At 49.4% G+C, this 72,089-nt stretch overlaps 1 long non-coding RNA gene across 1 annotated transcript; it reads left to right on the top strand.

Moving 5' to 3' along the window:
* The first annotated feature begins 39,779 nt into the window (after positions 1–39,779).
* On the top strand, positions 39,780–57,410 carry LOC138287294 (uncharacterized). Its single transcript, XR_011202190.1, has 2 exons — positions 39,780–39,854; positions 57,202–57,410. It is a non-coding gene; the product is annotated as an uncharacterized lncRNA (long non-coding RNA).
* The last annotated feature ends 14,679 nt before the right edge of the window (positions 57,411–72,089 follow it).

Raw genomic sequence — 72,089 nt, 5'->3', positions numbered from 1 at the left:
CACATCCACGCACAAAACACCACACACCCCTAAACATCACCTCAGACATCACCCACCCCATGTTCACCGCAAAGACACCCCAGGTTTTCTGAGGAGGAGCTCAGGGTCATGGTGGAGGAAATCATCCGGGTAGAGCCACAGCTATTCGGATCACAAGTGCAGCACACCACCATAGCTAGGAAGATGGAGCTATGGCGCAGAATCGTGGACAGGGTCAGCGCAGTGGGACAGCACCCAAGAACACGGGATAACATCAGTAAGAGGTGGAATGGCCCACGGGGGAAGGTGTGTTCCGTGGTCTCAAGACACCACATCGCGGTTCAGAGGACTGGCGGCGGACCCCCACCTCCTCCCCCACAACTAACATGGGAGGAGCAGGTCTTGGCTATACTGCATCCTGAGGGCCTCACAGGAGTAGCTGGAGGAATTGGTAAGTCAAAGCTTTCACTACTTCATCCCCCACCCTACTTGCATGCAATCACATACCCTCACCCTCACCCCCCATCACTCCAACTCCTCAAAGATGTCCCACAATCACAAACCACACATCCCAACACCAGGCCCTGCATGCAACAACAAAGCATGGGTACCCATCATAAATGCATGTCCACTGCACATACCCACACAGACCATTAAACATCAAGCACACAAGCTCCTACACAGGAATGCAACCGCTGGGGTACAGGGTCACCCACCCATTGCAAACCATGGCACACACAGATAAAAAACTATGCCTTTAAACCCCCTGCAGGACCCCTAACCAACGTCACCGGACAGGATGTTCCAGACATGTCCACTCCACCCACAGCATGACAGCAGCTCTGTCCAACTGGATCTAGATGACCAGCCCGGCCCATCTGGGACCTCAGGACAGTCGGTTCCCCTCACACTGGCAGAAGCCACAACAGAGCCTCCCCCCCTCTGGAAACACCAGCACCCACCGGGCCCATACCTCTGTCCTCATGACACGTCAAGCAGCAGTGTGTCCACCACTACAGGGAACTCAGGCTAACCCACCACCCCAAGAACAGCAGGGACCTGGGGGCATTGGCAGTGGGCACACGGTTCAGGGGACAGAGGCCCAGGAACACAGGGGAACTGGGAGGGCTGCTGGGCGACAGGGGGAGGACAGGCCTAGGGAACCCACTCTCCATGAGGCCCTCCAACATCATGGGAGCCTACCACTATTCCCAGGAGACGATGGCAACAGTACTGTCCAAGTTTCAGGAGATCCAGCGGCTGCAGGAGGAACAGTATTTGGGGTTCAGGGAGGAACTCGGATCCATCAATACCACCCTGGGCACCATTGTAGGGGTGCTGAAGGAACTCGTAAACACCAGGAGGGACACTGTGGCACAACAAGGGGCCCCTGACACTAGCCTGGACGATGAACAGCCCACCACCTCCGCCCGCGCTAGTGGACAGGAGGCACCGCCACAGGACCTCGGCACCAGCACCCCACCCCCTGCAGATGGAGAACCACCCCGCAAGCGGTCCCTGAGATCTAGGACACAGACAGAGCACGATGCCAAGACCCCTGTCAAGAAATGAGACCACCCTGATTGTCATCCTTCTGTCCCACTTTGTCACCCTGTCCATCCATCAACTGCCCCAGCTCCACTTCCTATGCCCCTTTGGACAATGCACCTGTGAAACAAATAGACTGGACTCTGCCATGGACATTCCTCCACCATCAACCCTGACCATTTTACAACCCCCTCCACTATTTAGCACTTAAATAAACACACTTAAATCACAAAACAATCTGGAGTCAGTCTGCTTTCACAAATGTTTATTTGCAATAACTGAGGAAAATAGCAATATCCATTGTATTGTCAGCATACCTATGTCACACAGCTCTAGTCCATGAGGAAACATAGAAGAGGTCACACAGTGGGTCCCACATCTGTGAAATCGAAAGGGAAAGTGACAAATCAGGGTCGATACACTGGGTGAAAGTGACAGACAGATGAGAGGTAGAACAAGTGTATCAGATGTAGCAGGCAGTGATGTCGTCTTACCTGTGTCTCACTGGAAGTATTGATGAATCACCTTGTTTCTGTTGTCGATTTCCTGTTCTGCTTCCTCGTCTTCACTATCCACAGGCTCCACAGCTGCCACAAGACCTCATTCAGGACCATCCTCCTGCAGAAAAGGCAGCTGTCGTCGCAAAGCCAAGTTGTGCAGCATACAGCAGACCACGATGATCTGGCACACCTTCTTTGGTGCGTAGAATAGGAAAACACCCGTCATGTAGGCACCTAAACCTGGCCTTCAGGAGGCCGAAGGTCCTCTCTATAACCCTCCTAGTTCGCCCATGTGCCTCATTGTAGCGTTCCTCTGCCCTTGTCCTAGGATTCCTCACTGGGGTCAGTAGCCATGACAGGTTGGGGTAGCCAGAGTCATCTGCAAATGTTGTTACAACTGTTAGAAACACACTTACCCTTAGGGGCAACCCCATTCCCAGACACCTAGTCACACTGTATAGGGTCCATGTCCTCACCTAATAGCCACACACAGTGCCTCTGGAGTTGCCCCATCACATAAGGGATGCTGCTATTCCTCAGAATGTAAGCGTCATGCACTGATCCAGGAAACTTGGCATTCACATGGGAGATGTACTGGTCGGCCAAACACACCATCTGCACATTCATTGAATGGTAGCTCTTCCGGTTTCTGTACACCTGTTCACTCCTGCGGGGGGGGGCCAAGGCCACATGTGTCCCATCAATGGCACCTATGATGTTGGGGATATGTCCCAGGGCATAGAAGTCACCTTTCACTGTAGGCAAATCCTCCATCTGAGGGAGCACGATGTAGCTGTGCATGTGTTTCAGCAGGGCGGACAACACTCTGGACAACACGTTGGAGAACATAGGCTGGGACATCCCAGAGGCTATGGCCACTGTCGTCTGAAAAGACCCACTTGCCAGGAAATGGAGTACTGATACCTGTGGGATGGCAGATAGCCGACATCAGGTCTGGCTCCAACTGGGCACACAGTTCATGGATTGTGGCACGGTCCAGTCTGCAGGTGACAATTACATGTCGCTCTTCCATTGTCAACAGGTCCACCAGCGGTCTGTACACCGGAGGATGCCGCCATCTCCTCACCTGCCCCAGCGGACGTACTCTGTGGAGGAGAACAGCGAGCAGAGGGTCAGCCAACACTGATGTACGAAAACACAACTTTATTGCACATATTTTTCAATCCGCTATGTGCTTGTCTTAGTGTGTATGCAAGGCCTAGGTATGTGTGACGCATTTAAACATAATGCCATGTGGGCCCCTGAAATGGCGGCTGCCTGACCTGTAAGGTGGGACAATGGGATATGAGGTAACTGCGCTGGCGTTGTACATCGTCGCAGTAGGCGGTCAAAGACCGCGACGCAATCCTGCATTGGTTAACATTGGGCCCTATGGGTCCCAGGGGCCAATGACGATGTACGCTGGCGGTGACGATACGCACCGCAGCGGACGTGACCGCCATTTTCTATCTGTTCACTCACTTGATACCTGATGTTCAACAGGAGATGACCTACACTGCAAGTGCTGCTGTGACCTCAGTCTGGAAGAGACAATAGCTCATGTGTCTGGGGAAAGGGCCCCTGCCTTTACCACGGAGGAGTTTGAGAAACTAGAGGATGGGGTCCTCCCCCCCGTACACGCTACTCTACGTTCCTCCAGATAAACAGGTAAGTACACTGTGAGCATGCTGTATGGGCAATGCCTGTGTGGATGGAAGATTGGGGGGGGGGGGGAATTAGGCGTGCATGAAACGACGGTGAGTGTATGTGTGTCATGGCAAGGGTAGGAACGCGGGCCAATGACTGTGACGGTGCGGACGGTTATATCTTCTCCTTTTCCCCTGTCCTATTCCTGTAGGTCAGCGCCCACCAGAAGAAGGATATTTGGCGTGCCATCGCCAAGGAAGTCAGGACCCTGGGTGTCCACCACAGAAGTAGCACCCACTGCCGGAAAAGATGGGAGGACATTCGCCGCTTGAGCAAGAAGACGGCGGAGGCCCAGCTGGGGATGGCCTCCCAACGTGGGGGGGGGTGGGGTGCCCGTCGCACCATGACACCCCTGATGTTCCAGATCCTGGCGGTGGCGTACCCGGAGTTGGATGGGCGCTTGAGAGCATCACAGCAGCCACAAGGGGGTGAGTACACTCTCATTCAGCTGATTCAGCGCACATTGGAGGTGTCTGGTTGGGGGAGGTGGGCTGTGGGTACCCCTTGGCCAGGACGAGTTTTGTAGGCATGTTCCCTCCGTAAGGCAGGCTATGTGACACCCCACCAGTGTTAAGAGCCATCTACACCTAGTCAGGCTCCTGTGACTCATGTGTGCAGCAGTCGGGCATAGGCCTTGTACCCCATGTCCCTGTGATTAATTAGGGAACTCTAAGTGCATGGCGTAGTGCAGAGGGCTGCTGTGTCTGTAGCGTCCGCCAACTGTAGCGGTATTGCATGCACTGAACGTCTTTCTTCTGTCTTCCCCACCTTTTTGTGGTCTACCTGTTCTTGTGTGCAATAGCATCATCAGGCAGAGGAGCAGTGGCACCGGAGCAGGAGGGAGCTGCATCCCACATAGCCCTGGAGGGCGAAACAGCAGAGTATGAAGGCACCAGTGGGATGGAGGGCGAGGGGAGTTCCACGGCGGGGACAGGAGCTGAGACCAGCGACACGGACTCCTCCTCTGATGGGAGCTCCCTTGCGGTGGTGGGCCCCTCTGTGCCCCCTGCATCTACAGGTACAGCCACCACCCCCCCTATCAGCACCGCCCTCACCGCAGCACCTCAGCCCCTGCCCCTGTCAGCCCTGCTGCCCTCAGTGAGGAGGCCATTGACCTCCTCAGATCCCTCACTGTTGGGCAGTCTACCATTCTGAATGCTATCCAGGGTGTAGAGAGGCAGTTGCAACAGACAAATGCATACCTAGAGGGCATTCTTTCTGGTCAGGCAGCCCAACAGCGAGCTTTTCATACGCTGGCCTCAGCAATGATGGCAGCCATTGTCCCTGTGTCCAGCCTCCCCCCCTCCAACTTCCTCCACCCAGACCCAATCCCCTGTACCTCAGCCTATCCCAAGCACACCATCAGACCAGCATGCACACACCTCAACACACAAGGGTAGCTCTGGCGAACATAAGCACCACACATCCCACAGGCACTCACACAAGCATCATACCCATGCAGACATACCAACATCCACTGCCTCCACTGTGTCCCCCTCCTCCTCGTCTCCCTCATCCCTCCCTGTCACGTCTCCACTCGCACCTGCATGCACTACATCTTCAGCCACTACGTCCATCACCACACACCGCTCATGTGCACTCACCACACCACTACCATTCACACATCTCCAGTTTCCTCTCCCAGTGTGTCTGTGAGCCCTCCTCCCAAAGTACACAAACGCAGGCATCCACCCACCCAACACCCATCCACCTCACAACAGCCTCCAGCCCATGCACCTTCACCCAAATTCAGCAGATGTACACCTCCTACAACCACTACCTCTTCCTCCACTCCCAAACGCCCTCCATCTACCCTTCCCAGTGTGTCTAAAACTTTTCCTGTCAAACCTTGACCTCTTCCCCCTCACCTCCCACACCCCTTCCGTCCCCTATGGCACAGCTTTCCAGGTCACAACCCAGCACCTCAGCCACCACATCAACGGGAACAGTGGTGCCAGCAGTAACCGGCTTCTGGAGTGCGCCAAGCAGCAGGGCAGCCAGTGTGCCAAGGAGCCAAACCACAGACAGTCCCCCACCTCAGAAACATTAGAAGTTGGCCACAGCCCGGAGGGAGAAGGGCAAAACACCTGCCACCAAGGGCTCTCCCAGGACTACAGTTGGGAGTGTGAAGACAGCTGCGCCACCATCCAAGGTGGGGAAGGGGCACAGAAAGAAAGGGAAGTCGCTGCCAACCTGCACGGCGGACAAGACCGCTTCCCAGGACACCGCCGCCACCAGCACCGCTTCCCAGGACACCGCCGCTACCATCACCGCATCCCAGGACACTGCCGCCACCAGCACGCTCACTGGGCCACCCACCAGCACTGCAGGCCAATGAGCGCCGCAAGCACCGCCGCTACTGAGGCTGCAACAATCACCACCAGTGGACACGCCACATATGCCAGTGGCACCACCGCAGATATGGCTGCCATCCTCCGTGGTCACTCGTACGAAGCTGGTGGTCAGTTTCAGGGGCCTGGACAGCTTCCATGGCCCACCGTGAGTGGAGATTCACATCCACTACCTCTGTCCTTGGCAGGATGAAGCACTCTGGGCACCAAGCCCCCTCCAGAACCAGTGGAGATTCACATCCACTACCTCAGTCCTTGGCAGGATGAAGCACACTGGGCACAAAGTCCCCTCCAGAACCAGTGGAGAAAAGCATCCACTACCTCAGTCCTTGGCAGGATGAAGCACTCTGGGCACAAACCAGGATGCAGCAGTGCGCAAACCACCCACTGAAAAGACTTGTGAGACTGTGGCGTTGCACTCCCCAGGATACATCAATGGGCATGGAGCCCCCTCATGGATCTGGCGTTGTGCACTCATCCGGCTGAGGTGCCCCCCGTTCCCTTCCCCCTGAGGTGCCTGTTGTATTTCGATCTGATGCCCCTGCAGTGTTCGCTCCGTTTTGATTGGATATCTTGTGTGGGCCTCGCCCATGCATTTTGGGCCCAGTGGTCCACGGACTATGTATGTGCAGAACATGGACTTTAATTCTTGGTGTATATATTTGTTAATAGTGTGTATATATATTTATGAGTACTGGATTTTTATTGATCAGAATCGTTACAATCATTTCCATTGTCCTTGCATTCTTCCGGGGGCCTTGGGGGGTGTAACTGTAATGTATCAACATGTATTTGTGTGTGTGTGTGTGTTGTAGTGGGTGAGGGTGGGGGTGTTACGTGTGTGTGTCACTCTTTTCCCTCCTCCCTCCCCTGTGTCGTAGGTGCAGTACTTACTGTGGTCTTCGCCGCTGGCGTTCGTGCTCCTGGTAGAGGAGCAGGAAGACAATGGCTGGTAGAATATAGAGTTCCGGCTCCATGGCATCCTGGTTCCTCGTATGGTGTGTAGAGGTGAGCATTTTTCCTTCCAAGTTCTTTTTCCGCCGTGTTTTTGTTCGCGTTGAATCCGCCCCTGAAAAGGTGGCGGATTGGCCTTTCATGATACTGTGGGCGGTACATTGTCTTCCGCCTGTCTGTTGGTGGTGACCACCATGCTGTTTGTTTGTACCACCGTGGCGGTCGGCGTGTTAAAGTGGCTGTCTATGTTGGCGGTTTCCGCCACGGTTGTGATTACCTTTTTTGTTTACCGCCGGCCTGTTGGCTGTTTTACCGCCGCTTTAACACCGACCGCCAGGGTTGTAATGAGGACCTATAGGTTTGTTGACGATACAATATTCTTTTTTTTCCCGTAATTACTTCTTACATAAGGGTTAACAAGCATCTAACCCTCTCTGTAGCCACACATTTAACTACCATCTATTGAGGCAAGCTGGTTCTCTTTTTCCAAAAGTGTTCACTCTTTCACGTTGGTCTAAATATTGTCCTGACGACTTTTTCTCTACCTCCTCATTCTTACATATATTTGACCCACAGCGGTCATTCATTGTACTAAACAACGCTAAATGGATGATCAGCTTTTTATTTGCTTAATTGCTGTGAAAATTAGGCAAGCTGATGAGAGAAGAGGACCATCTCCAACTATCTTTTTCTTCCTATTAAAAGGTGCAATGCCTTGGCGAAGAAGCAGACTTCTGATGGCTTATGTGGTCCTCCCACCAGAGCGGAGGCAGCTACTGCGGAGAGATATTCTTATCGTATCCATTCTCAAAAAACGAATGTGTGGGTGCAAATTGTCAATCAGAGGAACACATTATTTACATTTGTTAACGTATATTCATCCATGTGATTTTATTTTTTTACTATTACGATGTTTAGATTTTCTTCAGTTTATATTTATTTTGTTATTGTAAAGAACAATGGATGCTACAAAGTACAACCAGATTCTGAATTTTATATACGCAGTAATGTGTACCCTGATGATTTCAGTAAAATAATGAAGCATGGATTACGGAGACTTTCCCCAAAAATCACCATTGATGGTAAGTTATTTTTCAAATTACTTTGGAATTAGAAAATTGTTATACATTCATACAATTTACTGTACTTTTTTGAATGAAGCTTCATGAATTGGTGATCCTTTCAATTATATTGATCTACCTACTTATGTGTTAACAAATATTGTTTAGTCTGATTCATTTCATTATATTTTATTTTTTTAAATGATTGTTAGTGTGTGTGTGTGTGTATGTGTATATATATATATATATATATAAATATATATATATATATATATATTACGTGCTTTTAATGTATCTCTCGTGCAACATCTGCAGTAAATAGAAATCGTCCTTTAAACGTTCTCATGTTTTTTTGGCAAATTAGGTGAAAAGGTGTTCTTTGTAGGAAAGGGGAAGAAGGCAAAAGTTATCGTTGGTGAAGAATTGGCAAAACACATTTTTAATAAGTTACATTCTTCACTAATTGGAGGTCACTCTGGAACTAACAAAACTAAAAAGAGTATTGGCAGCCATTTCTAGTGGCCAAACATGACTGATATTGAACAGTGGGTGAGTTATGTGTTGCTAATCTTTCAAAATAACTTCTAGGTAAAACATTTCTTTTCTTTTATGTTTTTATTGAGACATACTTGTAAAGCTATTGTTAGGCAAGTTTTTCATTCCTAATAAATGTATTTTTGCACGCATCAGTCATTTGAGCAATCAGACGCTTTTTAAGGGCGGCTTATCACCCATGGAGGCTCAAATAGCTGTTGCGGACGTGCTGCACACTCTGCGATCCATGTCTTTAGATCCTTTGTGAGCTGGTTCAGTGAGTCTGCATGTCTGAGTTTGAGTGGAAGCGTGTTTGACTGGGCTACAAGGTAAGAGAAGCATCTGCCTTCAGATGTGTTCTTCCTGATTCTGTGGATGGCAGCAAGGGTGGGTTTGGAGGATAAGACCTGCCTGGTGTTCTTTCCCTAACCGGTACCCACAATTGGCACGGCCCTGGCACACAGATATGTCCATTGTAAATGGTACACCTGGTACCAAGGGCCTGTTGCCAAGGAAGGTCTCTAAGGGCTGCAGCATGCCGTATGACACCCTGGAGACCCCTCACTCAGCACAGACACACTGCTTGCCAGCTTGTGTGTGCTGGTTGGGAGAAAATGACTAAGTCGACATGGCGCTCCCCTCAGGGTGCCATGCCAACCTCACACTGCCTATGGCATAGATAAGTCACCCCTCTAGCAGGCCTTACAGCCCTAAGGCAGGGTGTACTATACCACAGGTGAGGGGATAGCTGCATGAGCACTATGCCCCTACGGTGTCTTAGCAAAACCTTGGACATTGTAATTGCAGGTTAGCCATAAGAGTATAAGGTCTGGGGGTTTAACAAACACAAACTCCACAGTTCCATAATGGCTAAACTGAAATATGGGACGTTTGGTATCCAACTTCTCAGCACAATAAATGCACACTGATGCCAGTGTGGTATTTGTTTTAAAATACACCCAGAGGCCATCTTAGAGAGGGACCCGGAATACCAATCCGACTCCTAGTGCTAGGCTGACCAGTTTCTGCCAGTCTGACACAACCAGACGAGTTTCTGGCAACATGGGGAGAGTACCTTTGTCAATCTGTGGCCAGGAACAAAGACTGTACTGGGTGAATATGCTTCTCACCTCCCCCTGCAGGAACTGTAACACCTGGCGGGGAGCCTCAAAGGCTCATGCCTTTTGTTACAACACCCCAGGGCATCCCAGCTAGTGGAGATGGACTCCCCCCCCCCCCCACTTTAGGCAGCAAGGCTGGAGGAGAAGATGAGGGAAACAAGGAGGAGTCACCCACCAGTCAGGACAGCCCCTAAGGTGCCCTGAGGTGACGCTTAACTTTTATAATTCCTCCATCTTGAGATTGGAAGATGCCCCCAAAAGCAATATGGATGTGCCCCCATCACCTCAGGGTGGAGGCACCAAGAGGGTGTAGCCACCCGCAAGGGCAGTAGCCAATGGCTACTGCCCCAAGACCTAAACACACCCCTAAATTGAGTATTTAGGGGCGACCCTGAACCCAGGAAATCAGATTCCTGCAACCTGCACAAATAAGTTCTGCTGACCTGAAAGCCCCGCAGAGATGACAGAAACACTAACTGACTTGGCTCCAGCCCTACCGGCCTGTCCCCAGACTCAAACTGCACAGCGACGCATCTGTCGGGGAACAGCGACCTCTGAGGACACTGCAACATTTTTGCAAGTTTTGAAAGAACTCTCCCTTCCCGCCGGAAGTGTGAGACTTCTCACTCTGCATCCAATGCCCCCACCTCGAGCTCCAGAAAACAAATACCGCAGAGGGGACTCCCAGGCGACTGCGATAACGTGAGTAACCTGAGTTGAATCTTGTGGTTCTAAAATAAATTAAAATATATTTCTGATGGATACAACTACCTGTGGATTCCTCACCTAATGAATTAGATCCTTGCGCCAGCATCCGACGGAAAGTCTTCTTCCTAGCTGTCTACGTCGACGAGGACGTCATAATGGCATGGCTCCACGTGACTCCGTCTGACGTCAACGTGCCAATAAGTGGTCCTTGTCGGCGTACTGACATCAGTTTTCCTTTTTTTCGTGCCTTCGACGCCAACGGTTTTTCTTCCTGGCTCATTGTTAACTGTAACGATTTTTGGTGGTTACAATGTCACCTCCGAAGAAGTCCGGTTTCAAGCCGTGTAGAGAATGCGGGGTCGGATGTCAGTGACCGACCCCCACTTGGACTGTATTTGGTGCCTTAGTTCAGAGCATGATGTGGAAGGTTGCTCTTCGTGTCAGAGCATGAATCCAAAAGCTCTAAAGGAGCGCGAGGCGAAGCTCTTCTTAGCCAAAGCAAAGAAGAAGGGCCATAAAAAGGATTCCTTCCATGCTTCTCCCAAAAAGCATAAGAAGCAGCGTCATCGTGACTCTCGGCGCCGTTCGGAGCGGAGCCGATCGAGGTCGAGGTCTCGATCTTCACGATGCCAGAAGACATGGGAGATGAGTCCTACTGTCACGCCTCAGCAGGAGAGTCCGAAGTTGTCACTGGTACCTTCAGTTTTTGAGGTCGCTCAAAGTAGCCCTCACTTTTCGCCGGCACCGAGGGATCCTGATATTCTGCAGGCAAACTATTGGACTTGGGTAAAGTCTTTTGAGTGTGTGTTCCTCATTTATTGCCTGTGTGTGTACAACAAATGTTTAACACTACCCTCTGACAAGCCTACTGCTCAACTACACCACCAAAAAATAGAGCATTCAAATTATCTAATTTTGCAACTATCAACCTCTAAGGGGAACCTTTAGACTCTGTGCACACTATCTCTCACTTTGAGATAGTATATTGTGCACACTATCTCTCACTTTGAGATAGTATATTCAGAGCCAACTTCCTACATACATCAAAATAGAACCTCATATATTGTAAATGTGAGGGTGTCACACAGATTATTTCCATGAATAGTAGTGAGCTGCTCCCGTGTTTCAATAATGGAAAGACCTCCCTATCCCTGAAAGTGAGATGTTAAAACTTTTAGAATGTAGACCAGTGTGCCAGTGACCTGGCCAAAGAGCAAAAGGCAGAATGGGAAGGGGGACAGGGTCATAGAGAAGCAATCACCAGGAGAAAGTAGAGAAGAAAATGAACCTGCAAGGATAAAATAAGGAGAAAGGAAGAGTAGGACGGTAGAAGAAAATGGGATAAGGTGAAACCAAGTAAGTCTTGGTTGCCTTGGAACTGAGCAGCCCTATATTTAACAACTTAGGCCAAGCTCATAATACATTCAATGGCAAGATTTTTTTGGCACCACGTGCCATACTCACAAATTCATCTCAACTCCCAGCCCGTCCTCCTTGTGTAGCATTGCAACCAATTAACGAACATCACAAAAAAGTCATACTCACACTTGTACGTAGCTGTCCGTCCCTTGCCCCCTCCCAACTTGTTGCCAAGTTTTGATGCAGCTTTAACTGAAGTTCACTGGCTTCCTGGTAAGCAGGTCCCCAGTGCCAGTCTTTTCCCAAAACAAGACACCTGATCCCTTGATCCCAAGTGATAATGCTCTGTAGCACCCTTCTAAGTCCCATAGTAAGTGTTACCTAGAGTGCCTCGGTACTGCAGAGGGTCGCTAAGAGCTGTAGCAGAACTTGTTCTTCTCTAAGGGACCCAGCACTGACCTCATGCATACTGCTTGACAAGGTGCCCCCTAAAAGTGAAAACGCAACATAAATTATGGACTGTGTGCCATGTCCCCAAAACACTGCATGTAATATTTGTAAGTCACCCCTATAGCAGGCCTCATAGCCCTAAGGCAGGGTGCATATTATTATATGCGTGGTCATATCTGCAAGAGAAGATATGCCCCTGCTAGGTCTGTCGTTTCTTAGATATATTAGGAGAACAGGGAATCCATTTTAAATAGATGTGTTGGCCACTGATTAATACGAGTTGCCCAGCTCCATGGTGTCTTCAATGAAAATAGGGATGTTGAACCTCTCATGTTTTATAAGCCCTGGCGATGGATTTATTAATTCACGCATCCAGAGTGTACCTTACAGTTTCCTCCTGAAAACATAACAACTGCTTCTGAGCTAACTGACCAGTTCTAGCCAGTTTGCCACCAACAGACTAGGGTGAGATCCAGGGGTGAGATCCTTTGCTCTTTGGAGGTCAGACACAAAGCTTCTCAGGGTGAGGTGTTGGACACCCCTTCCCATAGCATGATCTGCATTCCAAGACAGATCTAGTCTCTGAGAGGGAGATGCCCACCCCAGACCCCATCTGGCACCTGGATATTCAGGAACATTAGCTATGTAGGAGGCATTTTGCATTTCGAGGCTGGACACACCCCTAGGGTGACCAGCCCGAAATGGACACAGCCTAGGAAATTCTACTTGTGTCTGGGGGAATTTAGGACCTCTGGACATGGTGTTGCCCACTCCCCACAGAAAGTGGTCATCTACAGGGTGTTGTGACTCCAGGGTATGTAGCTGTAGCAAAGTACCCTTATTGTGGCATGGTTACCCCCACTTTTTGCTTGTCAGTATGCTAACCAGGACCCCAGTTACTGTGCACTCCCCCTGTACATTTGTTTGCTATGACTTCATACTTCCCACATTTGCATACTGGTGCCCCCATGTAAGTCCCTAGTATATGGTGCCCAGGGCGGGGAGACACCAGGGGTTCCCAATGGGCTGCAGCATGTTATGCCACCCACTGGCATTGCAGCCTGCATGTAAAGGTGCATGCACCCTTTCACTGAAGATCACTGCACCAGGTCCCTGTAAGTCACTCCTAAGGCAGGGCCTCCTAGCCCAGAGGGCCTGCTGCAAGTACCGATGTCGGAGGGCACCCCTGCATGAGCAGAGATTCCCCCACAGACTCATCTCCATTTTCCTGGACTTCATTAGTGCGGGGATGCCATTTCACGCGTGTACTGGACATAGGTCACTACCTTTGCCAGGGTAACTCTGAACATGGGCATGTTTGTTATCAAACGTTTCCGACTTGTAGTCTAGGAAGGCAGAACAAAAGAATTTCCTTTAGGTGACGGAGGCAACACCCTTTTCCTTTGGGTAGAAAAAAGGTGTTAAATGACATGGGAGGGGTAGCCTCGCAAAGCCACTGGTATGCTTTGATGGCCACCATTGGTGCCATCCTTTCATAAAACCAATCTGCACCAGTTGAGGGACCCCTAATCCCTGCTCTGTCCTGGAACTGAACAATGGAAATGGGAAGGACCACTCCCCTGTCTATCACCACCCCAGGGTTGGTGCCCAGAGCTCCTCCAGATGGCCCTTTGATTCTGCCATCTTGACCTTAGGGTGGGCAGAGGCCTCTGGGGGCATCTTAGTGGCCATGTGGTTAGGTGACCAGTTCCCCTTCCAGGGCTATTTAGGGTCTTCCTCATGGGTGGGTTCCCAGATTCGACATGCAAGACTCCAGCAGGAATCATCTGCATCGTTTACTCAAACTTCTGGCCTCTCGAACCGCAGCTGGACTCCACAGGGACCTACAGTCCGCATCTACAGCTACGCCTCTGCTCTCCAACATTGTTTCTCTGGCTTCTTCTAGCAACTGCAACTTTTCCCCGGCTGTGCATCATATGAGGGTGGCGAGTCTTCAGTCTGCCCTAAGAAGCAAACTTCCCGTGGAATAAAAGAGTCGCTCCTGTGCATCTGCAGGCATTCTGCTGCAATGATGACCGGCTGCATGGATCTCCTCTTCTATTGAACTGTGTGGATCCTGCATCACAGTTGGTGGTCCTTTGCGTCCTCCCTACAAGCTGTCCAACTTGGGTGAAGGTAGGACCTTCCCTTCTCCATGCATAGTGTCTCTTGCAACTGACAAGGCTTGATGGCACCGCCTCCAGGGGAAGTTCAGTCTTTGTGTAGCTCCTGTCCACATCACTCTTCCCTGTGACGCTCAGCCCTTTGCATGGTTATTCAGCGACGTGGGACTCCTTTTTAAGTGTCCTGCATGGGCATCACTGTGACTCCTGTGCTCCTTGCCTGCGAGTCATCTGTGTGGGCTGCATCTTCTTCCTTGACCTCTACGCACTGCCGAGGGTCGCTAGGGACATCCCCTGTGGGTTTAGTTCCCTCTCCCCCTCCCTTGGCCTTCCTGGTCCCCAACAGCTCCACTGCTAGCAACTGCGATATTTGCCTTTTTCAGGTCTTGTATGTGTTTTTTTTCACTCCACAGACTGACTGCAATTCTTCATCCAGCGTGGGACGTCGACCGCATCAGCCAGGAACTCTTCACCTGCCCCAGTGTTGACCGTCTTCTTTCCACCGTCGACCAACTCCTGCATCCACCTAACCCCAACACCACCCCACCCCCACCCCCCCTGGTCTTGAGTGTTGTCTGCTGTTTTTCAGTGTTCTCAATTGCTTTTTAAGCCTATTCCTGATTGTTACTGTACATGTATAGTATGTTTACTTACCTACAATTAGAGTATTGCCTAACTAGTGTTTGTGTTTGTATTACTCTAATAAAGAGCCTCTATTTTCGTAGCACTGAGGGCCTTCTTTCATTTGTGTAAGTGCTGTATGACTACAGTGGTATTGCATGAGAGCTTTGCATGTCTCCTAAATAAGCCTTGGCTACTTATCCACAGCTACCTTTAGAGAGCCTGGCTTCCTTGACACTGACTCCACTTCACTCATAAGGGATACATGGACCTTGTATAGGGTGATCATACCATAGGTAGTTGGCACACACCAGGCCAGATTCCTACAGTACTCCAGTGATTACTACCCTTCACTCCCAATACCGCCCCCTAAATTGAGTATTTAGGGGAACCACTGATACAAGATTGTAGGAAGATGGCTCTGGATATGCTATATCAAATTGAGATATAGTTATACAGGGATTCACCAGAGTTTAGAGGCAACAACTATGATACTAATGCTGTTTTGTTGTACTGTGGTCGAGCAGTTAGGCTTATCAGAGGGTAGTGCAAAGCATTTTTTGTACACACAGGTAATACATGAAGCATGCTCTCAAAGCCCTAATTTCAGGGCAATTCTTTTTAGATACCAAAACTTGTTTTTGTCCATTTATTTCTAGAACCACAAGATTCAATTTCCAAGGAAAGCACATTTACAAGTAAGTATCCAAAATATGTATCAATACCTATTTGTTTTAATTTGGCAATATAAATGGCTTATGTGAATATAGCAAATATGTTTTAAAAGTTGACACACTGCAATTTTCAGGAACAGTTCCGTAGGGAATAAAAGAAAGTACAGTTTTGGTGGTAAGTACCAGACCTACAGTTCCATTCTCTGGGGGTTATAATACCATGGGTCTGAGTTTGAGTTAGCGCCAAGCACCCTCCACCAGCCACAAGGGGCTGGCTTTATGCAGAGGTCAACGTTGCTGCCGGGTTTTACAGTGGGAACCTATGGAGACTGGGGGCACTCAGAATCAGGCCTGCTTCTAAGTAAGAAGCCTGAGCATTTGAGGCTCACCACCAGGTGGTAGAATTCCTGCAGGGTGGAGGTGTGAAGCACGGACACAGTGTCGGCTTTGTTTCTGGCCTACGAGAGCACAAAAGCTCTCACCCCATGGAATCAGAAACTTGTCTGTTCGTGGTAGGCTGGCGTAGACCCGTCAGTCCAGCATTAAAGGAAAGGGTAAATACAGGGAGCATCTCTAAGATGCCCTCTGGGTGCATGTTTCAATAAAACCAGCACTGGCATCAGTTTGGGTTTATTGTGCTGACAAGTTTGATACAAACATTCTAGACTTTAGTTTATGGATCTGTGGAATTCATAATGACAAACTCCCAGCCCATATACTTAATATGGCCCCACTAGACTTACAATGTCTAAGAATGGACTTAGACACTTAGGGGCATATTGTTCATGCAGGTATGCCCTCACCTATGGTATAGTGCACCCTCCCTTAGGGCTGTAAAGCCTGCTTGAGTGTTGACTTACATATACCATCGGCAGTGGTTTGTGGTGTGGCACACTGAGAGGTGCAATATCGAATTTGCCTTTTTCTCACCACCAGCGCGCACAAGCTGCAATGGCAATGTGCATGTGCTAGGTGAGTGGTCCCCAGGGTGGCATAAGACATGCTGCAGCACTTGGGGACTTTCCAGTTAACAGGGCCCTTGGTACCATGGGTACTTTTTACAAGGGACTTAACTGTGTACCAAGGGTGTGCTGTTGTGTGGACACAATGCTACAGTTTTGGGAAAGCACGCTAGTGCTGGGGCCTGGTTAGCAGGATCCCATCACGCTCTGTCAAGTTATCACCAATATCAGACAAAAAGTGGGGGGCAACCATGCCAACAAGGGCACTTTCCTACACAGATTCTCTGACTTTCTTCCATGACACAAAAGGAGTGTGCAACAAGACTGCAAAATCATAGACTTAAGAAGCACGACTGACGTGGTGCCAAGCCTGCTGCACCTGGCCCTTGAGGAGCATCTGACCTGTCCTGCCACTGCAGGTTCCAAAAATCAGGGAGCGCTGTCCGTGCTTCACAAATCACCAAGAAGAACTCTTTTGGATTACAGGAGCGGCTGCCCTGCATCTGCAGGCACCCAAGGAAGAACCATGAGGACCTTGACTGCCAAAAACCCAACACTGGGCAACATCACTGCAGCTGAGCTGCCTAGCCCGAGTTGAAGTTGTCCAGTGGTGTCACCATGGTCCCCAGGCCGTTCAGACACAGCCTACCCAGAGCTTGCCCTATGTGGACTTCCTGACAGCGTTTGCAGCCTGATTCTGAAGACCCCTAGCAACAGTGAGTGACAAAGACCCCATGTCTCAGGACACCTCTGCGCCCGTCTGCCCTGGGCCTAGGAGAAGAGGACCAAGGCTGTGACCACATCTCTCTGCCTCGTGAGACCTGAGGCCACTTGTTGGCTTGTTCGGACTAAACCCCAGGTCGATGCCTATAGACTGTTTCTGCGGGGATCCTTACAACCACAAGGAACTCCAGCACCAGACCTGATGCGAGAAAACACCACTGCACCTGCAACCCACAGCCTGAGGTGAAGTGGACCGGTGGTGTCCCTACGTGCCTAAGGGTCTCAAGGTTCGAAACCCACGTGGGTTCCTCTGATGTGGACTCCCAATCCATCCCTCAAGCAACTTTGTGACCAAACCGGTCCCCATAGACTTACATGGGGCACCTGACGCTGAGCTGTACCCATGCACCCTGCTGCCTGAGGTGAATGGTCCGTGTGGCCGAAGTCCAGGAGATTGATCACTTAAGTCGCTTTACTATACCTGTATGCAGTGCTAGTTCTTCCTTCATAGGATAACTTTACCACATCTGAAAAATGCACTGTATCAAGTTTTGCAAGCTGTAAAAATTAATAAATCAAAAAATCAGACTTTATATAAAAGTACGTTATTTGTATAAATTGGTGTGATTTCTTTCAGTGTGTGTCTCACTTACCGTAGGAGTCGCTTGACCACACTACCGAAAAAAGGAGCATTTGGGATGTAATTTGTTCCTCTGATTGCTTTGACGTTTTGCGCAGTGTACCTCGTTTTGGTTCACTATATATGCTGCTTCCTACAATACTCGCATACTCATGCACCCAGTAATACACCCACAGAGGCACTCGTGAACTCACACAGACCTGCTCAGAGAATCCCCAAGCACTCACACTCACTGAGGTACTCATGCGCACACTCACAGAGCCACTCAGACTCAGCGACTCGTGCACCAACTGAGTCTCTCAGACCCAAACAGAGACCGGTAACTCCGCTCTGCACAAGTTGCCCTTGCTGCCACCCCTAGAATTGGTAACAATGCAGCCAGAGGGAGATCCTTTTCCTACATCGCAGCACAGACCTGGAACACGCTACCTCGCCAACTCAGTCAGTCCCCCTCACTCTTTATATACTATATCAAAATGACATGCACAGACTCCAGGTGTTCCACAGAGGCTAAAGTAGATACTACAAATGCATTTGTTCTACACACAGACACAATAGAAGAAGCACACACTTAATGACTGAACTACAGACCAGTAGGTTTTTATATAGAAAAATACATTTTGTTAATTTATTTCTAGAATCACAACATTCTCTTTGCATGTAATTACATCAATAGATAGTATTTCACATATATATCAATAATAATACTTTGAATGGAATTCATATAGCATACAGTTTTTGAATAAATGCCAATAAAGCTATTTTAAATGTTGACACTGCAATTTTCAGGACACATCCTTGGGGAAGAAACTAAAGCACAGTTTTAGAGGTAAGTACTTGACTTACAGTTTCAGTCTCTGGGGCTTAGGAAGTCCACAGCTGGGGGTTCAAGTGAACCCCAAGCTCCCAGCAACACTGGGCCGGTCGGGTGCAGAGGTCAAATTTGAGCCATTTTAAAGTGGGCTCCTACGGAGACAGGGTGCACTCTGAATCAGTTATGCCAGAAGATAAGTACCTGTTCTTTGGTGGGCAGACCTAGGGGTAGGAGGGGGAGGGTTAGAGGGGCACTGTTGGGGCCACAAGGAGGCATCAAACGCACGCCCTCAGTGGCACTATGGCAGCTGGGTGCAGGATGCAAACAAGGCATTGGGTTTCCAATAGATCTCTCTGAGGAGACCCCGGGGTCACTCAGATGCTGCATGTGAGGACCAGGGGGTCCCCTGGAGCAAACCCTAAGCAAGACAGGGAGGAATGTACCTGTGCTGGAGGTCGGGTTCCCTGGGGGCTGCGGGTGCAGTGGTCTTTTAGGCATCTGTAGGAGGCTGGCCTTCTATGCAGTGTGCAAAACTAGGCACACTATGCAGTGGGTGCAGGCGACCACACTTTGGTTTCCATGAGCATAAATTAGACCACTTAATGCTACAATTGTTAAGGTAGCTGGTCGAGCAGTTAGGCTAATCCAGGAGATGTGCTAAGCATTTGTTGTGCTCACAAAACCAATCATGCAGCACATGCACTCAATGAATAAATCGAGACCAGAGTTTATAAAAATACTTCAGTTTTATTTAATTTTTAAGACCAAGATCTTTCAAATACTTTTTTAGATATTAGTTTTAAAAGTTGTAATAAAGTTAGTCTTTCTGCGCATAATTACGCATCATTGGAATCAATGTACAGTTACCATTCAAAATCGTACAATTGAGTTACCAGTCTCTTTTGTGTTTTTTTTTTTTTTTGTTTTTTGCAGGGTGGTCGCAGCAGTTAGTAGGCACCTTGTGCCAGCCGGAGAGCCTCTTGTGGCTCCCGTTTCCGGCGGGAGCAGCGTAGGAAATGCTTTTGGCACAGGGCCACCTGTAGGGGCCACTTGGAAAAGATGGTTTCTGGGGGTCCCCTTGGGCTGTCGAGGTCGCAAGGGTTTGGGGATCAGTGGAGCACAGCTGGTTCCCTGTTGCGGGTGCAGAGCGGCCGGATGCGGCGTGAGATCCAGAGCTGTGCGCAACTGAGTCCTTTTGGAGGTGAGTCTCTCTGGCTGCTTACAGGACACTGTGAGCATTCTGGTGGTAGGTCCCAGGGTGTTATTAAAGTCCCTCTACAGGGGCTTCCTCCTGATCCTTTCAGCTTTTGGGGAGCTGGTTTGAGGTTGTCCCAGGGAATTGGTGTAACTCGGCCACTGGAGGGCACAGTGCCACCAATCTTGGCACACTTGTAGGTCACGTCCGGGACGGTAGTTAGTGTGTTGTGGGGTCCGGCTGCAAATTCCGGTTGTGAACATATCGGCCAGCCAGTGAAGCGACCTTCACTGGCTTATTGGATCTTGCTTGGTTTTTGAGTGGTGACTCCACTCAAAAGGGATATCTGGGGTGATTCTTTAAGCCTGGATATTACCTGGGTTTCTTGGGCTCGGTCCAGTGTCCAGCTCCTCCACAGCAGCAATTTGCAGGTCCTGGGTGCAGCAGGCAGGGTTTGGCGCCTTTTCTTGTGCAACAGGTCCGTAGTTCTCTTGCTTTGGATCTTCTTTGGTGCAGGTCTTCTTTGTATTTTGAAATCTGATTTCTTGTTCTAGGGATGTCCAATAAATACTGAATTTAGTGGGCGTTCTAGGGGAAACCTGGTAATGTCCAATGGGACACTTACCTATGGGTGGCTCCACCCACTTTAGTGTCCACTTCCTTTGGGAAGGGTGACTTCCCTAAACTTGATTGGCTAGTTTCCTTCATTTCAAGATGGAGGAAACTGAATTTGAGGGTCCACTTCGCAGACAACACCTTAGAGGTGGTTCATGCTAGGCCGCCACTCCTAATCTTTGTGTGGTTTCCCACCTTTGCTCACTCAAAAAGTGGGTGTTTTGCAAAGTGGCAACCCCTCAGATGCTAGCAGCAGGCCTGGAGGCTCGAGTTTCAGGGGCTGTAGCCCTTTGAAGCTCACTACCGGGGTTTTGCACGCTCCTGGGGAGTGGGTGGTTAGCTCCTCCACCAAGGGAGGGCATTGGTTTACGAACCAGGGAGACTGGGCTCTCCGCCAAGGTTTGTATATGGACTGTGTGGGTGTGGCAGGCTGGATGAAACCATCAGAAAATATGCCAGGATCGTTGGCTTTTGCAGGGGACACCTCTAAGGTGATCCCTGGGTACATTTTATTATAAATCCAGTACTGGTACCAGTTTGAATTTATCATTCGGAGTGGTTTGATACCAAACAACCCAGGGTTCAGAGTAGCCATTATTTTGCTGGGAATCTCGTGTTGGCCAGTGTCCAGCACATACATTAAAATGGCAGCTCTATTCACTCACTATATCCCAGGTTTGCCAGGGACACGTGGGAACATACTGCTCATTCAGCTGTGCCCTCACCTATAGTATGGAGTATCCTGCCTTAGGTCTGTAAGGCCTGCTATAGGGGTGTCTTACCCCTAGTTAATGCGGTGTACGGTGGACCGGGCACACAGGTAGTGTGCCAAGTAGAGTTTGTATTTTAGGTTTGCAGCAGGAGACTCTGGCCCTCATTCTGACCTTGGCGGGCGGCGGAGGCCGCCCGCCAAAGTCCCGCCGTCAGGTTACCGTTCCGCGGTCGAAAGACCGCGGCGGTAATTCTGACATTCCCGCTGGGCTGGCGGGCTGCCGCCTTCAGGCCGCCCGCCAGCCCAGCGGGAAAGAGGCTTCCACGATGAAGCCGGCTCGGAATCGAGCCGGCGGAGTGGAAGCTGTGCGACGGGTGCAGTTGCACCCGTCGCGTATTTCACTGTCTGCCAAGCAGACAGTGAAATACTTGTAGGGGCCCTCTTACGGGGGCCCCTGCAATGCCCATGCCAGTGGCATGGGCACTGCAGGGGCCCCCAGGGGCCCCGCGACCCCCCCTACCGCCATCCGGTTCCCGGCGGTCGGACCGCCGGGATCTGGATGGCGGTAGGGGGGGTCGGAATCCCCTCGGCGGCGCAGCAAGCTGCGCCGCCTTGGAGGATTCAATGGGGCGGCGGTACACTGGCGGGAGACCGCCAGTGTTGCCGGTCCGACCGCGGCTTTACCGCCGCGGTCGGAATCCCCATTGGAGCACCGCCGGCCTGTCGGCGGTGCTCCCGCGGTCCTCCGCCCTGGCGGTCTTTGACCGCCAGGGTCAGAATGACCGCCTCTGTCTGCTATGGCAGTGCTGTGCACATCTTGATGCATGTCCCTTGAGGTTGGCATAATCAGTGCCACTGCCACCAGGGGCTTATCCAAGTACTGCATGCCCTGGGTACCTAAGTACCTTTTACTAGGGACTTGTAGTGATAGCTAAAGATGTATCCAATCACTTTTAAAATGTTTTAGGGAAAGAACACTGGTACCGGGAACCTAGTTAGCAGGATCCCAGTGCACTCCAATCCAAGTTGCATTCGGAAACCAGGCAAAAATGTGGGGGAGTACTGCAATAAGGTGCCAGTCTCTCACAGTGCGGGTATATTCATCCAGTGCTTTCGCGTTCAGGGGTCGGGGTCCTCGGTCTTCCCTCTGCAGGCATCTTTGTGGAGGGGTCGTAAGGTCAACCCAGGGTGGGCACTTGCTCACAATCACCTGATGATTCTTTAGCTGGTTGGGCCATGTGGACACCGGCCGTAGGGTGTCTGGTGCAGGGTGGTCAGGACTCGCGTGTCTGGAGGTGTGCCAGAGTCCCTGGATGTTTCTTTCTTGGACAGGGCCACTGTCCACTGCAGTTCTTGGTCCTTTTGGGTGCAGGACAGACTTCTATAACTTGGTCGAGGTGGCTGGTCCCGCTGGATGCCTCACTGTTTTTGTGCAGGTTTTTTGAGGCAGTCAGTTGTCGTTGTCTTCTCTGCTGGGGGTTCAGCTCAGCAGTCCTTCTTCTTTCTTGTCAGGTCAGCCTGAATTTCATGAGCTGGGTTCAGGTAAGCCCTTAAATCCTGGATTTAGGGAGGTTACAGGGGTCAGAGGGCAGTAGCCAATGGCTACTGTCCCAGAGGGTGGCTACACCCCATTCTTGTGTCCACTCCCTTTGGGGAGGGGGACGCAAACCTAACCCTATTGGTTTCTGTTCTCCAAACTAAGATGGATGATTCTGCAGGAAGGGGGGGGGGGCAACCTCTGCTCTGGACACCCTAGGGATGGCCTTAGCTTTGGGTGGCAGGGGGAGGGGTGAGTTTTGGGGGGTCACTCCTCCCTGCTTTCCATAATTTTCCTGATGGACTTGCTGCCAAAAGTGGAGCTTTGTCCGTGTGCGGACAACTCCACTAGCTGGAGTGCCCCATGGCACTGTAACAAGAGGCTTCAGCCTTTGAGGCTCACCATCAGATGTTACAGCTCCTGCAGGTGTGATATTGGAAATGGCCCTTTTTGCAGGGTTATCCCCAAATGTTTTGCTGCCTTCCTACAATATTTTTCTGGTCCGTTTTTAATGGTTTATTGTATGTGCACTTCACCACTGCTAATCAGTGCGCAAGTGCTCCCTATAGAGCTTGTACCGTTGATTGGTTTATCCATGAGTGTCATATTTGATTTACTGGTAAGTCCCTAGTAAAGTGCACTAGAGTTGCCCAGGGACTGTAAATCAAATGCTACTAGTGGGCCTGCAGCACATTAGTAGCCCTGTAACCATGGCTCGGACCTGCCACTACAGTGTCAGTGTGTGCAGTTTTAAACTGCCAATTCGACTTGGCAAGCTTACCCACTTGCCAGGCCTAAACCTTCCCTTTTACTACTTGTCAGGCACCCCGAAGGTAGGCCCTTGGTAGCCCCATGGGCAGGTTGCAGTGTATGTTTAAGGGAGTACATATATGTAGGACGTTGACTCTGTATATACAAATTGAGAAGTAGTGTGCACAGAGTGCAAGGGTTCCCCTTAGAGGTAAGATAGTGGCAAAAAGAGATAATTCTAATGCTCTGTTTTGTAGTAATGTGGTCGAGCAGTAGGCTTATCAGAGGGTAGTGTTAAGCATTTGTTGTACACACACAGGCAATAAATGAGTAACACACACTCAAAGACTTACTCCAGGCCAATAGGTTTTTATATTGAAAAATAGCTTTTCTTAGTTTATTTTAAGAACCACAGGTTCAAGATTTACATTAAACACTTTAAATGCAAGGTACTTCACTTAGATACTTTAGGAACTTTGAATAAACACAAAATCATGTACAGTCTTTGTAGAAATGGCAATAAGCTATTTTAAGTGGACACAGTGCAAAAATCAACAGTTCCTGGGGGAGGTAAGTAAAGGTTAGTTTTGGAGGTAAGACAGACACTTACAAGTCTCAAGTTTGGGGCATAGGCAGCCCACCATTGGGGGTTCAAGGCAACCCCAAAGTTACCACACCAGCAGCTCAGGACTGGTCACGTGCACAGGAAAGAGGTATCCAAAACACATAGGCGTCTATGGGGAACAGGGGTGCTCCGGTTCCAGTCTGCCAGCAGGTAAGTACCCGCGTCCTCTGGGGGCAGACCACGGGGTTTTATAGAGCACCGGGGGGGGGGGGGGACACGAGAAGGCACACAAGGTACACCCTCAGCGGCACAGGGGCGGCCGGGTGCAGTGAGTAAAGCAGGCATCGGGTTTTAGGTTGAAAACAATGGAGGAACCTGGGTGGGGGAGGGGAGGTGTCACTCTAGCGTTGCAGGCAGGCACAGCGGCGGCTTCTCGGGACAGCCACCACCTAGGTGGGCTCGGGAGAGGGTCACCTGGGAGTCGCTCCTGCACTGAGGTTTGATTCCATCAGGTCCTGGGGGCTGCGCGTGCAGTGTTGGTTCCAGGCGTCTGGTCCCTTGTTACAGGCAGTCGCGGTCAGAGGGTGCCTCTGCATTCTCTCTGCAGGCGTCGCTGTGGGGGCCCAGGGGGGGTCGTCTCTGGCTACTCACAGGCTTGCAGTCGCCGGGGAGTTCTCTCTGTGGTGTTGGTTCTCTGCATCTCGAGCCGGGGACATCTGGTGCAGAGTGTAGTGTCTCACGCTTCCGGCAGGAAATGTGCAATCTTTGGAAGTTGTTTCTTTGTTGCAAATAAGTAGCTGGTTTTGAACAGGGCCCCTGTTCACAGGAGGTTCTTGGTCCTTTGGTTCAGGGCAGTCCTCTGAGGCTTCAGAGGTCGCTGGTCCCTGTCGGATGCGTCGCTGTTGCAGTTTTCTTTGAGTCAGGCGACAGGCCGGTGGGGCTGGGTCCAAAGCAATTGTCGTTTCCGTCTTGTCTGCAGGGCTTTAGGTTGCAGGAATCTAGTTTCCTAGGTTCTGGGGAGCCCCTAAATACTGAATTTAGGGGTGTGTTTAGGTCTGGGAGGGCAGTAGCCAATGGCTACTGTCCTGGAGGGTGGCTACACCCTCTTTGTGCCTCCTCGCAGTGGGGAGGAGGGCACATCCCTAATCCTATTGGGGAATCCTCCAAACTCAAGATGGAGGATTCCTAAAGGCAGGGGTCACCTCAGCTCAGGACACCTTAGGGGCTGTCCTGACTGGTGGGTGGCTCCTCCTTGTTTTCCTCATTATCTCCTCCAGCCTTGCCGCCAAAAGTAGGGGCAGTGGCCGGAGGGGCGAGCATCTCCACTAGTTGGGGTGCCCTGTGGTGCTGTAACAAAAGGGGTGAGCCTTTGAGGCTCACCTCCAGGTGTTAACAGTTCCTGCAGGGGGAGGTGAGAAGCACTTCCACCCAGTACAGGCTTTGTTCCTGGCCAGCAACATGTCTGGTCTGTGGCAGGCTGGCAAAAACTAGTCAGCCTACACTAGAAGTCTGGTTGGCATTCAGGGGGCATCTCTAAGATGCCCTCTGGGTGTATGTTACAATAAATTGCATTTAATGTGCTGATAAGTTTGATACCAAACTTCCCAGATTTCAGTGTAACCATTATGGAACTGTGGAGTTCATGTTTGACCAACTCCCAGACCATATACTCTTATGGCTACCCTGCACTTACAATGTCTAAGGTTTTGCTTGGCCACTGTATGGGCATAGTACTTATGCCCTCACCTGTGGTAGAGTGCACCCTGCCTTAGGGCTGTAAGGCCTGCTAGAGGGGTGACTTACCTATGCCACAGGCAGTGGGAGGTAGGCATGGCACTCTGAGGGGAGTACCATGTTGACTTAGTCATTTTCTCCCCACCAGCACACAAGCTGTGAAGCAATGGGAATGTGCTGAGTGAGGGGTCCCCAGGGTGGTATAAGACAATGCTGCAGCCCTTAGAGACCTTCCCTGGAATCAGGGCCCTTGGTAGCAGGGGGTACCCGTTACAAGGGACTTACCTGAGTGCCACAGTTGTGCCAATTGTGGAGACAAAGGTACAGTTTAGGGAAAGAACACTGGTGCTGGGGCCTGGTTAGCAGGGTCCCAGCATACTTTCAAGTCATAACTTGGCATCAGCAAAGGCAAAAAGTCAGGGGGTAACCATGCCAATGAGGCATTTCCTTACAACATCCGAGAGATTCCCCTGATGCTGCACCTACTGGAACTTCAGGTCTCACTGCAGACACCACATATGCCTTCTTGCATGATTTATCAGCAGGATGCAAGAGGCCATGAGGCCCAGCAGCCTCAAAGTCCGTCTCACCGAACCCAAGATAGAGGCCAAAACATCGGTATAATAACCTGAATGTCCTGGACACGCTGCTCAGGAGGATTAGGTCGAAACTGCACTGTATCCACAACACCTCTGATGGACGAGTGTTTCAGAGGGAGACAGGTGTGACTTTGGTATGTTTATAGTGAACTCCAGCGAATGCATGGAGGTCTGCTGTAGTCTGTAAGTGGGAGAGGACAGTCTGGGGCGAGGGATGCCTTCAACAGCCAGTCATCCAGGGAGGGGTAGACTGAATCCCCTGACCTGCGCAGTTGAGCTGCGACTGCCGCCATCACCTTGGTGAACACCTGAAGAGCTTTTGTAAACCACAGTTAACGTCTGTGGGCAGGCAGGATGTGAATGTAAAATAAATGTGCAACCCGTAAGTCCAGTGCTACCAACCGTTCTTCTTGGTCTAGGGCACACAAGACCTGAGCATCTTTAATTTCTCCTTCTTGAGGAAGAGATTGACAATTAGGAGGTCTAGAATAGGGCGAAGACCCTTGTTATTTTTGGGTATCGTAAAGTAGCGTGAATACCAACCACTGCCTACTTCTGATATGGGGCCCTTTCTATAGCTCCCTTGGCTAAGAGCTGTAACTTCATGTCAGAGCATAGACAAATGATCCTTCACCAGCCGTTCATATGCCGGTGGTATTGGTGAGGGAAGGATTGAAAAGACAGGGCATAGCCCTTCCGAATTATCTGCAGAACCCAAGCGTCTGATGTAACAGACTGCCAGTGGAGGGGATGATGCTGAATTCTACCTCGAACTGGGCATGCATGGTAATGCAGAATCAAACTAGGTGGACTTTGAGGTTGCAGCTGCCAGGGGCATGGTGGCAGACAGCTTCTGTCTTCCAGACCCCCTCGTTCTGAAGAAACAGCACCCACGTCCTCCCTTAGCTTGTAGAGCCAGCGCAGGATGGTGGATGGCATAGGGCTGGTGTGTTGGTACGCCCTTCCCATGAGGGATGAAAGGCAGACTGTGTATGAGGGGTTACTGAGAGGCCCAAGGACTTAGACGTAGCCCAACAGTCCTTGAAGCGCTCCAGCGTCGAGTCAGCCTTCTCTCCAAACAAGCCAGTCCAGTCGAAGGGTATGTTCAAGGTTTGCCTGAACATCCCTCGGAAAGCCAGATGTGGTCAGCCTGGCGTTGCACCATAAGTCCAGCATTGACGAAACTGCTCCTCCCAGCGAGTCAGTCCTATCCAGTACACACCTATCTTCCGTATCTCTCCAGTCTTTCACTGCTTGGGGGAGGTTGGCCCTGGCCGCCTCTGTAACCTGTGGCAGTCCTTGTGCAACCATATCCTCCCGTAAGGTATCTTAAAAACAGGCCTATTAGTATGAGGTGTGCACAGACTTCAATGCCAGGCTGATGGAAGTAAACATCTTGTTCCAAAGCTGGTCTATCATCTTGGATTCCCTGTCCAGGGATGCAGAAGGGAATGCACCTGGTAAAGTAGAGGCTGGGACTACCATGCTGTAGGGAGCTGTGTTCTGTTTGCTGTACCCCCTCTCACCCCCTCCAACTTTTTGCCTGGTTTTTAGATGCAACTTAGACTGACGTGCACTATGTTCCTGCTAAGAAGATCCTCGGTGCCAGTGTTCTTTAACATAAAATTGCACAGTTGTTTTTGCAATTGGCAGAACCTTTCACTATCACTCTAAGCCCCTAGTAAACGGTACATCTGGAACCTTGGGCATGGGTTCCTAAAGAAAAGCCTGGGAGGGCTGCAGCACAGATTGTGCCACCCTCGAGGACCCTGTCACCAAGTGCACACTGCACTGCCATTGCAGGTTGGTTGCTTGGTGAGGAATTAAAATGAGAAGATTACATGGCACGCAGGATATGTGCTGTGATCCCTAACACTGCATGCACTATATGCAAGTCACCCCTCCGTCATGCTTTATAGCCCTAAGGCAGGGTGCATTATAATAAATGTGACAGCGTGAGCAGATATGCCCCATTATGTCATTGTTGATTCTCCGGCATAGCATGTGACCAGGGAAGCATTTAGGTACATGTGCTGGACACCGGTAATTATGTGTTCCCCAGCTACATGATGGCTTCACTGAAGATAGGGATGTTTGTTATCAAACATCTTGTATTGATAAACCCTCACTGAATCCTGTGATGAATGTAATAATAAATGCACCCACAGGGCACCTTAGAGGTGCCCCCTACAAACCTACTGTAGGAAGCTGGCTCTGTCTGTACAATATCAAAATGAGATACACTGTGCACCGAGTCCAGGGGTTCCCCAAGAGGCTTGACAGAGGCATTAATAGATAATAATAATGCTCGGTTTGTGGTGTGGTCGAGCAGTTAGGCTTATTAGAGGGTAGTTGTAAGGGAATGCCTCCTTGGAATCGTTACCCCCTGACTTTTTGCCTTTGCTGATGCTAAGTAATGATTTGAAAGTGTGCTTGGACCCTGCTAACCAGGCCCCAGCACCAGTGGTCTTTCCCTAAACTGTACCTTTGTCTCCACAATTGGCACAACCCTGGCACTCAGATAAGTCCCTTGTAACTGGTATCCCTGGTACCAAGGGCCCTGATGCCAGGGAAGGTCTCTAAGGGCTGCAGCATGTCTTATGCCACCCTGGGGACCCCTCACGCAGCACATGCACACTGCTTCACAGCTTGTGTGTGCTGGTGGGGAGAAAATGACTAAGTCGACATGGCACTCCCCTCAGAGTGCCATGCCAACCTCACACTGCCTGTAGCATAGGTAAGTCACCCCTCTAGCAGGCGTTACAGCCCTAAGGCAGGGTGCACGCTACCACAGGTCAGGGAATAGCTGCATGAGCCCTATGCCCCTACAGTGTCTAAGCACAACCTTAGACATTGTAAGTGCAGAGTAGCCATAAAGAGTATATGGTCTGGGAGTTTGTCAAACACAAACTCCACAGTTCCATAATGGCTACACTGAAATCTGGGAAGTTTTATATCAAACTTCTCAGCACAATAAATGCACACTGATGCCAGTGTGCAGATTATTATAACATATACCCAGAGGGCATCTTAGAGATGCCCCCTGAACGCCAACCTGACTTCTAGAGGTAGGCTGACCAGTCCCTGCCACAAACCAGACAACTTGCTGGCCAAATGGGGACCCTGTACTGAGTGGAGGCGCTTCACACCTCCCCCTGCAGGAACTATAACACCTGGTGGTGAGCATCAAAGGCTCACCCCTTTTTGTTACAGCACCACAGGGCATACCAGCTAGTGGAGATGCCTGCCCCTCTGGCCACTGCCCCCACTTTTGGCAGCAAGGCTGGAGGAGATAATGAGGAAAACCAGGAGGAGCCACCCACCAGTCAGGACAGCCCCTAAGGTGTCCTGAGGTGACCCCTGCCTTGAGAAATCCTCTATCTTGAGTTTATAGGATTCCCCCAATAGGATTAGGGATGTGCCCTCCTCCCTACAGGGAGGAGGCACAAAGAGGGTGTAGCAACCCTCCAGGACAGTAGCCATCGGCTACTGCCCTCCCCGACCTAAACACACCCCTAAATTCAGTATTTCGGGGCACCCCAGATCCCAGGAATCAGATTCCTGCAACCTGAAGAAACGAGGAGGACTGCTGACCTACAAGCCTGCAGAGAAGACTGGCGACCACAACTGCTTTATCCCCAGCCCTACCGGCCTGTCTCCAACTTCGAAAACCTCCAACCAGCGGCGCATCCATCAGGGAACAGCGACCTCTGAAGCCTCAAAGGACTGCCCTGGACTAAGAAACTCCCTTGAACAAGGGCCCTGTTCAAAACCAGCTACTTCTTTGCAACAAAGAAGCAACTTTCAAAGACTTCACGTTTCCCGCCGGAAGTGTGAGGCTTCACACTCTGCACCCGACGCCCCCGGCTCGAGATCCAGAGAACAAACACTACAGGGAGGACTACCCGGTGTCTGCGAGCCAGTGAGTGACAAGAGACGACCCCTCCCTGAGCCCCCACAGCGATGCCTGCAGAGAATCCAGAAGCGCCCCCTGACCGTGACCTCCAACAAGGGTCCAGCGCCTGGAACCAACACTGCACCCGCAGCCCCCAGGACCTGAAGGAACCGAACTTCAGCGCAGGAGTGACCCCCAGGTGACCCTCTGCCTTGTCCAGGTGATGGCTGTCCCAAGAAGCCCCCCCGTGCCTGCCTGCACCGCTAGAGTGACCCCCAGGTCCCTCCATTGAAACCAGACGCCTGCTTTGCACACTGCACCTGGCTGCCCCTGTGCTGCCGAGGGTGTATTTTGTATGCCTACTTGTGCGCCCAATCCTCCCTCCCTGCCCCTCCCCCCACCCCCCCCCCCCCACCCAGTCTGCCCCTAAGGACGCAGGTACTAAATTGCTGGCAGACTGGAACCGGAGCACCCCTGTTCTCCATAGGCACCTATGTGTTTTGGGCACCACTTTGACCTCTGCACCTGACCGGCCCTGAGCTGCTGGTGTGGTAACTTTGGGGTTGCCTTGAACCCCCAACGGTGGGCTGCCTATGCCCCAGAACTGAGACTTGTAAGTGTTTTACTTACCTCCTAATCTAACCTTTACTTACCTCCCCCAGGAACTGTTGATTTTTGCACTGTCCATTTTGAAAATAGCTTATTGCCATTTTTACAAACACTGTATATGATAGTGCTTTTATTCAAAGTTCCTAAAGTATCTAAGTGAAGTACCTTACATTTAAAGTGTTAACTGTAAATCTTGAACCTGTGGTTCTTAAAATAAACTAAGAAAATATTTTTCAATATAAAAACCTATTGGACTGGAGTAAGTCTTTGTTCCTCATTTATTGCCTGTGTGTGTACAACAAATGCTTAACACTACTCTCTGATAAGCCTACTGCTCGACCACACTACCACAAATAGTGCATTAGTATTATCTGATTTTGCCACCATCTTACCTCTAAGGGGAAACCTTGGAATTTGTGCAGACTATTTCCTACTTTGAAATAGTATACACAGAGCCAACTTCCTACACATGGCCCCAGAGGTTCACACTCATACTAAAGTCTTCTGCCCACCTCAAGGACCGATAGGTTTTGTGAATCCTAAGGACTTGCGGTTCTTACTCCCTATCAGTTGGTGGATACTGCTCAGAACTCCAACAGCTCACTGTTAGGTGCCTTTGGATTCCAGCTCATCTTCTGATCACCTGATTTCATTGGGCGGACTGGATAAGAACCAGTTTTTTCATCCATACAATGTGAGTCATAAAACTTCTTGGTACTAGAAATCGTTTATCCTCCAAATCCAGAGGGTAAAGTACATTGCGTATTTTGTTCATCATCAGACAACCACATGAAGTCTTGTGTTTTTCCTTCACTTTCATTTGCCTGTCATTGAAAGTCTTACTGTTACAGAAGCGGCAGCCACCACTTCATATGTTCTGGAGAACGTAGCAAGGGTGAAAAGGACACTTTGTGATTTCATACCTGAAACGGCCAAAAAAGGCTCAATCATGTTGTCATTCTAAAGTCTGACTTAAGCAGGGGAAAAGGCTGTACAGTGTTGTTTGCTGCCCCCAGTTCCCATCTCAACCAGACCTGTATTTTCCTACTTGTATCTTGTTGTATCATATAAAAGTTAAGTACTTCGAAATTGACTGAGGTTTACCTTCCATTAGGGAAACCTTTCAAAAGTCTGTGTATGGATACCTACCTTCCATAAGCCACTACTTTGCCATGCAATCATCCACAACATTTTAGTTCCACTACTTGAGGAAATCGGCGTAGTGACGTCCGTTCTTTTCTGTGCCACACGCTGATCTGGAGAAGAGATACCCTGTTAATTTTTTAAGTGTATTGGACCCTTTTGTCTGTTTTTTGTGTTGACCCTTGGCGCATCATGATGTCCCCAAGAACGGGTTCAAGCCTTGCGAGGCCTGTCACCATATGATGTCGGGGACAGATCGGCATCCGGTCCGTTTGTGTTTGTAGTGCAACCCAAAGTTGTGCTTTGAGTGCCAGGCCATGCACCCGAAGGCTTTGAGGGAGCGGTCCCTAAAGCTCATGAAGGCCCGACGCTCGACTCTGCATGGTTCATGGTGTCACTCATGAGGAGTGTCTTGAGACTGTTCGCGGAGTCACCACCACTCATCATCATAATATTCGTGTCATTCAGGTCAGAGAAAGAAGTCGTCAAAGAAGGCCAGGCGTTTTCCAACTTCACTGCATCGCTCAGCCGATGCGACGTGGCAGGAGTGTCCTTGCTGTGCTCCGCACCTCCCCAATTTTCCATGAGCCAGGGCGACCCTTGCCAAACTCAAGGAGTTTTGAGGCCATGCGTCTCATATTTGGGCATTCTGACCCTTCTGTGGCACCTTCGAGGCCTAGGGGTTCATATGAGGGCCCTTTTGGTTCCACGCCAGCGTCTTTGGCCTCTGCCCCCAGTGGTCCCTCTGGATCCTTGCTGACCCTGGTCGTGCCATCGGGACCTTCCCCGACACCAGCTAGGTCATCAGTGCTCCCGACATTGGTGGTGCACACGATCGATGTTGACCCAATTCTTACCCACGATGACCCGGAGAAAGAACGGTGCCTGCCGACGCTGCTTCTGACTTCGATGTGGTTCTCACCCCAGATTGTGTTTGGACCCTTATTACTATGGGTACAAATACAAGGAAGGATAGGAGGGGACGCTGGACCCTTTAGAATACCAGCTAGATAACCCTGATTTGGACTGGGCACAGGAATAGGGTGAAGCTAATGGTCTAGATACTTCTCCAGACGCTGGCATGCATTCTCCTCCTACCGTGGCTACGCCGGAGGGAACCTCTTATTCTGTTGTGGTCAGTAGGGTGGCTGAGGTCATTGGCATGGAGCTGTCCACTGTAACGGTCAGGACGAATCTCCTGACGGAGGTGCTTCAAGCTGGGGCTTCTACCGCCGAGCCTCCCCTTCAATGAAGCCCTCATTGATGTCCTTCCGGGTACTTGGTCCAGACCCAGAACATGGGCTCCTGTAAACAGTAGAATCGCTCGCCCCCATCAGCCTGCTCCAAACGACCTTAAATTCCTGGCCCAACACCCCTCACCGGAGAGCCTTTTCATCCAGGCATCATTGTCATCTGGTGCATTACTTTCCACTCCCCGGATAGAGAATCAAAGACCAACTTGGTAAGAAGATGAGGTTTTCTTCCTCCAGTCTGGCGTTGCGGTCGGTGAGCACTGCATGCCTTTTGTGCTGCTTTAACCACTGCTTGTGGGATACAGTCGTGCAAGTTCTGCCGCAGATCCTGGAGAAGACCCGGGCTAACATCTCCCAAGCCTTTGCTGATGGGAGAGATGCAGCTAAGTTCACCATTCCCTGTGAAATGGACACAACCAATGCTACAGGTAAATCGGATGCGTTGACGGTGGCCTTGAGGAGCCATGCCTGGTTGAGGGCATCTGTTTTTCCAGGAAATGTCCAACAGACCCTCATGGACATGCCCTTTGATGGCACCTGTCTCTTTGGGGACAAGGCGGACTCGGCGCATGAGAGGTTTGAGTGCCGGGCTATGGCTCAATCACTTGGCCTCTCTGTTTCACGTCACCACCAACAGTCCATATTTTGCCCCTTTCGTGGCAACGGAATGGGCTTCCTGCTGTGTCCCTTTTACAGCCACCGGGGATGCAGAATCCTGCAGGCCCATGGGACAGGAAAACACAGGTTTGCCCACTCCACCCTGGTGCAGCCTCCAAACCTTCCTAGTCCGTACCCACTCTCATATACCAGTTGGTGGTAGGATTCGCATTCACCTGCCCCACTAGGAGACCATCACGACAGACAGGTGGGTTTTGCATATCATACAAAGGGGGTAATCCCCACCGGCCATGCATCCATCTTACGGCCCCTTACCAGATGATCATCTGGCAATTCTCTGCTAGAAAGTCACGGCTCTCTTCGCCAAAGGGGCCATAGAGAGGGTCCCTGTGCCAGAAGTAGGTTGTAGTTGTTATTCCTGCTACTTTCTGGTGCCCAAAAAAGGCAAAGACTTATGTCCTATCCTAGACCTTCGGGCCCTCATTCTGTTCTGCAAGAAGAAGTTCAAAATGCTCACTCTGGCATTAAGTTAAGTACTTCGAAATTGACTGAGGTTTACCTTCCATTAGGGAAACCTTTCAAAAGTCTGTGTATGGATACCTACCTTCCATAAGCCACTACTTTGCCATGCAATCATCCACAACATTTTAGTTCCACTACTTGAGGAAATCGGCGTAGTGACGTCCGTTCTTTTCTGTGCCACACGCTGATCTGGAGAAGAGATACCCTGTTAATTTTTTAAGTGTATTGGACCCTTTTGTCTGTTTTTTGTGTTGACCCTTGGCGCATCATGATGTCCCCAAGAACGGGTTCAAGCCTTGCGAGGCCTGTCACCATATGATGTCGGGGACAGATCGGCATCCGGTCCGTTTGTGTTTGTAGTGCAACCCAAAGTTGTGCTTTGAGTGCCAGGCCATGCACCCGAAGGCTTTGAGGGAGCGGTCCCTAAAGCTCATGAAGGCCCGACGCTCGACTCTGCATGGTTCATGGTGTCACTCATGAGGAGTGTCTTGAGACTGTTCGCGGAGTCACCACCACTCATCATCATAATATTCGTGTCATTCAGGTCAGAGAAAGAAGTCGTCAAAGAAGGCCAGGCGTTTTCCAACTTCACTGCATCGCTCAGCCGATGCGACGTGGCAGGAGTGTCCTTGCTGTGCTCCGCACCTCCCCAATTTTCCATGAGCCAGGGCGACCCTTGCCAAGCTCAAGGAGTTTTGAGGCCATGCGTCTCATATTTGGGCATTCTGACCCTTCTGTGGCACCTTCGAGGCCTAGGGGTTCATATGAGGGCCCTTTTGGTTCCACGCCAGCGTCTTTGGCCTCTGCCCCCAGTGGTCCCTCTGGATCCTTGCTGACCCTGGTCGTGCCATCGGGACCTTCCCCGACACCAGCTAGGTCATCAGTGCTCCCGACATTGGTGGTGCACACGATCGACGTTGACCCAATTCTTACCCACGATGACCCGGAGAAAGAACGGTGCCTGCCGACGCTCCTTCTGACTTCGATGTGGTTCTCACCCCAGATTGTGTTTGGACCCTTATTACTATGGGTACAAATACAAGGAAGGATAGGAGGGGACGCTGGACCCTTTAGAATACCAGCTAGATAACCCTGATTTGGACTGGGCACAGGAATAGGGTGAAGCTAATGGTCTAGATACTTCTCCAGACGCTGGCATGCATTCTCCTCCTACCGTGGCTACGGCGGAGGGAACCTCTTATTCTGTTGTGGTCAGTAGGGTGGCTGAGGTCATTGGCATGGAGCTGTCCACTGTAGCGGTCAGGACGAATCTCCTGACGGAGGTGCTTCAAGCTGGGGCTTCTACCGCCGAGCCTCCCCTTCAATGAAGCCCTCATTGATGTCCTTCCGGGTACTTGGTCCAGACCCAGAACATGGGCTCCTGTAAACAGTAGAATCGCTCGCCCCCATCAGCCTGCTCCAAACGACCCTAAATTCCTGGCCCAACACCCCTCACCGGAGAGCCTTTTCATCCAGGCATCATTGTCATCTGGTGCATTACTTTCCACTCCCCCGGATAGAGAATCAAAGACCAACTTGGTAAGAAGATGAGGTTTTCTTCCTCCAGTCTGGCGTTGCGGTCGGTGAGCACTGCATGCCTTTTGTGCTGCTTTAACCACTGCTTGTGGGATACAGTCGTGCAAGTTCTGCCGCAGATCCTGGAGAAGACCCGGGCTAACATCTCCCAAGCCTTTGCTGATGGGAGAGATGCAGCTAAGTTCACCATTCCCTGTGAAATGGACACAACCAATTCTACAGGTAAATCGGATGCGTTGACGGTGGCCTTGAGGAGCCATGCCTGGTTGAGGGCATCTGTTTTTCCAGGAAATGTCCAACAGACCCTCATGGACATGCCCTTTGATGGCACCTGTCTCTTTGGGGACAAGGCGGACTCGGCGCATGAGAGGTTTGAGTGCCGGGCTATGGCTCAATCCGTTGGCCTCTCTGTTTCACCTCACCACCAACAGTCCATATTTTGCCCCTTTCGTGGCAACGGAATGGGCTTCCTGCTGTGTCCCTTTAACAGCCACCGGGGATGCAGAATCCTGCAGGCCCATGGGACAGGAAAACACAGCTTTGCCCACTCCACCCTGGTGAGGCCTCCAAACCTTCCTAGTCCGTACCCACCCTCATATACCAGTTGGTGGCAGGATTCGCATTCACCTGCCCCACTAGGAGACCATCACGACAGACAGGTGGGTTTTGCATATCATACAAAGGGGGTAATCCCCACCGGCCATGCCTCCATCTTACGGCCCCCTACCAGATGATCATCTGGCAATTCTCTGCTAGAAAGTCACGGCTCTCTTCGCCAAAGGGGCCATAGAGAAGGTCCCTGTGCCAGAAGTAGGTTGTAGTTGTTATTCCTGCTACTTTCTGGTGCCCAAAAAAGGCAAAGACTTATGTCCTATCCTAGACCTTCGGGCCCTCATTCTGTTCTGCAAGAAGAAGTTCAAAATGCTCACTCTGGCTCATGTCTTGTCTGCCTTAGACCCAGGAGACTGGATGGTAGCGTTATACTTGCAGGGTGCTTGTTTCCATATTCCCATCCTGGCTGCCCACGGGTACTGTCTACGATTCCTAGTAGATCACGAGCACTTTCAATTTACTGTGATCCCTTTGGGCCTTACCAGCACCCCTCGGGTGTTCACAAAAGTGATGGTGGTGGTTGCAACTCATCTGCGCAGGTTAGGGGTTTCGGTCTTCCCCTATCTCGACGACTGGCTGTTGAAGGCAGACACGCCCCAGAAAGTTGTCTCCCACCTTCAGACTAAGGCGAACCTCCTGCATACATTGAGGTTCACTATAAACATGCCAAAGTCTCACCTGACTTCCTATCAGATGCTCCGTTTAATCTGGGCTGTTCTGGACACAGTGCAGTTTCGGACCTATCCTCCCAAAAAGCGAATCAAGAATATTCATGCTATGATTCTGATGTTTCAGCCTCTATCCTGGCTTTCGGTGAAAACAACTCAGAGGCTGCAGGGCCTCATGGCGTCCTGAATCGTGCTAGTGACACATGCCAGATGGCATATGCGGGCTCTTCAATGGGACTTAAGTTCCAGTGGGCACACTATCAGTGTAATCTCTCCGACATGGTCTAGATCTCGGAGGGTACTGTGAAAGATCTGCTGTGGTGGCTTTGGAATCTGGATCTCTTGCTTCCCCAACCAGATATCTCAGTAGTGACAGATGCCTCACTCCTGGGATGGGGCGGCCACATAGGAGAGGCGTAGATCATAGGCCTCTGGTCTCATGCGGATTCTGGGCCCAACATCAACCTTCTGGAGCTCCAGGGAATCACGCTTGCATTGAAATCCTTCCCTCTCTCAAAGGGAAAGTAGTGCAAGTGTTCACAGACAGCACTACTGGCATGTGGTACTGCAACAAACAGGGTGGAGTAGGGTCCTGGACCCTTTATAAAGAGGCTCTGTGATTCTGGACATGGCTGGCACATCAGGGCATATCACTGGTGGTTCAACATTTGGTGTGATCCCCAAGCGTCAGAGCAGACAAATGCAGTCATTGAGTCAGTCGATCTAGAATGGCGTCTACATCTAGAAAAGGTGCAAGGTCTCTTTCACAAATGGGGAGAGCCTTGGTTATATCTGTTCGGCTCTGTAGAGAGCACTCAATGTCAGCTGTTTTGCATGTTGAAGTTTTCATGACTGCACTCGCTCTGCAATGCTTTTAGTCTTGAGTGCATCTCGGGCTTCCTTTACGCCTTCCCGCCAATCCCACTTCTGGCCCAAGTAATCTTTGTGGCTCGAGACTGGGCACGGAGAGTACGGTATCCAGAGCTATTGAGCATGGCCACCGATCTTCCAGTCAGATTGCAAATTAGGGAGGCACTTCTGGCGCAGCAGCAGGGGATGGTTCTCCATCTGAAGCTGTCCAATCTTCGCCTTCCATGTGGCAACAGAGCGGCGGCAGTTGACGGCTTTTGACCTTCCACACGAAGTCTGTGAGTTTATCTTGGCAACCAGGAGTCCCTCCACCAAAACGGTATACGCTTGTCGGCATCAATTTGTGTCATGGTGTAGAAACAAGTCTCTTGATTTCCTCCACCGACCCCCTCCCCCCACCCCCACTTCTTTCTCTGCAGTTCTTTGGCTCATCATATCTTTCACCCAGTAGGGCTCTGCATTGGCACTGTTTAAAGGTTACTTGGCGGCTCTCAGCCTTCCTAATGTTGGCGGACCAACATTCTCTTTTTAAGTCTCCTCTTGTGGGTAGATTACTTAATGGTCCCAGCTTCACCACTATTTCCCCCAATAAAACTTGGCTATCACAAAGAGGGGCGGGTTTCTTCAAATGTGGTTGTTGTGGTATCTGCCGTTGGGCATGTCACAAATTGCAGAAATTTTCTCATGATGGCAAGTCATTTTCAATCTAATCCACTATGGATTGTAACTCCTGTGAGGCACAACCAACTCAGAAAAGTTTAGAATTTTTTGGACTTGAACATATCCCCCGGGATCCTAGAGGGGGTAACAGAGAACTACGTTTGCGCAGACAGGAAGCATTATGGATTATGAGACTAAGAGCTGTTGAGGTAGGATTGAATTCCGATAGAGAATTGGAATTTTTTCTGGGAGACTAAAACATGGCTCCTTTAAATCTAGAACTCATTGATGCCAATGATGTTGTATATTGCATATATGTTTGTTAATGATGTATGGAAGCCCACTATTGTATAATGTGTGATGTTTCCTTTGTTTCTTTGGAGTTAATAACCAAGATTCTCGAACGTTTTTTTTCTTATACTAAATATGGGAGCTTTATTCTTATTCATTACTAGCATTTCCATTCTCCCTTTAGGTTGTATATATTTAGATTGGGGTGGTTGTTGTATTTGTTTTGACCTAATAGCAATTGTTGTGCCATTATAAATATGGGCAGATGTTCGGATTTGGCATGTTATCAGTTGGTGCACTTTTGTTTCTTTAATTGTAGAGGTTTTTGTCTCGTTTTATTTATTGGTATGGGCCTGTTAGAGTAGTACACTTCTAAATTGGTATTATCTAACCTCGGTTGCAGCATTGATTTCATAGACCTAACTCGTATTTTTCTGTAAACGGGCTTATTATGTGATATTCCGTCACATTGTTTAGTGTGTCTCACAGTCCGTTCTTTGTGTTCGTTACTTACGATCGGGATCGGTGAACCCGGAAGTATATATACTTCCGGGTCCTGGCACATTTTGGTAGCGCACTCACTATGCGTCCGTACTTGGAGACGCGGTTTGCCTTAATAGTAGAAGTATCCAAACAACGGTGTAAGTTGTACAGCAGAATTGTTTGTATTGAAGTAGTGACTGTGATGTTACTTTGTGTTGTATGAAGCGATATTTATGCATATTGTTTAGTGTTTTTCGCAGTCTGTCCTTGGTGTTCGTTACTTGCGAACGGGATCGGTGAACCCGGAAGTTTTTATACTTCCAGGTCCGGGCACATTGTTTAGCGCACTCGCCATGCGTCCGTACTTGGAGACGCGGCTTACCTTAATATTATAAGTATCCAAACAACGGGGTGAGTTGTGCAGTAGAAATGTCTTATTGGAGTCGTGACTGTGGTGATACTGTGAGGCTGCACGAAGCGGTTACTCTGAGTGATAGAAATTGTTGTTAATTATGTTTTCTATTGTGACTAGGATATGAATCATTGCTTAACATTTTATTAATATTACCTCGGTACAATTCCGTACTGGTTTCACATTTTTTATCATGTTTGTGTTATGGCACACGATGCATTGTCCTTTCATAATGTTAGTTGGCTGAAATATATATATGTTTTATTATTATGTTCCGACAGCGGATTGGGTTGCCCATTGAAGTATAATTTGGGTTGTGAAGCACACTTGGATTTGAAGAATTTGGATTACCGATTGTTGTTTTGAATAGTGATCAACAATTAAGGTATTTCGATTTTTTAATATTTGGTTTGTTGACACTTGGTTGCACCTTGGGTGATATCTGATTAATTATTAGACTTTTCACAATGTTGGTTTTTCGAGATGTATCTAAGACTTATTATTATTATTTTTTCCGACAGTGGATTGGTTTTCCCATTGAATCATTGTTTGGATTGTGAAGAACATGAGTTTTTGAGGAACCTGGATTATCGATTTGTGTTTTGGAATAGTGATGTACAATTAAGGTATCTTGATATTATATATATTAAGATAGTTGACACTTGGTTGCACTTTGGGTGGTCTGTCACTAAGTATTAGATACTCACCGAGGTTGTTTTATCACTTTCACAGGAGTTTGCTATAGGTTATTATTGACGAATTGGTCAAGACTCTTTCATTAAGATATTTATAATTGTGGGCCTCAGTTTACTTTCTTCTTACTTTTTTCCAGGTGGATTTATTATGAGTCTTTTACCTCCCTTGGGCTTTAACATACACTTATTTGATTTGACGATTGAGCATTTTGGTCTTAACTCAATTATTTTTTATTTATAATTTTAATTTTTTCCATGATTTCTAGCCCTGAAGAAGTCGTAAGGGATATAATTATTTCCCAAGATGAAACACGTGTTGGCTGGAAGCATAAATTCCTGTGGATTTCATACTACTGAATGTCAATCAGATTTGGAATAAACTTTGGACTCATCCTTTGATTCTATTGATTTTCTCCAGGACCAGTTTGGTGTTATATGGACTAATATTTCGAATGAATTTTTCATATGAATTGTTCATTTAAATTCTTTTTTACAAGAGGGGACCCTCGTTGTGCAATTTTTCTTAGTGTAGAGGTTGTTTTACCTCGGAGGGTTGGGTGTTTCCCTTGTGAGGTTCCCCATTGTTGACATAGGGTAGATTGGTACCTTGAGCGCCATATTTCCTCAATTTACACCCTTTAATATTATTTGGGCTGTGGAAGGCAACCTTTCTCAAGGGAAGCCGTTCTCGCAGCCAACTCCGGTGGCCACGGTGATAACGGATGCCTCCACCGTAGGGTGGGGAGCTCATCTGGAGGATCTGGAGTTCAAGGGTCGTTGGTCTCCAGTAGAGCAGAGGTTTCATATGAATCTGCTGGAACTGCGGGCGATTCGTTTGGCACTCAAGGCCTTCCTCCCTTCCCTTTGCAGTCAGTCAGTTCAGATTCTGATGGACAACACGACTGCGATTTGGTATATCAACAAACAGGGGGGTGTAGGGTCGTACCTTCTTTGCAGAGAGGCTCTGTGACTCTGCTCCCGGGTGCGGGACCATCGGCTTTGTGTAGTGGCAAACCATTTGGCTGGGGTCCTAAACGTACATGCGGACAAGCTCAGTCGCTTCTTCTCGGACAACCACGAGTGGTGTCTGCATCCGGATCTAGTTCTTTACATCTTTCGGATGGTTTTTTTTCCCTGAATAGACCTCTTTGCCACTCGAGAATGCGCATTGTCAGTCATTATGCAGCCTTCAGTATCCGATGCAAGGAGCGTTGGGGGGCGCGTTTCAGATGTCCTGGTGCGACCAGTTGCTTTACGCATTTCCTCCCATACCCTTGATTCCTCGGGTTTTGAGGAAGATTCGGCAAGACCGGGCCCAAGTCATGCTGAAAGCTCTGGATTGGCCATGAAGGGTGTGGTATGCAGACCTTCTCCGACTCACTGTACCCGCCGCTCCGTCTCCCTCTCAGGGCAGACCTCCTTTCGCAGGGGCAGGTTCGACACACCCACCTCCAAAGCCTGCAGCTTCATGCCTGGCGATTGAACGGGGCAACCTGAGTTCCTTTTCTCTCCCACCGGAGGTGGTGGACGTTCTTTTATCAGCCAGACGACACTCCACCAAGTTGGTCTATGCAAGTAGGTGGGCTAATTTTGTTCGTTGGTGTGGGGAGAAGAAAATGTATCCCTTAAGTGCCCATCTTTCTGATGTTTTGTTGTTCGCGTTGTCATTGGCTCAGCGTGGTTGTGCTTTGCCCACGGTTAAGGGCTATCTTTCGGCCCTTTCAACTTTTTTTATATCTTTCAGATCAGCCCTCCCTATTCAAATCTCCTTTGGTTGTTCGATTTTTGAGGGTGCTTACTAATAAATTTCCTCCCAGGCCTTTTATTATGCCGCAGTGGGACTTGAATTTGGTGTTGACTTCATTGCTGCCCATTAGGATATTTGTTTTTCAAAACGGTGGCCATCACTTAGGCTAGACGTGTTAGCGAACTGCAGGCTCTTTCTGCTCACCCGCCTTTCACCACTTTTTATAAGGATTAGGTGGTTTTGAGGACCAGGGTGGCTTTCCTCCCCAAGGTGGTGTCTCCATTTCACTTGGGACAATCAATAACTCTCTTGACGTTCTACCCTCCTCCGCATCCATCTAAGGAGGAGGAAAGACTCCATCATCTGGACCCTAAGAGGGCTCTCAGTTTTTATGTCGACAGGACGAGAGAGTTCCGGTTGGATGAACAACTCTTTATTGGATACGTGAGGAAGGGGAAGGCCGTCCACAAGAGAGCGATCTCCAGGTGGGCCGTTCTTTGTATTAAAATATGTTACTCAATGGCAAAGAAGGATCCTCCTGAGGGGATCAGGGCTCATTCCACCAGGGCCAAGTCAACCTCATCGGCTTTGGCCAGAGGTGTTCCGATGGTGGACATCTGCAAGGCTGTGACTTGGTCTTCCCTCTACACCTTTGTGAAGCATTATTGTTTGGATGCAGAGGTGCGGAGGGATGGCAATTTTGCACGGTCGGTGCTGCAGGATTTCCTGGTTTGACCAGACGGACACCTTCCGAGGTGGTACTGCTTTAGGACTCTATTCATTAGGTGAGGAATCCACAGGTAGTGGTATCCATCAGAAGAGCAAGTTACTTACCTTCGGTAACGCTTTTTCTGGTGGATACATTAGCTACCTGTGGATTCCTCATGGTCCCTTCCGCCTCCCCGTTGTCTGTCTGGTCATACCAGGATCGCCTTGGGTGTGCACTTCAGTTTCAATGTTTCTACATATGTATATATGTTTACAGTTCACATTCAAGTTATTTTCAAGTTTGCAAACCATTCATGTTGGTATGTGCCCTTATTTAAAGAACTGTGCAAAAGTTTTTAGATGAAGATTCTCTATAAAGTTTATTCTTGTTAATCTTAAAGGGTGTAGATTGTCGATGTTCTTTATATGTTTCAAAGGCACCTAAAAAATTGCATGAACTGACGTCAGCACGACGGCGAGGACCTCTTATTGCCACGATAACGTCATGCAGAGCCGCGTGGAGTCGGGCAATTGTGATGTCCTCGCCTGACGTGCAGAGCTAGAGAGAGAAGTTTCCGTCTAATGCTGCGCATGGGGAGAATTCATTAGGTGGGGAATCCACAGGTAGCTAATGTATCCACCAGAAAAAGCATTACCAAAGGTAAGTAACTTGCTCTTCTGGTTGCCGTGATCTGTGCTCGCTGGGTGAGTGAGCTTCAGGCTCTTTCTTCTAAACCCCCGTTGTTGTCTGTTTTCCCTGACAAGGTGGGGCTCCATACGAGGGCCTCATTCCTTCACAAAGTGGTCACGCCCATTCATGAAGCCCAATCCATCACTTTCCCTTTTTATTCACTCCCACATTCTTCTCACGAAGAGGAGAGACTCCACCGTCCGGATGCAAAAAGAGCCTAGGCATACTAACTCAATCTTACCAAAGATTTCGGGTTGGATGATGAACTCTTTTTTTTGGGGGGGGGGGTATGTGGGCACGAAGAAAGGGAAGGCGGTGCAGAAGTGTAACATCTCACGATGGGTGCTTCTTTGCATCAAAATGTGCTACGCTTTGGCTAAGAAGCAAGCCCCTGAGGGGTTGTGTGCTCACTCTACATGAGCTAATGCTGCTACCACAGCGTTAGCACCTGGAGTTCCTGTCATTGATATCTGTCAAATAGCAACGTGGGCATCTCTGCACACATTTAAAATGCATTACTGTCTGGACAGTCAGGTCCGCAGAGAAGGCTGCTTTGGTCATTCGGTCCTGCAGGACTTTCTAGTATGAGCTTAGATTATCAGCATACCTCAGAAGATGGTCTTGCTTGGGTATCTATTCTGAGAAAAGAATCTGCAACTAGAAGTCTCTATCAGATGAACTAGTTACTTATCTTCAATAAAAATGTATCTGGTAGAGACATTAGAATTGCAGTTTCTTTACCAACCCACCCATCCTTCCTGCTCACGAACTGATTTCATTGGACAGGGATAACCATTACAGGGCCTTAGTTTTGGGACACCGTTCTTGGTGTTCTTCATGGCTCTGTGCTTTGGCGTAAAAGTTGTGAAAAGAAACTTGACGTCACTACGTTGAGGTGGCGCCTATATACGACCTCCTACGCCATCACGGCGACCACAACGCCAACGACAGACGCGGAGACGACTGCCACCACTTGACTGTGCACAAGGGTACTGCGATAATAAAAAAATCTCCGGATCTAGTCTGACGCCTAGGAGAAATCCAAAGGTAAGGAATTTGCAATTAGAAAATGTCTCTACCAGATAAATTATTACCGAAGGTTATTCTGAAAATGTATTATGTCAATGGAAAATGTTTGAAAATGACAGTGCACAACCATATCACTTTTTAGCAATATATTTTTTTAAACTGAGATCTTTATCAAGAATTAACAAATTTCTGCCCACACCCTGATGACAATGATATTAGTGAACTAAGAGGCAAGTCAGGGTTCATGTGTAGCCTAATGTGGGCTAGATTTGTAATATGCATGAAGCAAACGTTTAGCCTATTAAATCAAAAAGGGTTTTTTTGTACAGCAGAAATGCAGAACTTTCATATTTGAAGGTGCTCTCATATACGATAATGAAAAAATGACAGCTAAATAAAATATTGCCTAGGATCACACAACTTAACAACAGTGTGAGGGTCAAGTATATTACAGATAGGTCAAGTAGATTCAGTCTAATCGTTCTGCAGGCCGGGTAAGATATTTATGAATTTTTGATGCATGTGAAGGTTTGCAAGCTCATGTCAACAGATCTCAAGATGCAACCCCTGCGTTGGCATGAAGAGTTCTGTTACTGGACCTCTGCCAGTCAGCATTGTCTGCTTCCTGCACACGTTTATTAGACACTACTGCCAGGTAGGCCAAGGTCCATAAAAATGAGAATTTTGCCCCTTTGCCCCATCAGGACTTACTCCTTTGAAATTGGTCTGCAAACACACCACTGGAGATGGTATTGCTTGGGTATCGATTGTAAGGTTAGGTGTCTGCGACTAGCATGATCCTCACCTCTTTTCCTGACACCGAATATAACATTTCCCAGCTTTAATAACAAAGTTTACATTTTACTAACCGCTTCTCTGCCAGGCCTTTCCCCCTCAGGTGGCAGGCATTTTCTTGGCTATTCAGGGCAGTTTGTGCTTAGGCTTTCATTACTTTTTGGCCACATAAGCTACCCATGTCAAATGTGCGTTTAAAAAAAAAAAAAACGTATTTATTTTTATTTATATTTTTTGCCAACTTCATAGGGATTTGAGAGGTACCCATAGTTTGTGGGTTCCCCTGGAGGAGAACAAGAATTTATCCCAGACGACTCGGAGAGGCATCGGTTGACGGCACCATCGGCTTCAGTGGGGCCTATTCACCCAAGGTCTGATTCGGACCCTTTTTCCTATGGGGAGGAATTGGATGGATCCCTGGACCATTATGAATACCAGGATGACCATGCTATGGACTGGGAACAGGATTTGGCCGAAGCCAGTGGTCTGGATACTTCTCCTGACGCTGGCATGCTGTCTCCTCCTACCGTGGCTACGGCGGAGGGAGCAACTTACAGTATGGTGGTCAGTAGGGCAGCTGAGGTCCTCGGCCTTGAGCTACCTACTGTGGAAGTCAGGTCTAATCTCCTGACTGAGGTGCTTCAGCCTGGGGCTTCTACTTCAGAACCCCTTCTCTCATTCAATGAGGCCCTCACCGATGTCCTTTTGGGTACATGGTCCAAACCCAACACAGGGGCTCCTGTGAACAGGACTATTGCTAGCCGCCATTGGCCTGCACCGACGACCCAAAATTCCTGTCCCAACACCCCACTCCTGAAAGTCGTGTTATCCAGGCTTCCACTTCTTCAGGCGCATTCCCTTCCGTACCCCAGGATAGAGAATCCAAAAGGCTGGAACAATTTGCCAAGAAGTTGTTTTCTTCCTGCAGCCTCGCATTGCGGTCTGTGAACACTGCATGTCTTTTGTGACGTTATACCCACTCCCTGTGGGTTACAATTGCGCAAGTCCTGCCATAGATACCGGAGGAGGCCCGTGCTATCGTCTCCCAAGCAGTGAAAGATGGGAGAGATGCAGAAAAGTTCACTATCCGTTGTGGGCGGGATACGACAGACTTTCTGGGCAGATCGGTTGCAACAACAATGGTCTTACGGCGCCATGCCTGGTTAGGCACTTGTGGCTTCTCGGGGGATGTCAAACAGTCACTCATGGACATGCCCTTTGATGGCATCCGTCTCTTCGGAGACAAAGCGGACTCTGCCTTGGAGAGATTCAATGATTCCCAGTCTACGGCTCGGTCCCTTGGTCTTTCCTCTGCCACTCGCCCACCGCATTCAGCTTTTCATCCATTTCGTGGAACACGGAAGGGGCACCCTGTCATGTCCTCAACCCAGCCACCGTGCCACGCACGCTGGGCAGCCTATGCATGGCCGAGGTCGCGGAATTCCACGTGGCTGTGAGACAGGGAACCATAGGTCTGTCCATTCCACCTCTGCCCCCCCCGCTGCAGTCTCCAAACCCTCCTAGTCCGTCCCGTCACTCCCACCCAGTTGGGGGCAGGATCCACCATCACCTGCCCCACAGGGAACTTATCACCACTGATGGGTGGGTTTTGCAGATCATTCGGAAGGGCTACTCCTCCCCACCCTCCTTTCGAATCTGCAGCACCACACATGCCACCATCCTTCCATCATCTTCCGGAGGATCATTTTGTGCTTCTCCACCAGGAAGTCATGGCTCTCTTGGCCAAGGGAGCTATAGAAAGAGTCCCTGTGCCAGAAGTGGGTCGTGGTTGTTATTCCTGCTACTTTCTTATACCAACGAAGGACAAGGGCTTACATACAATCCTAGACTTTCGGGTCCTGAACTACTTCCTCAAGAAGGAGAAATTAAAAATGGTCACCCTGGCTCAGGTTCTGTCTGCCTTAGACCCATGAGACTGGATGGTAGCGTTGGACCTGCCTGCCCACAGACGTTACGACGATTCATGGTAGGTCACGAGCACTTTCAGTTTACCATGCTACTTTTCGGCCTTACCAGCGCCCCTCTGGTGTTCACAAAAATGATGGCGGTGGTTGCAGCTCATCTGTGCAGGTTAGGGGTCTCAGTTTTCCCCTACCTCAATGACTGGCTGTTGAAGGCGCCTTCTCCCCAGACAGTCTTCTCTCACCTTCAGACTATGGCGAACCTCCTGCACAAGCTGGGGTTCACAATAAACGTGCCGAAGTCACACCTGACTCCCTCTCAGACGCTCACTTTCATTGGAGCTGTTCTGGATACAGTGCAATTTCTCGCTTATTCTCCAGACAAGCGAGTCCAAGACCTTCAGGCTATGATTCAGATCTTTCTTTCAGCCTCGGTCTTGGGTTTCGGTGAGTGTGAGTCTGCTGGGCCTCATGGCCTCCTGTCTCCTTCTAGTACACATGCCAGATGGCATATGCGCACTCTGCAGTGGGACCTAAAGTTCCAGTGGGCGCAGCATCAGGGAAATCGCTCAGACATGGTCAAGATCTCGGAGGGGACTGCGAAAGACCTGCAGTGGTGGCTTTAGAATCCAAATTGTGTCAACAGCAGATCCCTCTCCCTTCCCCAACCAGATCTCTCTATAGTGACAGATGCGTCACTTGTGGGTTGGTGTGGCCACATGGGAGAAGCAGAGATCAGAGGCCTCTGGTTTCCGACGGAGTCGGGGCTCCACATAAAAATGCTGGAGCTCCGGGCAATCAGGCTTAGGTCAAAAGCATTCCTTCCCTCCCTCAAAGGGAAAGTGGTGCAGGTGTTCACGGACAACACTACCGCCATGTGGTACTCCAACAAACAATGCGTGGTAGGCTCCTGGACCCTTTGTCAGGAAGTACTACGCCTCTAGACATGGCTGGAATATCAGGGCATTACGCTGATGGTTGAACATCTGGCAGGCTCTCAACGCCAGAGCAGACAAACTCAGCCGCCGACGCACAGTCGATCACGAATGGCGTCTCTATCCGGAGGTGACGCAAGGTCTCAAGTGGGGAGAGCCTTGGTTAGATCTGTTTGCCTCCGCAGAGAACACGCAATGTCAGCTGTTTTGCATGTTGGAATTTTCGAAGACGGCACTCGCTCGGAGACGCTTTTCATCTCAAGTGGAGCTCCGGCCTCCTGTACGCCTTCCCGTCTAGCCCTCTTCTACCCAGAGTTCTCAAGAAAATCAAGTACGACCGGGCCCAAGTTATCTTGGTGGCTCCGGACTGGGCTTGAAGAGTGTGGTATCCAGAGCTATTGAGCATGTCCATCTATCCTCCACTCAGACTGCCTCTTCGGGCGGATCTTCTGTCACAGCAGCAGGGGACGGTTCTCCACCGGCACCTGTCCAACCTCAACCTTCATACGTGGAGATTGAGCTGCAACAGTTGAATGCATTTGCCCTTCCACCCAAAGTCTGCAATGTTTCTTGGCAGCCAGGCATCCATCGACTAAAACTGTATATGCCTGTCGTTGGAATAAATCTTGTGGCATGGTGTACCAACAAATCTGTTGGTCACATTTCTGCCCCTCTGTCAGAGGTTCTTCTGTTCATTATTTAGCCCAGCAGGGCTCTGCTTTGGGCACCCTTAAAGGTTACCTGATCAGCCCTCACTCTTTAAATCTCCTATTGTCAGTAGGTTCTTAAAAGGGCTCACCCACTTATTTCCTCCCACTCCATTTATTATGCCTCAGTGGGATCTTAATCTTGTACTTACTTATTTAATGTGTACCCCATTTGAGCCAATGCATAATTGTCCCTTGCGGATCCTCGCATTCAAACTGTTTTTCTGGTCGCAATCACCTCTGCTTGCAGGGTGAGTGAGCTCCAGGTGCTCTCTTCAATGCCTCAATACTTGTTTGTACACCCTGACAAAGTGATGTTACGCATTAGAGCTTCCTTCCTTCCTAAGGTATTTACACCATTTTATGTAGGCCAGTCCATCACTTTGCCTACCTTCTACACACTCCCACACCCTTCCCATGAGAAGGGGAGAGACTCCGCTGTCTGGACCCAAAAAGAGTGTTGGTGTTCTACCTCCATTGTACTAAAGATTTCCAGGTGGACAATCAACTCTTTGGCTATGTGGGTGCTAAGAAAGGGAAGGCGGTGCAAAAGCATATCATCTCTTGATGGGTGCTTCTTTGCATCAAAATGTGCTACACTTTGGCTAAAAAGCAACCTCCTGAAGGCTTGCGTGCTCATTCCACCAGAGAAACTGCGGCTTCCACTGCGTTAGCATGCGGAGTTCCTGTCCTGGATATCTGTCGGGCAGCTACATGGGCATCCCTGCACACGTTTGATAAGCATTACTGCCTGGATAGTCAGGTCCGTCGAGGCGGCTACTTTGGTTGTTCAGTCCTGCAACACTTTCTAGTATGATCTTTGCTCGTAGCCCACCACATAGGATGGCATTGCTTGGGTATCAATTCTAAGGTAAGGAATCTGCAACTAGAAGTCTCTATCAGATGTACAGGTTAGTTACCTTCGGTATTTGAAATATCTGGTAGAGACACATTCTAGTTGCAGCTTCCTTACCGCCCACCCATCCTCCCCGCTTTGCGAAATTATTTCTAGGGACAGGTGTTCCCCCTTTCAGGTCCTTAGCTCTGGTGCACCAATCTCAGTGTTCTTAGCGGCTCTGCGCTCTGGCGTGGAAAGTCGTTAAAAGAAACTGACATCACTGCGCAAGGGCGGCGTCTATGTACTACTCCAGACGTCATCAAGTCGTCAGTCGATGCCTGCGGAGTCACCCAACGCCACCTACAGACACCCAAGGGTGTTGCTCGAAGAAAAATCTCCGGATACAGTCTAACGCCTGGGGGGAAATTCTAAGGTAAGGAATCGGCAACTAGAATATGTCTCTACCAGATATTTTGTTACTGAAGGTAAGTAATTTGTACTTTAGGCCATTTGGGAGCTTGCATAAGGGGTCGCACCCCTTATCAATATAAAGGTTTAAAAAAAAACAAAAAAAAACTGGTTTCTAGTGGCTTCTGCACCCCACCCCCTGCCAAAAGGGGCAGATCGGCCTAATTAATAAAGGCCAATCTGCCCCCTGGGGGGGCAGAAATGGTCTTTTAAAAAAATTGCTTGAGGGGGGAACAACCCTTGCCTAAGGGGTCGCTCCTGTTCTCAATATAAATAAAAACATCCCTGGTGCCTAATGGCTTCTGCCCTCCCTGGGGGCAGATCGGCCTATTTCTGATGGATACAACTACCTGTGGATTCCTCACCTAATGAATACTCCCATTGCGCCAGCATTCGACGGAAATCTTCTTCCTAGCTTCTGCACATCGACAAGGACGTCACAGTTGCCCATGTGACGGTGTCTGACGTCATACAGGCAATAAGAGGTCCTCGCCGACGTCAGTTCTCTTTTTTCCGTGCCATTCGAAATGGTTATCTTCGAGGGAGCTACTGTTGCTGTTCGACAGTTACAGTATGTTTTTTGGATCTATTTTGTCTTTGAGATTACAATGTCACAAAGAAAGTCAGGATTCAAGCCCTGCCGTGAGTGTGGGGGCAAAATGTCGGTAACGGACCCACATTCTGACTGTTTGTGGTGTCTTAGTTCCGATCATGATGTTGACAAGTGCAATTCTTGTCAACATATGAATCCTAAGGCCCTGAAAGAGCGCGAGGCTAAGCTTTTTCTGGCGAAGTCGAAAAGGAAGGAAAAGAGACATCATCGAAAATCCTCGTCACCGAAGTCTCATCGGTGTCATCGGGACTCCCGGCGTCATCGAGAATCACTGCGCCGGTCGAGTAAAGAGAGGTCTCGGTCGAGGTCACCATCAACTCGACGTCGGAAGACTTGGGAGGTCAGTCTCACTGTCACTCCCCATTCGTCAACGCCATTGCCTTCTCCAGCCTCACCGACTTCGCCCGGGTCATCGGGCCAACCACCTTCAGTGTTTGAGGTTCCGCAGCCTCAAATGTTTTCTCTGTCGTTGCAGACGTCGAGGTCGGTGTCGCATTCGAACCAGGCACCCCAGTACCCGGCTTTCCCGGCCCCTGGAGCTGATAGTACCGCATTTTTAAATGCGATGTTTTCCATCTTCCAGCAGATGGCTCCAGGTGGTGGACAGGCTGGTCCTTCAGGCCCTTTGGCCTTCAACATGGGTGCTCCGGCTCCGCTTCGACCGGCACCCTTTATGCCCTTTCTCCCCCTGGGGAACGTGGGCTCGGCGCTGGTATCGGCTCCGGTGGCTCCTGAGATTTCGGCTCCGACAGCTTCGGCTCCGGCGGCTTCGATGTTTCAACCAGTGGCGCCATCTAGACCTTCTGCGACTCCGAAGCAGTCTTCTCTCCATCCGACTCCTCGTTTGGCGCCGAAGGGACCTATGGCGCCTGTAGATCCGGCGTCGGACGGATCCGAGGATTGGCGTCGTTCTTCGACATCCGCTGACACCATGTCGACGCCGAGGATAGAGGAGAGGCTGCACTCGAGGAGGCTTGCTCTCCGCCTCCTTGAAGAGCAGGAGTACCAGAGACAAAACCTGGAGGAAGGAGAGATTGAGGACTCTCGTGAGGGTCTCCATGGGCTGGACACTGCTAGTGGCCTAGATACTTCCCCCGAGTGGGACTTGTCATCTCCTGGGGAGTATACAGAAGAGGCGGCCACTTTCCATTCTGTTATCAGGAAGGCAGCTAGCTTCTTGGATCTTCCTTTGCCGTTAACTGAAGCCAAGCAGAATTTGTTGACAGAGGTGTTGCACCCGGCCTCTACATCGGCAGAACCACTTTTGCCGTTCAATGAGGCGCTGCTGGACCCTGTTTTGGAAGTCTGGAAGAAGCCGGGGTCTTCTTCAGCTGTCAATAGATCTGTGGCTAGGAGGTATCGGGCTGCACCGGCTGACCCTGGTTTTCTTACCAGACATCCAACACCTGAAAGCTTGGTGGTCCAGGCTTCCTGCTCGGCAAGGTCAGCTCCTGGCTCTTTTCCATCTGTGCCCTCGGATAGAGACTCCAAGAAGATGGACATGGCATCCAAAAAGGTGTTCTCTTCATGTAGCATGGTATTGAAGTCCACCAATGCTACATGTATTTTACGAAGGTACATTTATGCCCTGATGGACAAGATTGCATCAACGCATACAGAGGTCCCTCAGGGGCTGTTAAATCTAGTATTGGACGCTCAGGCAGCTGCAACTCAGGTTATCCAATATGGGTTGGATACAACTGACTCGGTTGCTAGGGCAATGGGCACTGCTGTAGTTACGAGGAGGCAGGCTTGGCTTCGTAACTCAGGATTTTCCTCGGATGTGCAGTCGACCCTACTGGACCTTCCTTTTGATGGGGCAAGCTCTTTGGTGCCAAGGCGGATTCGGCCTTAGAGAGGTTCAAGGAGAGCAGGGCCACGGCCAAGTCGCTGGGCTTGCAAGCGACTTCTTTCGCCTCCTCCAGATTTTTTAGGAGGTTTCGAGGATTTGGTCGTGGCTCCTCCTCCTCCTCCTTTCGAGGGAAATTCCAGCAGCCTACCTCTGCTCTCTCCTATAGATCTTTTAGAGGGAGGGGTAGGGTCCGTACCAGGGGAGCCTCTCAGCAGCACTCTGCCTCTTCCTCTTCCTCTGGAGGGGTGCAGCAGGGGAAGCAGCCTTAGGCTTCCACCAATTCCCACTCACTCCACTCCTGTAGGGGGGAGGTTACTGAATTTTCTCCACAAGTGGGTGGTCATAACTTCAGACTCCTGGGTTACCAGCATTGTGAGAAAAGGCTACACCCTTCCCTTTCGGGAGTTTCCGCCCCCCATCCCGCCCCACCCATCTTATTGTTCAGAAGAACACCTCCTGTTGTTGGAACAGGAGGTTCAAGTCCTCCTTTCAAAGGGCGCAGTGGAGTTGGTTCCAGAGCAGGAAAGGGGTCAAGGTTGTTATTCGAGGTACTTCCTGATTCCCAAGAAGGATGTTCGGTTGAGACCAATCCTGGACCTAAGGATCTTGAATTGGTTCCTCAAACAGGAAAAGTTCAAGATGCTGACCCTAGCTCAGGTGCTTTTGGCGCTGAACAATGGAGATTGGATGGTGTCTGTCGACTTGCAGGATGCTTACTTTCATATCCCAATACTCAAGTCGCACAGGAAGTATCTCCGTTTTGTGGTGGGGTCGCAGCACTATCAGTTTGCGGTCCTCCCATTTGGTCTTACTTCAGCACCTCTTCACGAAGGTGATGTCGGTGGTTGCGGCAGAGCTCAGAAGGACGGGGATAGCAGTATTTCCTTATCTAGACGACTGGTTGATCAAAGCCAGGTCTCCGGAGCTCGTGTTGCATCACCTGCAGTTGACAACCCAGTTGTTGTTCGATCTGGGCTTTTCGGTGATCGTGCCCAAATCTCACCTAGAGCCCTCTCAGCGCCTCCTGTTCATAGGGGCAGTACTGGATACAACATTGAACCAAGCCTTTCCTCCGCCTCAGCGGATTCAGGACATTCAGGCGTTGGTTCCAATGTTTCAAAGTGGAGCGGTCATTCCAGTCCTCAAGGTCCTACGTCTGCTCGGTCTGTTTGCCTCCTGCATACTGTTGGTCACGCATGCTCGCTGGCACATGAGGGCTCTTCAGTGGTGCCTCCGAAGGCAGTGGTCTCAACACAAAGGGGATCTCGAAGGCTCGGTGAGAATCTCCAGAGATGCGGCCATGGATTTGAAATGGTGGATTGCGGACGGCAATCTTTCCAGAGGAAGGCCGTTCTCGCAAGCTCCGCCTGGGGCCACAGTAATAACGGATGCTTCCACTCTAGGGTGGGAGGCTCATCTGGGGGACCTGGAGATCAAGGGACATTGGTCTCCAGTAGAACAGGTGTTTCATATCAATCTGTTGGAGTTACGGGCTGTACGTCTGGCTCTCAAGGCCTTCCTCCCATCCCTTCTTGGTCAGTCGGTTCAGGTCCTAACGGACAACACTACTGCGATGTGGTATATAAACAAACAGGGAGGGGTAGGGTCGTACCTTCTCTGCAGAGAAGCTCTACGGCTATGGTCCTGGGCAAAGGACCATCAGATTTGCTTGGTAGCAAATCATCTGGCCGGAGTCTTGAACGTACGTGCGGACAATCTCAGTCGCCATTTCTCGGCTGATCACGAGTGGTGTCTCCATCCAGATCAAGTCCGGTTAATCTTCCAGATGTGGGGGTTTCCTCGGATAGATCTGTTTGCCACCCGGGAGAACTCTCACTGCCCGTTATTCTGCAGCCTCCAGTATCCAGTACAAGGAGCTTTGGGGGATGCGTTTCAGATGACCTGGTGCGACCAGTTGCTTTACGCGTTTCCCCCCCATACCCTTGATTCCTCGTGTGTTGAGGAAAATTCACCAAGACAGGGCTCAAGTCATCTTAATTGCTCCGGATTGGCCAAGGAGGGTGTGGTACTCGGACCTTCTCCAACTCTCACTGTGCCCTCCGCTCCGTCTCCCTCTCAGGGCAGACCTCCTCTCGCAGTCGCAGGGGCAGGTTTTACACCCCCACCTCCAGGCCTGCACCTTCATGCCTGGAGATTGAAAGGGGCAACCTGAGTTCCTTTTCTCTCCCGCCTGAGGTAGTGGATGTTATCTTATCGGCCAGGCGACACTCCACTAAATCTATCTACGCTAATAGGTGGTCTAAATTTGTGGTTTGGTGTGGAGAGAGGCAGATTGATCCTTTACGTGCTCATTTGTCAGATGTTTTATCTTTTGCTTTGTCTTTAGCACAGAGGGGTTGTGCAGTGGCTACTGTTAAGGGTTACTTGTCTGCCTTGTCAGCCTTTCCTTGTCTTCCAGACCAGCCTTCTTTATTTAAATCCCCAATAGTACTTAGATTCTTGAAGGGCCTTATGAATAAATTCCCTCCAACTCCTTTCGTTATGCCTCAATGGGATTTGACCTTGGTTCTAACTTTCCTTATGGGGTCCCCTTTTGAGCCTATGCATTCTTGCCCCATAAGATTATTGGTTCTTAAAACGGTTTTCCTGGTTGCAATTACCTCTGCAAGGAGAGTGAGTGAGTTGCAGGCTCTATCGGTAAAACCCCCTTATACATCTTTTTATGGGGATAAGGTGGTGTTGAGGACCAAGGCTGCTTTCCTTCCGAAGGTTGTTTCACCCTTTCATTTGGCCCAGACAATTACTCTATCCACGTTTTATCCTCCGCCTCATCCGTCAAAGCAAGAAGAGAGACTAAACCGCTTGGACCCAAAGAGGGCGCTAAGCTTTTATATAGACAGGACAAAGGATTTCAGGCTGGAGGATCAGCTTTTCATCGGATACGTGGGAAAGAGGAGAGGAAAGGCAGTCCACAAAAGAACACTCTCCAGGTGGGTTGTTCTTTGCATTAAAATGTGTTACTCTTTAGCAAAGAAGGATCCTCCTGATGGTATAAGAGCTCATTCCACCAGAGCTAAGTCGGCCTCTTCGGCATTGGCTAGGGGTGTTCCTGTGGTCGACATCTGCAAGGCCGCAACTTGGTCATCCCTTCATACTTTTGCAAAGCATTACTGCTTGGACTCTGAGGTCAGAAGGGATGGCCATTTTGCACGTCAGTGCTGCAGGATTTCTTGGTTTGACCATTCAGGCACCCACCACCGAGTACGGTACTGCTTTGGGACTCTATTCATTAGGTAAGGAATCCAGGTAGTTGTATCCATCAGAAGAACGAGTTACTTACCTTCGGTAGCGACTTTTCTGGTGGATACATTAGCTACCTGTGGATTCCTCACGGTCCCACCCGCCTCCTCGTTGCCTGTTTGGTCTAACCAAGTAATTCTTGAGTGTGCTCCTCTTGGTTTTGAGGATTTGTATATATTATGTATATATGTTTATACGTAAATATATAGTTCATATATTTATTTACTTGTTTTAACAAAAAAAAAAAAATGGTAGGTTGAATTCTCAGAATGATGTGTTTGTTTGGAATATCATTAAATATTACTATTGTTCTTTCATCTCAATGGCCTATTATTCTCAGGCACGTAAAAAATGTTGGTACTGACGTCGGTGAGGACCTCTTATTGCCTGTATGACGTCAGACGGCGTCGCGTGGGCAACTGTGACGTCCTCGTCGACGTGCAGAAGCTAGGAAGAAGATTTCCGTCGAATGCCGGCGCAATGGGAGTATTCATTAGGTGACGAATCCACAGGTAGCTAATGTATCCACCAGAAAAGTCGCTACCGAAGGTAAGTAACTCGTTCTTTAATAGCATTATGTCCATGGCAGTGAAGGGGTTAAGGACATGAAGACAACACCCACTTTAGCAAGAGGTTTCTGTTGACCCGGTGACAAAGTTGATGCAGGATACATTTGGGACTTTCCTATGGTAGTAGTATGACTATTTTGCCATTATCATGCTTTTGAATACTGTATTTGAGATTTAAGGTGACATTGCTATTTGCGTGCCCTCCACTTGAACGTCATATTGGTTCTGCATGGAATAGTTACAAGGTGTATTTTCTCTTCTAGGAAATGACGGCTCCAAACGGGAATGAACAAGAAGGAACTGACCGTTTTTATCTCACGAAGAAAGAGGGGACATAAACATGGACTATGTTATGAATTTAGAGTTTGATAGGTTATGTGGAATACCCCTTCCCTAAGATTTCTGTGAAATAAAGTTTTTTTTCTAATTGTAAAGGCTGCTGATTAATAAAATGGACAAAGGAAATGCATAATCCATGGCTCCGGTCTTGAGATTGAATCATAGTTCATAATTTCAATAATTATCAAAAGTAAATGTGCTTTGCTAATGTGTCCCTCATTAGTGCTGACCTACCATTAGTATTTTTTAGTGAAAGCTAACTACCCAACTGCATCTCCAATAACTGTTTTTTAACCAGTTTTAAATTGCATTTTCAATATCACAATCTTGAATAAATTACATCTATGAAAGTTACATTATCATTAGTAAAATCCGCAATCCAGCTACATCGTCATTAATAAAATAGCTTCACATCAGTATCAGCAGGAGTCCTTGGTTCAGTCCTTAAACAGCAACATTGGAAAAAACAAGTCATGCGTCGATGTTAACTCACATTCTGCCATTACCATAAGTGCTATTCAATCTTCCTATCTCAAGCAAGTACTGCAAACATTGAAAAGCAACAGTGACATCCATGAAGCTATAATGGCCACTAGGAAGCTATTCGGGGACATCAAAGGGTGTAACAGAAGGGTGTTGTCACTCACCCATGGACAGGCTGGAAGGGGTTATGATGGAGGTGTGGGAATGTGGATACAAGGGGATGGGGGAGGAGAGGGTTATGTCCCCACCAGGGTAGGTTTAAGTGACGGGCCACCAACTCTTGTATGTGTGCAAGTCAAGTAATAGTGCTTCCCATTCCACATTTCTGGGGTATTTGCGTAGTCCTCATATTTCTTGCCTCCTGAGCTCCTCTCCCTGTCCCCACTTCAGTATTGCCGCACACCAGTGGGCTATATCTAACAATACCTGGGCTTTCCAGTGCATGGCAATTAGTCTGCATGCTATCAGCAATGCTTAGTTTATAAACCGGTTAGCAGCTTTATCTGTTTTTGAGCACCTGAACAATCCCAACAGTGCAACTTCCATTGTGAACACATCCACTCACCTCTCAGCAAGTTGGACACTGACACCCATAAGGTTAGAGACTGAGCAACTCCAGAATACGTGCATCGTGTCAGCACCTGCATGTTGGTATCTCGGGCAAACAGAGGAGGACCCAAACATTTAGGACAGAGTTGCAGGAGTGAGGTAAGCTATATGAAATATATTATGCAGGATCTACTGAACTTGGTATTCTGCATCATCCTGGGGTATGTAAGTACTGTTTCCAGTATTTCCTTGTCGACTCGCCACCTAAGCCCCACTCCCTAAGGACTACATTTAACAGGTTGTGTGCGGTGTATGCTAGTGCACAAACAAACCAAGTGACAAGTCTACAGCCTCAACCCATTATATACAGTGTGTGTATGAGAGGGTGCTTATGGGGTTGCCATGGAGCCAAAGATGGCAGCCGTGGAGTAACTTTGCTCCAGGACCTGAATGCCGCAATCAACATTAATCCTGCCATTACACACACACACACGGACACACACACAGACACAGACAGACACAGTGCTGCATCAGACTGTCGACTGGCAAGAACCAACCTTGCATACCATACCGGGGCATTCCCGGCACAGGGGGAGGGGGAGGGTGTAGGGAGCTGGCTACTACAAAGACCACAGCTGACACTAGCAGACTTTTACCCCGCGGAACATGATTGGAGTCATCCTGCATACAGTGATCCAGCAACATATTGGCGCGGTAGACTGGGAACACACACGGTAAAGCTGCGGTCAGAAAAGGGGAACCAGCGGTTTCCCGCCGGTTTTCCCCTGCCCCAGGGAATCCTCCATGGCGGCGCTGGGATTCCGACCCCCTTCCCGCCAGCCTGTTCCTGGCCGTTTACACCGCCAGGAAGAGGCTGGCGGGAACGGGTGTCGTGGGCCCCCTAACAGGGCCCCATTAAGATTTTCAGTGTCTGCAAAGCAGACACTGAAAATCGCGACGGGTGCCACTGCACCCGTCACACCCCAGCAAATCCGCCGGCTCCATTCGGAGCCGGCTTCATCGTTGCTGGGGCTTTCCCGCTGGGCCGGCGGGCGATCTGCTTGAGATCGCCCGCCGGCCCAGCGGGAAAGTTGTGATCACCGCCGCAGTCATTTGACCACGGTGCGGTGTTTGGGCGGGTTCCGCCCGGCGGGCGGCGCCCGCCACCCGCCGGGGTCGGAATGACCCCCTTAGTGTTCCTTTACGCAAATTATGTTCTACTTTACATCCGAGACATGAAAATAGACACCTCCTGTTCGTCATCTGCCTTTCAGGACTTCGAAGCGGTGACTGGGCTCCAAGTTAACTGGGGAAAATTCTATACTTTCTTGTTCCGAGGTGAAACCCCACACCGCCAGCATTGCCCCTACACCCTTAGCTTGGAAGTCCATAGCCTTCCGTTACCTGGGGTTCCACTTCACCACTTGCAGAAAGACAAATTTGAGGGCAACTCTGTCAGCAGCTCCCCAGAGCCCTCACCGGCAAGATTGCATTCTCAAAGATGATAATCCTTCCCCAATTGCAGTATTTTGTCAACGTACCAGCCTTTCCACCATACCACTTCTGTGATCTAGATCATTTGATGGGGGATACAATCTGGAATGATGGGTTGACAGTGGTTCAGGGAGGTTTGAGGGGACCCATGTTTTGAGTCTTACTACCTGGTGGCACAGCTTGATTGGGTGGCTCTATGGCTGGTGGGCAAAAACACATTCAAGATCACCACTGATGATGCCCTGCTCCTTTCCTGGATGGTTGCAGTGGGAATGTCTAACCAGAAATTTTCTCCTAACAAACAAACCAGATTGCTCCATATGCCCCTAACATTGCAATACAGGGCCTCACCAGCGTGTAGGGCTCATTGACAAGAGAGCAGCTACCAGACTGGCAGGCACACTCATTTGACACAGTGGAAGACCTCTTCCGGGATGGCCAGCTTTTGACCAGGACTATGCCATCTCCCAGGACAATTCATCACATACTGAAGCCTGCTGCCTCAATGGACTCCCTATGGTATATCCTTACAGAAAAAACTAGACACAAAGTTGTTTGTACAATATATCAAATGGTACACGGGTGACATCTTATAATTTGGCTTTGTAAAGCCATTGGAACACATTGACACACTCCTGATGCAACTTAGGCAGTTCTGTACGGAGAACCACAGGAGGCATTTTCATGATCATGAATGTGCCAGGGCCCTGGAATCACATAAGATGGTAACACATAAAGCATGCTAAAAGAATAACCAATAAGTGCTTCTACATAGGGGCTACCTCAACCCCTCCCCCCCCTTAACAGAATATTCCTAGTGGCACACCACACCTGCCTGAGATGCTCTTTCCCAGTGGTGCACCTTCAACACATGCTCTAGTCCTGCTCCACATTGGCACACTTTTGGGACAAGCTGCATAGCACTTTGGCCACAGTCCCATAACTTAATGCACTGAAAACATGGGAGGCCACCGCACTAGGATTATTCCCATTGATGGAACCAACACAAAGTACAAGCCAAATTTGCTAAGCTGGCCCTCTTATTGGCCAAATGCCTCCTCTCTTTGTATTGAAAGGCCCCGCAACCGCGTCGCAGGCCCATGGCAATTGGCAGTGTCCTGCTAGGATGAGGCAGATAGGCTTGCACTACACTGGTAGGAGGCAGGCTGTATCAGACGGTGCCCCATCGCAGCAGCATGGGATGTGATGTTGCTACAATATAAGGCCCTTACAGCAGGTGCTTCCCCTTGAGAAACCCATAACTCACTAAACCACAGCCTTACCCACTGACAAAGTGGAACCAACGGGAGGCCCCATATTGATGAAGGGATCACGGTTTCATCAGTTTACCCACACAACACCTCTCAATTCCCCAGTCAGATGAAAACTTCTCTTGCAATGCCCCTATGCAGGTGTACACATCACAAAGGAGAACCGCCACCTTTCTCCTCAATCCACCCATCCCCTCCTGTTAAAGCAACCTCTCATGTAACTACCCTTTATGTGCTCACTGTCACCAGGCGCTTCATACAATTAAGAGGCCTGAAGGACAACCGACACACGGCCAAAGTTTGCCTTTCTGCTCCCAATTAGAGAGTTCAGCTCTTTTCCAAATAAATATTTCTGTTTATTTCCCAACACAGCACGTATTACCTACAGCGTAACTCCGAGTGCTCCTGAATTCCTTGACCAGCAGCCTTCCACCATAGTTAGCCGCCCTCAAATTGCAAATCGTACCAGGCAATTTCCACTGCCCCAACCAGACAGCCCTCACAATGCAATGCACATGATCCCCAAGCTGGAGTACGGCCACCCTCGAGTGACGTTCCCATGCACACGAGATTGCAAGGTACCTACATAGCTGATAGCTATGTATTGCATGATGTAATTCACTGCCAAATTTCCTTTTCCACTGTATAAACTATGTGTAATGTGTTGTTTGTCGCTCTACTGGCATATTGTCTGTGATGGCCCAGAGTATTTCTACGGTGGCCCAGCAAGCGCCCGTATGCCAAGAAATGACCTGCTGGAAGGGCATGTTCCTCCTGTAAGCATTTATAAGAAAATAATGTACCCTCCTGATACAAAGCAACTAGTGTACTTATGCCTGCCTCTACCCAGGCCCTCGTGCCCACGCTACCAAACATTTTGCTGAATGAGGTTATGTAGCTCAGTGGTATCTCAAGCAAAGAATCTGCGTGATGTATCGCAAGCTCTGATTAAAACTCTCATGTGATCAGCAATAATCCATTAGCATCATGTGAAAGCCTGTCCTGGGGGAGGAAGATCCGCTAGACCACAAAGTGTGCTCGGGCTGCTGTGGGAGATTCAAGTTCTTCTGTGTGATGGCCTGACAACCAACTTGCCGACCAATGCACCTGGGCTGCCAACTAGTAATGTTCAAAATCTGGAGCCCCAAATACCCCTTAGTCTAGGGACAACTGTAGTTTACGGAGTGCAATGTGGCAACTCCCCTTGTTTTGAATGAAACTCCTTATGGCCAAGTGTAATGGATGGGATGTGCCTCTGGGTGACACAGACCAGGAGGTTATAGGAAAAGTAAAGTAGCAGAGGGAGCATTACCATCTTAGATAGGGACACTCTACTTTGCAAAGTGCTCCAAAAAGCCATGTGGGGATGCGGGTTGCTATGCTTCTTATAAGTTTGCCATCTATTAGATACTTTGTCTCGTGATAGATGTTTATGCCAAGGTATCAAAACGTGCGGGGCTCCTAACACAAAGGATTGGAATCCACAATGAAATGCTGCTGGGGACAGTTCGGGTGCAGCATAAACAGGCATGATTTGGCATAGGTCACCCCCAGGCCAGAAGCAACATGAAACTCCAGGGGTATGTCTTGGATATCAGCTATGCCCTCCTGTATGTTTTGGATGTAGAATAATGCATCATCTGCATATAACAAGACTACATGGATCTCCCCAGACAATGGGATACTCCAGGAACGCCCCTGCTGTTGGAGCCTCAGGGATAAGGGCTCCATAGCGAGGCCAAAGAGCAGAGGGGACAGCGGACAGACTTGCCACATTCCTCTGCTCACTCAGAAACAGGGGAAGATACACTGGCCAATATTCACCCGCACTGTGCGTTCAATGTATATGAGTAAAATTAACGCATCTAGTCATCCCTTGATGCCAAAAGTAGTCATGGTCAAAAACGGGCAATTTCAATCCACTATATCAAATGCTTCATGCAAGTCCAGCACCAAGCATGCAGCAAATGGCAACTGGACCAGAGGAAGCTTCATTACCCTGTGCAGAAGGTATATATTTAAAGTGGTGGTGGACCTACCTGTGTGCACCAGACGTGGCATGTGTTCACACAGCCTTCCCGCTATAACCTTGTTCAGGATTTTATAATCAGACCTCAACATAGAATGCGGGTATTAAGAGGCAAGCTCCATGGGGTCTTTCACAGGCTTGGAAAAGGATACTAAGATTTGCGGAGGGTGGGCAGAAGTCAACCGTCCGTTTGGAACTCTTGTTAAAGTTTGAGGAGTTTCAGGGCTAAAAGGTGCTTGTAGGCTTTGTAGAATTAGATTTGGAATCCATACCCAGTGTTTTAAGAGTTGCTGTGCCCCGCATGACACCGTCTCTTTCTCTCATGAAAGGGGTGCATTAAGATCTTCCCTATCTAGTGGACGACGGACTACTAAGTTGACAGATGCAAGAAAGTGACATATTGCAACCTGACTGTCCATAATAGAGGGTCATATGCGGTCTGATAATGCATAGTAAATGTCTGACTGATTTGTGACAATTGCTGGTGAATCCCTGATTATCGTGATCTGTGTGGGCAGGTTCATGCTGCGCAGGAGCCAGGACAATAAACATCTGCATACTGCTTCGCTTGATACGCATGGATGTCGAGGTGTTGTAGTTGCTCACTCATTTGATCATGTCTATGCAGTGCCTTAATCATTGCACCCAGCATTGTACAGTCAGCTTGGGCCGTAGTTTGCAGTGCACCCAGGGATTTCTAAATGCAGGACATGTCACTGTGTGGGCCTTCCTTCACCCCTACAACCGCATGGATGCAGTGACCTCTGAGGATAACTTTCATCGCTTCCCAGTCAATTACTTTGGACACAGATGTTCCCCAGTTGTCAAGTAGGCTATGGGAGAGTGTCTCTGCTGTTGTGTCACAGAATACCTGATCTCCAAGCATGGTGGGCTGTAAATGCCTAGTGCAAACCTGTGACTATGACACACCCCACTAAAACTGTACCTGGAGGGGATTAAGGTTGGAATAGGTCTTCCCCCAGATATTCTGCCCTTGATGCCAATAGCTTATAGCTGTGACACAGAGTATCTAATCGAATCGGATACGCAAAGCATGTGGGGGGGGGGAGCGGGAGAATTATAGGAACATTCCCTAGAGTCTGAGTTCAGCAATCTCCATCAGTCCAACAAAGTCCAGTGTTGAAGCCTACACCGGGGAGTATGGGAGTTGTAGGTGGGATCAATCACGCTGTGGGTCAACTACACACCTAAAGTCAATGATACAGGGGATGTGGGCCCATTTAGTGAATATGGAGAACAGACGTGAGAAGTAGGCCTGCTATGTTGAATGGAGGGCCCTAAATGCTTCCTAACAAGACCGTACTCCCATCTAGTTGCCCCTCGACCAGCATGGGACCGCCCTTCAGGTCAATTTTGATTATTATGAGCCTGAAGAGAACACCTGGTCTAAGCAAGATTATGGCTCTGCAAGCAAAGCCAGACTATGTGGTACAAAACATTTCCTTTTACAGCATTTTTTAAAACGGGAACCCTCCCCTCCCATGATATGAGTCTCTTATAGCAGTGCAATTTGAACACCCCATCACCTAAGATACTGCTGAACCGCATGTCTGTTACGTGTGGAGCCCATACCATGGACATTCTACCTGATTATGCTAAGTTTAGACATGTCAGTATCCTAAGTGGGGAGGGTGTGGGCTCTGTAGCGGATCATAAGCCACATCATCACAGTTATACAAAACTGTAAAATAAAAATCCCTACCGTGGACAACCCTCTAACATTATGATCACCTAAACAGTAAAAAAAAAAAAAAAAAAAAAAGGCCCATGGCTGAAAAGGTCCTGCATGTTACCAGCATGCAGCATGTTTGCTAGGCAAGGGGGGTAGCCAGGCTGTCTTCAGTTTCCACAGTGTGTAAGCAGTCTGCAGTTCTACTCACTCTGGGTCAGTTGGGACGACCTGTTACTACAATCTGATGAATACAGATTACTTCACCTGAGGTTCTTGTTGTGATATAAGCTCCTCTGCTGTTTCCCTTGTCAGCTCCTGCAGGGTTGCTGAGACCATGCTTTGACATCGGCTATGCCATCGTCTGAACAGTAAACAAGGGGTGAATGCAGTCTGCCCACAATGTAACCTCCAACCTCAAGTCTGGGCCTGTCCCTCCTTTGCCTGCTCTGGGGTAGATGCCCCTTTGAATCCAGCACCACCATGTTTGCGTGCCCAGTGCTTCTGGCAATGCGATGTTTGTGCCTCATGTTGTCGGCATGGCAGTGAAGGGAAAGCGGATGTCTCAACCCAGTCCCAGGCATCCATGGGCTTGGTAAAGCAGTAACTTTTAATTCAAACCATGGCCTTCAGTTTAACTTGAAAAAGGAGGGAATAGTGGAGGTCAGCCTGCCTCAATCTGCACGTCACCCCCAAAAAGGGAGCCCTGCGGCGCTGCACTGATATAATCCGGGAAGAGGAATACTGGCATTTTCGTAACGGAATGGCTTTGCTGTTCTAGATGAGAGCCTGTGCACACCACTTGACCAGCAGCAATGTCAGCCCCTGCTGCACTCTACACTCAGTAATATATGTTGAAAGACCTGAATTACCCCACGTAGCAGAGGGGGACAGGCAGTCCCAGTGCTGCACTGGCAAATACTCAAGTGTGGTCACTATCGGCCCAGGGGAAAAAATGTGTGCTAGCCGACACCCACTTTCAGTCTGCACTCCTTCGTGAAGCCCGCAGTGGGGTTGTTGGTCGAAGTTCAGGCTCACTGGGTCGCCGGGATTCTCAGTAACTGGTATCAACCAAAGTCTGTTCACTGATGTGTGGTGCAACCTCCTATGCTACGGCAGTTCTATGTAAGATGCTATCTAAGGTCGCCTATGCCCTGAACTCCCCCGGTATCAGGCCTTGCTGTGGCCAAGAGTTTCGTGGTGGCGGGTGGGTCGCAAAAGGGACGGCCTGCTTGGTCAGTTAGCATGACACCAGCACACTCTGATCCCCAAACATTCCAATTCCTGCTTGGGGGTCAACAGCGGATTTGTCAATAATCCCCCACAACTAGTCTGCTTTACCAGCAGAAAAAAGATGTGGAGGGGTATCTGGTGGAGAGGTAAGCCAGTGTATAATACCATTGAAAAATGATCATATAAGCTATTTTACAGTGGGATAAGCTTTCCTAAGTTTTAGGTATGTCTCGCCAAAGGGGTTCCAATTGCTTAGACAAAATGCCATCTGCAGTGGTAGTCTGCCTGAAAGTTTGAAATGTGTGGGTTTGAAGAGGTGTAGAGTGTTGAATGGTCCGGTATCTATTGGAGATTAGTCCTTTAGACCCGTCATATGCGCTCACTAATTTTTCAAGTCAGTATAGGATATGGTAGCCCCAGAATAATTGAAGGGGTGCAATGCCCAATGATGCAGCTGGCAGTACTGTAGCCTTGTTGTTTCAGGGAGAGAGTAATAAGCCTTACACTGTTCAAATGACTTAATGGAGGCTCCCGCAAAGAGGTCTGTTAATTTCCTACACTCCTCTGCCTCCAAGCTAGTAAATAATGGAGGCAGTAGCACAAGAGTGAAATCCGGGTCGCGTGCAATTGGAGTGTTGGAGGAGGGGAAGGTAGTAAGCCCTAACCTGATTCCCAACCTGTCTCATATGTCAAGTACCGTCCTAACTGGGGGTAGCTATGTAGGTGCTGAACAATGAAACGTGCTTGGGTAGCCAGGCTAGAACCCAGAGGGGCCAGTGACAGATCCATGTGGAACCAGTGTTGCGGCCAACTGGCCTGCGTCCAAGGTGGCAGTGTGGGAGTTAGGTTAATACCCCAATATCTTATTGTGTTAAGAGCCCATTGGATCTACTAGGGCTTGCATATCAGGGAGGTCCTTCTTGGGTATAGTTAAATTGAGCAGTATTCCATGTAGGGGCGTGTGCATGGATCCAGCCCCCCTCCATACACGCAAGACTCAATGTTCTCATAATTTACTCAATGATGGGTTGGCCACTAAGTAAACCGGGCCCTTAGTTGAGTGAAACAAGTCCAGTGCAGAGTTTCTTAGCAACATAAAAAACTCCAGTTGTCTGCACACCATCTGTGACAGATGATTAGCCCTATAATAAAAACACATTTTAGGAGACGCAGGCCTTCAGCCTCTTTGTGAGCCTACAGTTTAGTCCTCCGGGTCCTAGGTTTAGTCGACCCCCAATACGAATTGTTTTATCATTCTTTGAACACTCATCAATAAAGATTTAGCAATTGTAAGCCACAGCATACCATGGACATAACTAAACCTTGATGAAAAGGTAATTTTTATAATCCTTCCATGACTTATTCTTTCCGGAGGACAGGGGGGCGGTCTTGATTTCTCTTTGCCATGTTCTAGCAACAGGGCATCAAAAACTCTACCTAGACCTTTTCTGCCAGAGCGTCCATGTAATGTTAGGTAATAGGACGTTTGAGTATTGCAGATTTAGAATTTCAGAGGGCTCACACAATAAGGCTCTGTAATGTACCCTGGCAGTCAGACTCACCGAAGAACAAAATAGCCATCTGACATGACATCATCATGCAGGAAATATTTTACAGATTGCCCAAAAAAGTGAGGCCTATTAATATAGGATGGACATAATATGTATATCTCCACGGACTTTCAAATTGGTTACCTTCGACTGTAACCTGGCAATATCTGTAACCGAATCAGGCGGTTGACCATAGACATGATATATTTCATCTATACTTTTATTAGTGTTATCTACATGTTGATGAATAAAAATCAGTTCTAATATGAAATATTTTACATTGGGTGCCTGTAGGAAAGTACCATTTTGCATGGCATGTTACCCCCATATTTCAATGTATATATGTTGTTTTAGTTGTATGTGTCACTGGGACCCTGCCAGCCAGGGCCCCAGTGCTCATAAGTGTGCCTGAATGTGTTACCTGTGTTATGACTAACTGTCTCACTGAGGCTCTGCTATCCAGAACCTCAGTGGTTATGCTCTCTCATTTCTTTCCAAATTGTCACTAACAGGCTAGTGACCAGGGGGGCGTGGCCAAGATGGCGACCGGAGCGGCAGCATAAACTGCAGCTCCGATCCCTGGCCCGGTAAATTATCCTGTTGGAGGCGCCCGGGCCCCCCCGAGAGCGGGTCCGACTGCCGCTAAGAGGGCTGCCCGGGGGCAGCATCGTTAATCGCGGCCGGAGACGCGCTACTCGCATGGCTGGCGATCGGCTGGATTGAGGCCGTGATCGCGCTGCAGACAACGCGCTCGCGGCGAGCGCTACATGGAACCACCCGCGACCCGGTCCCAGAACACGGGTTCGCGTTATGCTGAGGCGACATAGCACCTTCGTTTTTACCCGGTGGGGAGAGGCGCCGGGGTGCGCGCTCTGGAGGGGCGGTGCCGTCCAGGCCACCTACGGTACAGCGCCATCTTAGCGAGATAAGCCCCGCCGGAGTAGGCTTACCTGTTTTACACCCGGTGAATGGGGCTTCCCGTACTGTGACTCTCCTGCTATCCTGCGGTAACACACCGTTCCGCGGCCGTCCTGGAGGTCGTACTGCACGGAACACGCCTCCTGTTGGTGTGGCCTGGGGATTGCGCCGCATGCACGGAAGGCGCCATTGGGAACTCTACGCAGAACTGTGCTGGCTGGAATTTATTTTATTCACTGCGGCGAAGCCCCTCAGGGGTCGAATCCTGTCAAGGTAGGCCCTCCCCCGCACCATAATCATCGAGATGAGAAGCCGGTGTGGATGTTCTGGTTTCCTCTGCCCACCCATAGCTGCATAGCGCCCCGCGCTCTGGCTACTGATTAATCCATCGTATCAACAGGCCCAACAGGCGGCGGCCAATACGTAACACCTCTGCATCTTTTGCAAACAATAGTGCCTAACTCTGCCATAAAAGGCCCGCTGGCGCGTGGGTGGCGCTGTGCAATGGCGCGTCGCATTGGGGCGCGCACCCTGTAAACTCACTCTGTGTTATCGCTGTGGGGCAGCATCGACCTGTGGCATCCCTGCTCCCTGCACAGAGCAGTCCGGGAAAACAGACTCACTAAATAACTGGCTCCAGTGTCGCAGGCCACGTTGGATGATAAATTGTGGCCAATTAAACGCACTGAATCAATGCGGATTGCTACACCAGCACAGGGGACCACAGCCGCAGCCCCTACTGTACGTATCCTTGTCCTGCATTGGCCCGTGCTTCACTTCTGGGAGACTGAGGCATTAGGAAGTCAGCTATCTGGGAGAGGGGTAAACACATAATGGACCTGGCTGTTTATAAGGGAAGTGCCTATCGATGACAGTTACCGTGTGGTAGTGCGCACGCGCATGAATCATCCCTCTTGGGACACTAGTTCCCATGTGTTGCTGTAACTTCTGTCACAATGCACAGCGTATTGCTCCCTATTCCACCAGTCTTATAAATTCATACCAGCCCTGTCATTATTAAGTGACACAAGTGATAGCAAAAATACCATCCAAAGCCTTGCTTGTTCCTGGCCTTGCTCCTTTTCAACGTCTAGGCTCGAACTGGTGTGACACTTGACTAGATCGTGCATACTGCTTCGCGTTTTCTCAGCACGCTAACGTCTAAGAGCTCCTGTACTTGCCAAATGGTCAAACCAAAAACCCCACGTGCACCTCTGGGCAAGATGGAACACGCCACCTCATCCTCCTCAGAGCCCTACGCCAACACACAAGTGGCACTTCAGAAACTAGAATTGACCCTACAATCACACACATCACAATTCGAAAAGATACTACAAGCCATTCTAGACACTAAAATTACTCTGGAAGCTAAAATAGGTTCGGTAACAGAAGATCTTAACATACTTCGCACTGACCAACACGCACTAGCTGATAGGGTATCGGAACTTGAAAGAGATACTGTGGCTATCCCCCGCTCGGTGAAAGATCTCCAATCGCAACTAGTTCACTTATCGACAGAGGTGGACTCTTTAAAACGCAGAGCTGAGGATGCAGAAGGTAGATCTCGCCGCAACAATATCCGTATGGTGGGATTCCCCGAGCGTGCCGAGGGCCTCAGTGCTGAACTATTTATAGAGAAATGGCTTACTGATACTATTCTGAAGGATAATATCCCGAAGTTCTTTTCTGTCGAAAGAGCACACAGGATCCCTGCCAGGCCTCCCCCTCCTGGCTCCCAACCACGTCCGCTTATAGTAAGACTCCTTAATTACCGTGACAGAGATCTTATCCTACAGTTATTTCGCAAATCTGGCCCGGTAAGCTTCGAAGATGGTGTGATTACAGCCTACCCAGATTTTACAGCAGAAGTACAGAAGAAACGCAACTCTTTCTACCATGTTAAGGCGTGTCTCCGAAAACACAACATCAAGTATGCGCTGTTGTTCCCTGCCAGACTCCGGATACAAGATGACACTCGCACACTCTTTTTTACCTCTCCAGAGGACGCCTGGACCTGGCTACATGCCAAGGGGCTAGCCGATCCATTAGACACAATTGCTCTGGGAGCCGATAGACCCTCCTCCACGTCAGGTCGCAGACAGCGCAAGAAACAAGGCGCGAAGCCCTCGCCTGAACAAGCGCAAACTGAACGCTCCCGACTTTTGCGAGCCACATCCAGATTTGTTAACGCGTCACCTACTGCCTCCTCTACACAAGCGGACGTTGAGCAGGAACAGGATGCAAACTCTGACTCAGCTGAATCCACACGTGGCCCTACCCTCACACCACGCACAGCAGATGATATCTGCTAAACAGCTGGGCCCTACTGGTTCTTACAGATCGTGGACAGTATCACAATACTATTACACCTCCTTCTGAGCGCCATCGGCATCCACCTGCTGCGCCGCGTGATTCGATTGTGCCCCTGGGCGGCACACTCTTCACCACAAGTGAACAGGGCAAGGTAAACCCTAGACTCTGTATCAATGCTGCCCGACACCCCCCTGCTCCATATGGACCATTCTCTCATGCCAGCAAATGCTGGAATAGATTTCTATTTTTCAATTCAGTTGTTATTGTGTGTTGTTTTAGTGTGCTCCCTTTTATTTAATCGTTGGTTTTATCACATGTTAGTTAATTGCAAATGCAGCAGCAAATGTACATGTCATGATTATCATAGCAATAGGACTGCAGCTCACAATGTCGCTGGTGTGGGTCGCCCAACCTTAGTATGCGCATGTCACAATGTTTTTGTGTCATGGTCAGCAGGCAATCATTCCCTTGGGCATACGAAAACCACAACAATATCATGGCCACTCAAACTCATCAGAGTATAGCAAAATACAAAGTGCTCACATGGAATATTAGAGGCATGGCAACCTCACGGAAGCGTCAGAGAGTTTACGCCTTTCTTAAGAGACATCAGATACATATAGCACTATTGCAAGAAACACATCTCTCTAAAGCTACGCTAGAAAACACACGCTCAAAATGGAAGGGGCAATTGCATGGCACAACTTCTTCATCATTTGCCCGCGGGGTAGCGATTTGGATCGCCCCCGGGGTTCCATTCACCGTGTCTCGCACACAATGTGACTCAAATGGTCGCCACGTGATAGTTGAGGGCATACTAGATGGATCCCCTTTAGCCCTAGTTGCACTGTACTCCCCAAATGTAGACCAGCGAGATTTCCTATCTACACTTTCAACCGGCAACCTTAATGACCCTACGTTGGAATGCGTTTGGGGAGGAGACTTTAACAGTGTCTTAGACACTCAAAAGGACCGCTCGTTCCCCCCGCTTACCTCAGCTCCTTCCAATCGTGCCTCTCAAGCACTAGCAAGCTGGGCTTTAAACAATGGCCTGAGCGAAGTATGGAGGACGGCCCATCCTGCCCAACGGGAATACTCTTATTATTCCACTGTACATAAGCTGTATACCAGAATAGATATGGTTTTTGTATCTGCAACAGTGATTCAGAAGGTGTGCGGATCTGAATACTTAGCGCGCACTATATCAGATCATAATCCTTTATGTGTAACAATAGCTTGGGGTCACATGCACACCCGCATACCGACGTGGCGTTTACAACCG

Source organism: Pleurodeles waltl, chromosome 4_1 (genome assembly GCF_031143425.1).
Source record: "Pleurodeles waltl isolate 20211129_DDA chromosome 4_1, aPleWal1.hap1.20221129, whole genome shotgun sequence".
NCBI classification, from domain to species: domain Eukaryota; kingdom Metazoa; phylum Chordata; class Amphibia; order Caudata; family Salamandridae; genus Pleurodeles; species Pleurodeles waltl.
The sequence above is the reverse complement of the archived record's forward strand: the minus strand, read 5'-3'. Positions and strand labels throughout refer to the sequence as shown.